The sequence below is a fragment of the Ambystoma mexicanum genome, chromosome 1q, assembly GCF_040938575.1.
Source record: "Ambystoma mexicanum isolate Mex_15411 chromosome 1q, UKY_AmexF1_1, whole genome shotgun sequence".
NCBI classification, from domain to species: domain Eukaryota; kingdom Metazoa; phylum Chordata; class Amphibia; order Caudata; family Ambystomatidae; genus Ambystoma; species Ambystoma mexicanum.
In genome coordinates, this window is record NC_090922.1 from 312,825,611 (window position 1) to 312,897,699 (window position 72,089).

Consider the following 72,089-nt stretch of genomic DNA (forward strand, 5'->3'; position numbering starts at 1 on the left):
TATCGCTTTTCCTCCCCCCTTAAGGTAAGCCAAGTGTCCACTATAGACAGATCTGCAGATTGCGGGGCCACCGATGGGGAGGCTGCAGCATATCGAGTCAACCTACTGTAATCCCGATCCGGGTTCCATGGTATATTAAAGTCCCCCATTATCAGTCATTCCCCTTCCATGAAAGATTCCAATTGCCTGATAAAATGTTTCAAAAAACCTTCCTGGCCTATGTTTGGGGAATATATTGAGGCTACCGTTAGTTTAATAGCAGTCAGCTCTAGAACTGCAAATATATATCTGCCCTACTTATGGATCTTAGTGCGAATAACTTGGAGCCCCGACGCATGCTATATCGCTACTAACACAACTGCAAACTTGCCTTCCCCAGTCGCCTGTAATATAATTGGATATTGACGTAGGCGAAGTTTGCCTTTATCCGCCTTATAGATATAAGTTTCTTGCAGCGACACCAAATCCGGCAGGTGCCGCCTCAAGAAGGACTCAACTTTATGCGCTTTTGCAGAGTATTAAGCCCCCTTACATTCCATGATAAGCACTTGAATTATACAATGTATTCTCTCTTCGCCTTGGAGTGGATACATTTGGACACAATTATGTTAGAGCAGAATAATATTTCTTTTGCAAATCGGGCGGCCCCCCACCCTTAGCAAAATATCCCCCCTTCCTTTCTAACCCCTTAACATCCCAACTAACTTTTTTAACCCTCCCCGCTCTCAACCCACTTCCCTTCCCTTGAACAGTTCCCTGGTGTGAGTCACAGTACCTATTGCATCCCGGGGCCACCACCCCGGCTGCAAATCACCCTTTGTCCCAGAGCTAAGTGCAGAGAGTCCTAACTTACCCATCTGTTAACTGAACAGATAGAATCCAATATGTCACATTCCATTGGGTCTGCATATTGAATGTTCTTTTGCCAAGTCTGTGCTTCTTGAAGAAAGCTATTAAAAAAGTATCCATGGGAGAGGCCACCAGGGGGCGCAGGCAAGATGGCTGCCTGAACGACTAGCTCCCCGTATGGCCCCGGGTGAATTGAGGAGTAAACAGTGCTGAAGGAACGACTGCTACTACACACAAAGATATTCTGCCGTCGGAAACTTGGGGGAACCCATTGAATCCCTTCCGAGCCCTGCAGGAGCCCTGCCGCCAGGGATAATTCGCCTGAAGCATCCGCGCTCCCCCTGCCCCTCGGGGCCTAGTGCCGCGCTAAAGCCAGAGACTCAGACTCAGGCCCCACCCCGCCTCGGCCAAGCTCACCACTGCGGTGTCCCTCTGGACCCTGTGCCTCCCTGCCCCTTTGGAGGACTCCACGGAGACAGTCATGATCCCTCAGAGATCGGGTCCGCGACCCCAGGCACCCACCGCCCGCCCGACACGCCTGGTGCGGCGCTGTGACGAGGAGCGGACTACAGGGCGGATCGGCCTGGTGAGCCCCGGGCCCTGATAGCCTCGTTCTTTGCTGCGGCTGCTCTGCATCCCGAGCCCCTTCTCCTTCATCTTCTCACGCCGGCCCGGGCCGTCGCGGTAGCGCGCCCGGGCCCCTCCACCGCCCTCCTCCTCTTTCTTGCCGCGGCTGGGGGACGAACAACGCCATATACCCCTCAAACCCAGCAGGGCCACCTGGAGGGCAGGACTTGCCGGGGAGCCCTCTGCATAGGCCCAGGCCGACACGGGAGCGCGCCTGGGCCCCTTCAATACTCTACGGGCCCCCCACAAGGTGACTCACTTCATGGAGAGCATTCTCCAGGCCTGGATCAGCGTGGACCGGCCCCCTCCAGCGACGGGGGTACACACCATCTCCCCACAAGGCGACCCCCAGCCCCACTCCTCCCACCCCCCCAGGGGGACAACATCTACTGCAGGAGAGCCAACCAGACCTGGGGTGGGTGCCCTGGGGGCTACTATCATGGTGACCCTGGAAGCGGATCCGTAAGGCCCATGCCGGTGCAACACTGAGTACCAACGATAAGTGGGGGTCGGGGCACAGACCACCCCTCCAAACTGCGGCCCCCCCGCTACCATAGTGGAAGCCCACCGGCAGGGGACTGCCAGAGCAGGAAGACACCCCTAGCAGCAGACCCAGCGACACAGCAGGATACTCTTTCGGGGCACCAGACAGATCGACACTTTACCCGCCTGTGCATCCATCAGCCACAGAGGCATATTCAAGGGTACAAAGAGCAGGGTGCTCCGGCGATCCTAGAACCGAGCCCAGTTATATGAGGGGACCCCCCCACAGGTAAAATAAATCACTGGGCCTCGCTCACCTTACAACACCATATACGAGCTGAGGCGGAAGTAAGGTAACAACCCCCCGATCCGTGGAAACACCACTGGAGAAGTCAAGAGAGCATAGCGATCAGGGGGCGAAAACACCTCATGAACTGGAAAGAAGCCCTAGCGAAATACCAATTTACATCTGGAGATCCAGAGATGGAAACTGGTATCCCATCCACACCAGCCCCTGACATGAACACCATGCAGAACAATATCCAAGCGATCTTAGACGAAATCAGGGGGATGAGGACGGATATGGGAGATAAGCTGGCTGACCTTACCGCTAAGGTCTCCACACTGGAGGACAGAATGGAGGGGGTGGAGAACAATCAAACGTCCACTGATTTCCTGGAAACTCAGTTGGAGATGAGGTTCAAGGAGATTCAGAGACGGGAGGGGGAGCTCCATCTCAAGGTTGACGACTTGGAAAATCGTGAACGGAGGAGTAACCTGCGAATCTTTGGCCTGACGGAGGTGGAGGGGGAGACACAGGCTGGTCTGGAGGGCAAGGTGCAGGAGATCATTAGGATTGTCTTGGGAACCTACTCCGGGGAAACCGTCCTGATCAATAGGGTCCATCGGGCGGGTGGAGGTGGCAGAGGCCCGCGCTCTGTGAGGGCGAAATTTCACTATTACAGAGACAAAGCAAGAATACTGGAAAGGGCGACGACTCTAAGAGACATACAATACGACAACTCCAGGGTGGCTATCTACCAAGACCTATCCGCCCTCACGCTGCAAATGAGGAAAAAATGTGGGGCAATTACTAGATGGCTGCTGGGGAAGGGGGTCCGATACCGCTGGGGGCACCCATTCCATCTATCGTTTGAATGGCAGGGCGAGAAGCATCAGCTCATGACGGGGGAGGACATCCAAAGAGCCATTGACGAGCTGATTGGTGACTCCCCAGGGACCTCAGAGGAAAGGAACGGGACTGACAGGGTCCCGAGCCGGATCCCACGAGATCCGGACTCAAGTCAAGGGAAGGACAAAGTGAAGGGCACTCGGAAATTTCAGAAAACTAGAAACCCCCCAGCGGGTCGGGGTGGACCCACATGATTGTGGAGGGAGGGGGGAGAAAAAAGTAAAGTGAAGATTATTGTTGCTGATGTAATTACCTATACGACCCTTGTGGGCTCGATCAAATTGGGAGGAGTCCCGGGTTGCCTTTGAGCGTTGCCACTGTTGGCAAGGTTTGTTGAGTTGACAACTGAAGGGTTGAGGTTCATCTGGTTGGAGGTAAGGGAGACGCTGACTTTGGTTTTTCTCTTTGTTGTTGGAGGGTGTTTGTCCCTTGCCTCCAAGTTCGGAGGGACCTCCTCCATTTCACACCGAAAGTTGCTCTGAGGAAGTTGTCGAGGGGAGGGGACCACAATATAGGAATGTGTGATGGGACTTCTAATTTACAGGACGCAACCCAGTTTGTTGATGACGGGAGGGGAGAGCCGGAATGGGGATACCATATGGGGGCTTAAATCCCAACTGATGTTCCAGAAAAAAGTCCTTTAACAAAAGAGATGGAGGATGTGTTCCATAGAATTTACTATGCCGGGGCCAGGGTAGCGGCCCTGGTGGTTCGTTTTACTAACCCCGATGTATGTCGGGCGACGGAGACGAACTCCTCATGAAACGGGTAAGGGAAATGGGGATCAAGGGAGGGGAGGGGGGAGGATCAAAGGAAACGGGGATACCACACCGTGGCACTGGGGCTTAAATATGCAAGTGACGCGGAGGGAACTCACAGAAACTTTAAGGGGCAAGGACAACAACGACCATGGTTGAGGGACGGATTGGTTCGCTCAATGTTAAGGGCCTAAACTCACAAAACAATCGGTCCCTCACAAGCAACATGTTCCGTAAGCATAAATTGTTAGTCCTTTTCCTACAAGAAACTCATTACAGGAGGGGGGCAGAGTCAACGATAAAGGGAAAAGAAATAGGCAGAAATTTCTGGGCCTCACACAAATCCTCAAAGAAGGAGGGGGTTGGTATCCTCCTGGGCAAATCATTGCACCTTACCGACATTGAAACAAAAAGGGGTTTTGGGGGTAGATTTCTAGGGATCAAGGGCCTATCCCAGGGTACGCGTGTCACATTGGCTACCCTGTATGAGCCCAACGTTGGCCAAATCAAGTTTATTCGCAAAGTCCTTAGAGTCATGGATGAGTGGGCAGAAGGCGCTAAGATTCTGGGTGGGGATTTCAGTCTCATTGCAGACCCCCGACTAGACTGGTGGTCTGCCAAGGGGGTAGGGCCGAAAGCCCCCACAAAAGATAACCTAGCCATGAGGGACCTATTACGGGAATACTACTGGGTGGATGTATGGCGTAAATGCTGGCAAGCCCCGGGGGGTTACACGTTCTTCTCCCCTCCCCATCAAACATATACCAGAATTGACCTACTATTGATATCGGAAGAGGGGGGTGGAGAGGTTGGTAACCCTATGGTTGAATCGGTGACCGGGTCAGAACATGAACTTCTAGTCATGGACTGGCGACTGCAGGACGCCCCAAAATCATATAGGTGGCGCTGTAATGATGCTCTCATGAGGGACGAGGTGTTTAGGGAATTCCTACGGAAAGAAATTGAAGCCTTTTTTGTAATGAACGATACGGGGGAGGTCCCAATGGCCACAGTCTGGGAGGCGGCAAAGGCCACGTTCAGGGGTCTCCTTATTGCAGAAGGCGCCAGTAAGAAAAGGGAGAGGGCGCTAATAGAATCTAAACTTCGTCAGGAACTACGGGCCATGAGGACACAGCTTACTAGTGGCAACGTAGACCGCGAAAAACTTTTGGGCGAAATGAGAGACAAGCGACATGCCCTGCACACAATCCTAATTGGGGAGGTGGTTAAGAAAATGAAATACACAAAACAGAGATACTATGAGAAGGGGGATAGGGTGGGAACACTCTTGGCACACAGGTTGAGAGGAAGTAGAGCGGCTAGGCGGATAGAACGGGTTAGGGATGGGGTGGGCAACATCCAGACATCAACCAAGTATATAGCTGAGTCCTTTGCAAGCTTTTACAAAGAGCTTTATGCCAAACAAAAGGACAAATCATCAGAAGATATTCAGAGATATCTTGAGGACCACCACCTACCTAAGATTACAGACTCTGAGAGGGAGGCTCTGGAGAGGGAAATAATGGAGGAGGAGGTGGAGGGGGCTATCAAAAAACTGAAGGTAGGCAAGACACCTGGGGGGGACGGTTACCCCACCGATTTTTATAAACAATACCAATCGGTACTGATAAAACCACTGGCCAAACTCTTTAATCAAATCAGAACCTCAGAAACCATCCCACCGACATTCCTGCAGGCCATGATCACAGTGAATCCTAAGCCCGGCAAAGATCCGGTGGAGTGCGGTTCGTATAGACCCATCTCACTTTTGAACACGGACGCAAAGATCTTTACCAGGATCCTGGCAAAACGCCTAGAAAAATGCCTTCCCAGATTGATCCACGCCGACCAGGTCGGCTTTGTATTGGACAGACAGGGGGCCGATAGTATGCGTAAAACCCTGCATATATTGAGCTCCAGAGGAGTTAGAATGGAAGGTGCTCTTCTCCTGTCCCTAGACGCAGAGAAGGCGTTCGACAGGGTGAGCTGGGCCTTCATGGAGGGGGTTATATCATCCCTGTGGATGGGACCTAAATGGCGAGGATGGATGTCGGCTCTCTACTCTCACCCCTCAGCAAAAGTGGTAGTTAACGGGAGCGAATCTGAGGCCCTTCCACTGGGTAGGGGTACAAGGCAGGGGTGCCCACTATCCCCCCTCTTATATGCGTTGGTGATGGAACACTGGGCCATAGCTATCAGAGGAAATGACAAGATCCAGGGCATCAAAATGGGGGAAGCTAACCATAAAGTTACCCTCTTCGCCGACGATGTCCTATTATATCTTTCTAACCCATCCCAATCAGTCCCCGAGGTGCTACATAGCCTAGAGCAATACGGGGTCCTTGCAGGCTATAAAGTAAATCTAGACAAATCAGTTGCATTCCCAACAGGCCAACTTAAAGACACAGAGAAGCGATATGTTGAGGACCTCCCACTTTGTAAACAACCCGAGGGATTTTGTCACCTGGGGATCCAGATACCAACAGACCTGGCAGACCACTTTAAGGCAAATTACCACCCTCTTTGGTCAGCGATCAAACGAGACCTTGAACGTTGGACAAAATCTGGCCTCTCATGGATGGCACGCCTTAATTGCATAAAGATGGTGATCCTCCCCAAATTCCTATACTTATTCCAAATGCTCCCAACCCAGATACCAAAGCCCTTCCTTCTAGAAATCAAGCAGACCCTTCTCTGCTACCTTTGGGCTGGAAAATCCCATAGAATTGCCTATGACACCCTGATAAGACCCAAGGACGAGGGCAGAGTTAATTACCCAGACTTAGACACCTACTATAAGGCATCACAACTGCGAATCCTGGTGGATCACCTGGTGACGGGCCCGAAAAAGCAATGGGTGGGTCTAGACAACTTGCTCTTCTCCCCGGTCACGCTAGATGAGTGGTTGTGGGTTCCCAGGGCGAGTATCCCGAGAAGAGTTGTGAACCATCCAGTACTGGGAGTGTTATGGACAATATGGAGGGAAGGGGGCTACCTTCGGTGGCTCACGACATGGCATTCGCCCCTGAGCTGCATTTGGGCCCCTCCACTTTGGGAGAGGATCAACGAGCCACTAGCCTTCCAACAATGGTACGAGGCTGGCCATTGTAGAGCTGGACAACTCTGGATGGAAGGGGAGTTTATATCATTGGGGGATCTGAAGGAGGCTTTGGGCCTCCCCAATCTCTCCCCCTTTCGCTACTTGCAACTCAAAGGGGCCCTCACTGAAAGCAGATGGGGGGACACCCTGAGGCGAGACTTAACAGACTTTGAGAAATTTATTATCACACACAAAGGGACCAAAGGGGTAATATCACGGCTCTACAGCTTTTTATTGTTTACCACCCCACGGGACCCCCCATCCTCCCAAGTACAATGGGAAAATGATCTAGGCATACCCATCACCGAAAGGAGATGGACCAAGATATGGAGGCAGGCCAATCGCTCCACGGCTGCACCCCAATACCGTCATCAGGCCCTCAAGCTGATCCACAGGTGGCACTATCCCCCGCTGAGGATAGCCAAGATGAGAAGGGGCTACGACCCACACTGCTGGAAATGTCACACTGAAAAAGGGGACTACATACACATGTGGTGGAAGTGCCAAGTGGTAAAAACCTACTGGAACGAGGTCCTGTTCTGGATTAAAGAGGTAGACGGGATGGAAAGGACCCTATCCCCTTGGCTAATGTTGTTCAGCATTGAAGTGGAGGGGGGGCCGAAGGTGAAACATGACCACATGCTGCACGTGATGCTTGTTGCGGCAAGGTGTTGTTAGGCCCAAAAATGGAAATCGCCCCAATCCCCAGGGGAGGGAGAGTGGGTCTCTAAGGTACGAGCAATCTAAGACATGGAATTCCTAACCCATCTGATTGACGAATCTAGGTCCAATATTGAGGGCCTATGGCTTCCCTTCTTTGATAAATATGGGAGACCAGCATAAGACTCGAGAAACACCTTGAACGGCCTCTCTGGACTTAAATATTCCTGTCCAGATAAACCCCCCCCCCCCCCCCGAGTATGAAGGGACAGACTGGTGCGGGAGATGTTGTCTTCAGGTCATGGCCCTTGCTTCCCGAGCGACCCCACCACCATTTCGAGCTTAACTTATATTTTCGTTATGTCTTTGTGAAAATAATGTGTAGAACCCTGCGGTTATTATTCTTTACTGAACCATGGTGTGGGAGAGGGAGGTCGGAGGGCGTGGGAGGGGGGAAGAGAGCGAGAGGGAAGGGGGGGACAGAAAAAGTTGTAATTGTTCATGTTCATTTATCCTGTTGGTTGTATTAATGGATTACTTTTGTTATAATCACAAAACCTTAATAAAAACCGAATTTTCAACAACAACAAAAAAAAGAGTATCCATGGGATCCTACAAAGTGCCTGATTTGTGGGTTGGGCCTCTAAGTCGAGCTCTCCAGTCTTCCTTTTGCAGGCCCCTGCAATTCCTCTTTTGTCGATCTATAGAAGTTCATTCCCCTGCCTTGGCGAGCACCGCCTGTTGCTCCGACGTAACACAAGCCTCTCCCGGAAGCTCCCGCAGGGTATCCTCCTCGATATGTAGTATTGACATGCCTGACTCCCTAGATGTAATTCTTTGTTGCCTGCCATCCAGATTGAAGAGTAAACCAAAGGGAAAAGTCCATCTATACTTTATACCTCGTGCCTGAAGAGTTTTTACTACTGCATACATATCCCAGTGCTTTTGAAGGGTAAATCTGGACAGATCCTGATATAGTTGGATCTCCGCCACATTATGCGTAATCATAGCTGCAGTTCTCACCACTCCTAATATTTGTTCCTTTTGTAGGTAAACTGCGCATGCTGCCAGCACATCTCGGGGGCGGATACTGTTCTGTCTTGATGGTCGTGCAGATATAAAATGCCTACATCCCCAAATACCACACGAGTAGAAGGAAAAAAACACTACTCATGCAATCTTTGAGGCCACAGGTGTAGAGTGTCATAGGCCTGGAACCAGGAACGCCGGAAGAACCCCAACCACTGTAAGGCAAGGAATGATGATTAAACAATGACAGTGGCGTTCTATGAGTAACAAAGGGACAGTACCAGGGACTTACCTAGTGGAAAAGGAGGAAGGTAATGAATAACAGGGTAGCAGGATAACCGGCAGCAGCAGCAGGCTGATGATGTCTTGTGGGCACTCTGAAAAAACACCTGAGCAGGAGCAAAGCAAGAACGTGATCTGTAACCAGTCCGTAAAGCAGTCCGAGGTCAAGAACAAAAAGCGGCAGCCAGAGTCCAGGGAAAATCCGAATGCAGAATCAGTAAGCAATCCAAGGTCGGTTACCAGAACAACAGATGAGCAGTGTGTCAAATCCAAGGGCAATCCAAAGACAAATCCAAAAACGTTCCGTAGTCGTGAAAGGAGCAAAAACAAGAGCAAACCAAGACGCTAAACAGTCCTCCAAGGAAGCAGCTGTGAAGCGAGGCTTCCATGTTACCTCGATCCATTTGAATGCAAGGGTTGTCACCTGAAGCGGGTCACGTGACCGCAAGCAGCGTATTACGTGTCCCGTGTAGAGTGCAGTGATTGGTGTTGCTTTCCGTGCGTCCGTTGTTTCCGGGTCATGTGAGACCGCTTCCTGATCACATGACATGACCGTCCCCGAATGCTCGCACAGCACTGCTGAGCACGGGGGAATCGCCATGGCAACTGCCAATGCAAGAAAGGCCCAAAGTATCCCGGATTGCCAGCAGGTAAAGCCTGCTTCCAACTAAGCCACTGCTGCTGCCGTTGGGTGCGTGAACGGGACTGGGGAATACCAGGGTTTTGGCGGGCGGTGGGTAAGTGTAAGGGCAGAACAGATAACCGGTTCTGACCTCTTGTGTCCCGTCCTATGAACCATATCCAGGAGAATGTTAGTGGGCTCCTCTTCAGTATGAGGTCTGCGAATATCCGAGTGACTGTTTCTTTCAATTCTATGTCCAATAATGATTCTGAAAGGTTCTTAATTCGGATATTCCAACACTGTGATCGATTTTCAAGATCTTCATATTGCAGTTCCAGGTTGTGTGTTATTCTAGATAATTCTTCCACGGCGATGTCGGATTGTTTACTCCTTTCTGTAAGTTCCTGAATAGCTTGTTCATTAGTATCCACCGTCTCCGATAGAGTAGATATTTCTTTGCTGAACTCTGCAAGTGACCCCCTGATTTCGGAGGTGAAAGTAGAAAGCTTCAACTGGAAAGAGGAGGCAAATTTGTCCTGGAATTCCTGAAAACCTTTGATAAAATCATCTTTGTACGCCGCCATGTCAGATACACACAGTTGTAGTTCCGGCAAAACTTGTGATTTTGATTTGGTCAGGGACCCTGACAGACTTTTGCTTTTTGCCCAGAGCAAGTCCAAGGATTTAAGCTGTTTCTGCTCAGACTCTGTTTGCCCTGTTTGAGTTTGCTTCTTCCTACTGCCAGACATAAGTCTTTAGTTGTTAGCTATGTAAGATTTATCTTCTGTGAGAGCAAGCTATCCTTTGTTTAACTGTATTCTTGACTAGTCCAGAGGAACAAATGTTAAGGGTCAGATCACTGCACCACCGGGAGTTTGAGGTAGGCTTGTGAATTACTTTTCTTCCCTATACTGCTGGATGCTTCTATACTCTTAAGCGAGTTCTCTGTCTTTGTTTATTCCTCCCTTGGATCACCATTGTGTCTAGGAGCTTACACTTGTCTATCAAGTGGATAGAGTCGCGCAAGGAGTTCTGCAATCTATGGCAAGTCGTGTTCGTGTTGCACCTGGACAGGGTATATTTTTCCTTATTTTCCCTATGCCCAAGGGATTACACAAGGCTGCAGTGACTCCTCTTCCCTGCATGTGTGTTAACTGTATGCTTTCTGGGCCCACACCTTGCCCACTTACTGCATGGTTGAGGTGGCGTACCGTGAACCTACCTCAGCCCCAGATAGTAGTCGGGAGGGGGGGTCATGACAAGGGTCTTCCTTCGGTGACCCCCCGAGTGTCTGAGTGTTTAAGGCAGATCTCTTATTCACTGCACTCCTGCTGCACCCAATCCACCGACATCTGACGTTGATGTTGGGCTGAGGGGTTGCTGCTGGCCTTAGATGACGTTGTTAGATTGTTTGGGGTCGAGGGGGGCCACCATACCCACAGCATCTCGACTTGGCCACATTAGTCAGACAGAGCGATCACCTACACATCCTTCCTATACAGTTGCCATCTTGGAATCCGATAAGTGGGTTTTAAGGCTAACCAATGTTGAAGAGCCTCGTCCAAAGAGACTGTCTGAAAAGTGGAGATGGACTAGGCAGTAGGTACATTCCTAGGAGGAGAGGGCAGGGCATACAATCTCCTTCAGTGTAGGTCATGCCGAAGACCAACCTCTCCATCCTTTCTTTATTGAGGAAATGTAATGCAACTTTCTGGCTTAGCTTTGAATGTCGCCTGACCATCCCCCTGCTTTTTCTTCTCTTCTCTCCTTGGTTATGAAGGACCTGGAATGTGGCCTTCGAGTTAAGGTGTACCTTGTCTCCTGTCTATTCCCTCGTTTGGTTTCTATTACCCTCAACCTTCACGCCTTCATTTAAACAGGTCCTGGAATGCAGCCTCTAGCCTTAGCTGTGAAAGTTCCTGACTGCCCCCCCCCCACCCCCCCACACGCCTTACATCTGCCCCTTGCCACTGTTTCCAGAGTAGACAATATAAAATTGTTATGGTGCATTTTGTGTCTAAGGTATTAGCAGTAACTATTGGAAAAGATGGGTAACTCTCGTTACCATGAAGGTGCTAAGCGAGATGGCTTTACGGTTCAGGGAAGGGGATTTCAGCGGTAAGCTACCAATAGAGAAAATCATCTGAACTTCAAGGAAGCACCACAGAGTGTCAACAAACAGAAGCAATGATGGGTTTACAAATGGAAGCGTGGACTATGGGGACAGCGGGTGATGGTCAGCACAAGCTAGGGAGAAGTGAGACTGTGGATAAATTTGAACACCAGAATCAACTTCACTGGTTAATGCATGTAGGCGGTGATGGAGGTAAGGTAAATCTTGTAAAATTCAAAAAGGTGTATATGGATAGACCAATTGAACACGTTTAAAATGGATCTGTATCTGTACAGGAGGTTTTTTAATGTATTACAGCTCTGCTAGAGCTAGTGTTTTAATGCAGGTGTTGGCAGAGTGGATGGTCGGGTGGGGGTACATTTTCTTGACGTTTTGTAGGTGGTGGTGTACATGTACACACAGAGATTATAACTGTTCAGTGATGACGTCAAAGTTAGCCGCTTATATCAGCTAGCTCTGTCGTCATTGCTGAAGGTTTATAACATCACTGTATATATTTTATGTATAGAATAGTGCTCTCCCACTGCACATAATATGAATATTGAAAGTCAATGAGAAGTTTAGGGTCGCATGATAAGGGACGTTGAGGATAACAGATTATAGTATAATCAGCTAGCTCTGATGACATTACATTGGACATGAGAGACACTGTTTAACTCTCACTAAATATTCTTCTTCTGATCATCCCCTCTGCTCGCCATGGGGACGATCTCTGCTCCTCACACGAGGCCGAGCCCTCACTCAAGACCCAACCCTGTTCCAGGATCCAAAGGCTCGTTCTGAGGTCCTCCCTAAACAATTATCGCGATCTGAACTTTATTTTTGGAATAATGTATACCCATGTGTACATTATAAGGATATGGCATTTCACTGAGTAGTTAGAGGCATAAGGTTGAGTGCCTTTCTATGGACACAGGAATCGCAGTGATGTGCAAGGTGCTTTTTACATACAGCTAGGGATATTATAGTGCCTATAATAAAGGCTCACACGATCAGCGCTTTATTACTTGCTCTCCTGCTCGCTCTGATGCTGGACATCATCTGTGCGTTGATACAGTGTGTGTAATACACTTACAATTGGTGCATTAGGAGGGAGCACACCCATGTGCACCTTGTCCTTTACTGAAAACAAAATGTCCCATTTAATAAAGATCACTTTAAAAGTATTAGGTTAGTGTTTTGGTTTAAAATAAGTGGGAACATGCAAAGAGATCGCTGGCTTCCCGTGCTAAACTCCGGCAGTGCAGCAAGTAAACAAAGCTTTAAATGTCTCCATATCAAGTAATAACTAAGAATTGTCAGTGAAGGTTAGTTCATGATAAAGGATTTTGCATGTGCAGGCATTGACGTGTCACAGCTCAACTGTAATAAGTTATTGCTCTTCGTTAACACCCTGGTCGAATGCACCAGTCAAATGAATTGGCCGGATAGGGGTCTTTAACTGCGGGTAAAATCCCCCGAGCTAAGAATTCTCATTACCTGCTGCACACTGTCTTTTCCCTCTCTTCCCGCCCACACCATTCCTGCCAATGCATGCCTCAACCCCTCTTCTTCAGAACTGCACCAAAAACGTTCCATTTATCTTTCACCATCTCTGATGTGAACATGGTTTCATAAGAGATTTTTTTTTTTTAAAACATTGGCAGATGTATTGGCCGGGTGATAATGGCGATAGAGACCTCTGGGTGGGCCTTACTAGTGGGAAGCGGAGTGCAGCCCTAGTACATCCTAGACTCCTAGGTAGTTATTTAACTCCCCAACATCCTCTTCTGTTCTTCCTTGCATCAGGAACATGTAGGACATATTAAAGAAGTTGCAAATAGGATTTATCAACACAAATTTCATGTTAAGCCTAGTAAGAGTCTCATACACTTGAAGAAAAACACATTTTAGATCGTACGCCATTTACCAGCTGTGCGAACATGCTCCTATTCTGTAGTTTTTGGTACTATGACAATGTTACTTGCCTTCTTAATAGTGTGACGAATCCCCGAATGTTGTCACTTTTCCACTAGGGGGAGCCCTTCCCATGAGGCGAGGGATGTGAGGCTGCTACCCGAAAGTCCCCCTGAGAGTGGTACTCAGCGGGTGGATCTCATGGGGAGGTAAGCCCCCTATGGGATTAGTGATGACCTGGGTAAAACATGGGATCCCCATAGCCCACCTAATTCCAACACACATTCCTACCCCCCTTCCACCAACACTTTCCCTTGTGTTTCTATATGTTTTTGTCATGCCACTAATATAGAAAGTACTAAGAAGAGTGTGAACTCCTCAAGTAGTAGGTATCCCTTAAGTACTGAGATGAGGAAGAGATCAATTGACCCACTGGATGACCTAAAGATGAGTACTGGGACGAAGAAGCAGTGCAGAAGCATAGAGAGCACTCATGAGAATCTAAATGAACTGTCTAGTTGTTCCCGAAAGCTAATTGGGCAAGTCCCATTCAAAGCTGAAGCGGGAAACCAGGAAGGAGAGAGATGCCCTCCCTGGAGGAACCGCGAGCATAGGAAACGCTCGTCAGAGACACAAAGCAGCTACAGGAAAGCTTACCGGGCAGGCAGAGAGGTTCTTGCCTGGTCTGACGTGGAAGGATCACCTAGGTGAGGTGTGCTCTGGCAGTGCGGGTGAGCCATCTGAAGGCAAGGTGCAGTATCCCACTCTTCAAAACACAACTCTACCCAACACTTACTCCACCTTTATAGGTGGTGTTAAGTCTTGTCCCGTTGCCCTCCCCAATTCCAACAGATACCCAAATCAAAGGGAAGCATAGGAGAACAAACGCAACACCCTATACCTAACAACAACAACATTGTTTCCCTTCTTCTGACGATATTTGTACCACATCTCGAAAAACTACAACTCCCACAATTCCTACCTCCACTCTAGAAATCCCATTTACCAAACCACTGAGATGAAGAAGAGACGAGAAGGACCTATGAAGATTACCCATAGAAAACAATATACCAGGGATTCGTATGGGCAGTTGTCATGTTGTCCCGGTATTGAGGCCAGGCAAGGTCAGGCCTCCCTTTACAATCATTCCCACCTGAAACCTGGTAACTCCCCTAGGAAGTATAAAAGGTGGAACACAGGCACACTTTGAGAAAGCTGGGAATGTTGGATGGTGCACAGAGGCTGAGAGGAGAGAATTTGAGCTGGAGAGACCCTGGAAGGCCTGGCGGTAGAAAGACTGCCTAACTGCTGGGTCTGCGAGTACAGGGAGGTTGCAGTGTGGAGAGGGAGTTCTAACTCCAGGGAGCCAAACCAGGGACAGCAGGGGGTTACCTGGCGGTGCCCACACCAGAGTTCCACCCCCCCCTGGGCAAAACAGGAAAGCCCAGGCCTTTGAGGGGCAGGTGGGAGACACTGACCTCAACAAGCTATCCCCTTTACCTCCTGCAGCTCCAAAACCTCCAGAATGCTGTATTGGGGAGCTGACGAAGTGGGAGCAAAATAAGAAAAGTGCATTCTGAGACTAGAAGTCCAAAGACTTTAAAACTTTTCAAATCAAGAGGGGTCCGAGCCCGACTGAGGGAGACCTGTGTGAGAAACTTTAAGGAGGGGTCAATCAGAGCCCGGCTGAGGGAGACCCCTGAGAGGACAGAGCGAAAGAGAGCAGTGCCTCCAATATTGAATTCGAAAGACACCAGCCACAGCTGTGTTATCGTACTTGGCTGTCAAATCAAGGATACAAATAAAGAAACCAACACAGCCGGTGAGTTGAAGAGAACAAGTGATGAATAATAGCAATACAGTATAACAGAGTGGTCTGGCATAGAGGCAGTGCCCAGTCGAAAGTCTCTGTTGAACTGTGTATGGTTTCAAGGCAAGAGAAGCCTAAGGAAAGTGAATCACGTTGAGTTGCAAAGTGAGAAGTCTGAGCCCGACTTAGGGAGACCTGTGGTGAATTGTGAGTGATTGAGAAGTAAGAACCCGGCAGAGGGAGACCTGTGCCAAACTTTGAGAAAGTCAAAGTGGTCCTGCAGAGGTCAATAGTAAAAGCCTTGCACATTCGAAAGTCTTCGACATCAGTAAAAGGTCCGAGCCCGACTGAGGGAGACCAAAAGTGTGATAAGTTAGGGCAAGGGAACCCCAAACAAATATGAATTAAGCCTGGGGAAGGTAACCCCTGCAAGTGCTGTGATTGCGAGGTCCAAGCCCGGCTGAGGGAGATCTGCGTTAAATCAGGTACTTGTTGTTTGAGAGGTCTGAGCCCGGCTGAGGGAGACCTATGTGAACTGTTAAAGCTTTGAGAGGTCCGTCCCGATGGAGAGTGACTTACGTGAACTTTTTGTTGAACTTTGAAAGAACTTTTGGAAAGCTAGAATAAGTGACTTTAACTTGGAAGGCCAGGTGGGCCTCAATCCACGTTTTGAACGGCCTTTGATTTGAGAACCTGAGCCAGAATGTGTCATCCTGGTGGAACCCTTCCCTGGCCCTGTCACACAATGCATTAGAAAAGGCGGTCCTGTCTCCAAACGACTTGAGGGGGCTGACGTGGGGAGGGCCTCATTCGATGCCCAGAACGGAGATGCATCCGGCGGAGATCACCTGCAGAGCCTGGGAGCTCCTGGACCGCATGGTGGACATAGACATCTGCTTCATACCTGAGGCCCTGGTCAACGCAATTAGGGGGATCCCAATCACACATGAGAGGGTTTTTCACCAGCACTTTGAGCGCTTGGGAGTCAACACACTAGGTGACCTCATAGTAGACAGGCACTTCATCTCCTGGGATGCTTTGAAACTGAGGGGCGATTGGAACACTATTAGGCTTCGCTCGGGCCTATAACTATGGGCCCTGGGGCATTACCTGAGTCGGTAATGCCCCCGCCGCTCGGGTTATATTGCTTAAATATATACTTTCTTTTTTTTTGCTTTTGATGATTTCTTTGTAGTCACTGATTTGCATTGTGTTGTACGTTTTAAATAGTATTTTCTTCCAGAAAATATTTGCAAGTCTTTTAATCCCTCAGACACTTGATATTCATTCTATATTATGGTGGAATGTTTCTCTTAAGTACTTGTTTCATTATAGGGCCCCACTGCATTACAGCAGGAGGAATAAAACATGTAGTAGCCCAAACAGTTAGGTATGTTATTTGTCCAAAACTCTGATGAGGTTCAAGATAAAAACATTTTTAAAAAGGTGTCCGACTGTACAAAATGCAGTAGAATGAAAGATGAGGGTAAATTAATATATGCATTGTGTGTCATCTGAATTTTAATTCTCCTTAATACAACACTTCAGTTGTATTTCATTATAGTCTATAAAACCGGTATCAATAGGAAGTGACATGCCACAAGTGTTTTGCTTTATTTACCTTCCGTTAGCTCAAGTTAAAGGTAGACAACTGAGTGACTGTATGTTATCTTGTCTATCTCAGAATGCATATTTATATGGGGGTAGCCAGTGATTTCAGCACTGAAAGCAAACATGGTTGGGTAAACGATTTTTTTCTGCAGCTTTTCAGCCACTATCTAAATCTTTCCCCAAATATTCTAGGATTGAAGTTTGTTTATGTATTTTCACCAGTCCTAAAATATGCTGGGAAGGGTGTTTAGTGACTGAATAAAAATACTGTTTAACCAACAGTGATTCTTTTCAGCGCTGAAATCACATACAACTTTTTGGGATCTGGGACACCTAAAATGTAAGGACATAATAAGCAACTATGGTTCACTAATAAAAACATCAATTGCATGAATTGGCTAGGCTTGTGGGTGGCCTGAAATGAAAGTGAACTGCAGTATGCAGGGAATCCTTTGGGTCATAACAGAATTTTAGCTTGGCTCAATAGGTGACTCCCTGTAAAACTGATATCCGAGAGTTCTCCATTGGTTCAGGCAGGCTTGAGTCATTGGGATGCTAATGTCCTATAGTTCTCGGTTGACCCAGATGGGCTTGGATTAGTCACTGTCATTGGTGCACTCACTGAACTTGGGGTACATCTGTCCAGTAGCTTTCAAAATATTTGACAGAGAAGCGGTGCCCCTTTAAGAATGCTGAAGCTTTGATTTCTGGTAAGCAAACTGGTGCCATGCGACAACATCACTGTACAAGTTATACATGTTCCTTTTTATAAGTTTACATTAGACAGGAGTTATAATTCTGGAACAGTTTAGGAAACCCATTTGAGCCACAGACACTCTAATAGATATTCACCAAATCTTTTTTTTCAAAATAGGGTGGGTCGTGGAATGGTGAAAGTATGTTGAGCACAGGTACCTTACACCTGATCTGAGTTACACCACCATCCAGTGTTTGATTGGGTTTGCTCAACTGTATAATGAGGCATATTTACTCCCAGGTCTAGAACAATCTCCAAAGGCCACAACACATGCAAAAATCACCCACTAAGGATTTGATTCTGAGCTCTGGGTGGAACAAGAAAAGTGTCTTTCCGTGATGGGTCGTCACTTCATTTTTGCTCTATACTCTCAATAAATATAGGCACATAATATGGAGGAAATACAAAGTGTCTTTCCATCAGGGAAGAGCACTTGTGTTTTATTTTACATGGAGCTCAGATTGTGCCTCTATCTCCAATAATAATGCCAACAGACCATGCAATCATTGCTTCGCTGGCATATGATTCAGTGCAGTAATGTCCTTCTTTCTAGTACTTTGAATGAGTGGTTAATGCAGTAAGATATTTTCTTTGAGGATCTAAATCATCCTCAGCATTTAGACAATGACAAGAGTACACTATTTTACTCATTTAGAAAACATAGCCAACCGAACAGGGTAACTATCCTCCTGGTAATTGTTAATCTGACTCCCAAAGCTACAGTCTACCAGAACAAACAGTACTTTATGCTCACCGCCAAGGGAGAGTTCAGTGGCAATCACTCACTTGTAGAACACTTGGCATGCTGAGCTCCCACACCGTTCTGTAGGACGGGCATGAGACATTTCACACACTATTCGGAATGGTTCATATGGCTGCAGTTTCCTTATTTCATCCCGAAATGTCCACTGTTGATAACCTCCAGGATTTTATAGCTCGAACTCTATTGGTCTACACTGCTTTGTCACAATGCTTTTGACTCAGCAGCTGTCTTAATACTTTCTTATATATTGTATCAGATTTCTAGCTAAAATACACTGTTTTCTTTAGAAATACATTTAATATAATATTATGAAAACAATATTTACATTATAAATGACTTTCTTTCCTATGTCTTTTTTAGATATAGAGAATATTTATACAAACGTCCATTTGGTATCGCAAAATACAAAAAAGTGGATGTCCGAGAGTTGTAATGCAAGAAAAACCTGACCAACGTATGCACCAGGAGGAGCCACCATGAATAAAGATGCTAAATCATTCTCCACAGAGAACGTGGGAAGTGACACAAAAGGGCTACTGCACTAGTTGGCCCTCCACCATGGCATCCGAAAAACGACAACTCGTGTGCTGTAAGACAAGTCTACCCTCAAGTGCAGATTAAATAAATACAACTGTATGCCCTTTCTTCCACATAACTGACAGTGTTTTTTCATGAGAATGATTCAAGCTTCTTTTCTGCCTAAAGACTTATTGAATTTGCACATTAAACATATATTTCTCCTTAAATTCTTCAAAATGCCTTTGATACAATCCATCAAGTACCCTTGACAATCTTGACTCATGGAGAGCTCTTCATTTCATTAGAAGGGCACAAAATATGTCTGGTCCTCTGAGATGCTAGTTTGACATATGGTGGCTATCGCTTGGGTGTTTAATGCATTCGATAATGAAATGCTGATGCAGGGGTCTGACACCTGCAGTTCTTCAGATGTTTTGGTGCATGATTCCCATTGGCCCTCACCACTGGCTATGCTGTCTGGGTCTGATGGGAGATTACCAAAACATGCACATAGTCAAGGTTTGCAGACCCCCGCTCTGATTGGTCACCTACATTGAACGCTTTGTTGTTGGGCATGCTACCCACGATCTTTAAACTTTATTTGTCACATCTGACGTCTTATTTGAATGCCTAGTTTGCACGCTCTGCATAGATATTCTCTCAGATTCTCATTATGCTGCTGTATTTACTCCCACTCATCCACCCCACTGTGTATGAGCTTTGTGAATTTATATTTTGAAAGGAAAGGATCTAGTAGACACTTTGGGGCTTCTGAGGGCCATACATGCAACTAGCTGTACATTGCCTAGAGAGTTATGCTTGGTTCTACAGCCATACCAGAATAAATATGCCATTGCATAAAGAAAGGACATTGACAATAGTTTAATCACCGGGGTGGGTATTTTACACTCAACATCCGCTGGATTAAAGGGGTGCTAGACCTATTGTGGTTTTGAAAGGCCAGATTTTCCACAGCATCATCAGTCTGTCCTCTTATTTGAGCTGGCTGTTTTCCTTGGACTCTTTCAAGGTATGTAACATTCATTATGGTAAATTTTCCATGCCCAGGAAAGAGAGCGCTGTGGAGAGGACACAAAGTAAATCACCCACCTTGGTCATGACTTTAACTGGAAGGCCCAGATCCAAGTGAATGTCCTTTTAGCAGAATGAAGAGGGGTTTGGTGGCAGTCTGATCATATTATTTTCTGCAACAAGAATTCTTTTATTTTTTTTAAACTTAGTGTTGTTGTGTAAGATAACAGATACAATGGGCCTCATTACGAGTCTGACAGTAACCAAGGTGGCAAAACCGCCTGGTTACCGCCGGACTCGTATTACCATTCCGCCTCTGTGACTCCCGGAATTACCGGGGCATTACAACCCGGTGTCCCGGGAATTCCGGAGGCGGAATGGTGTTGGGGATGGGGATCATGGAAACACTGGCACCATCTTGTGATGGTGCCGGTGTTTCCTCGTCCGCCTGCAGGCGGGTGGTGTTAAACCCGCCAGGTCAGACCTGGCGGGTTTGACGCCTCCACCTGCAGGAGTTGTGATCGCCCGGCATGGAAACAACGGTGGCGGCGGGTTTACCGCCACCGTTGTTTCCATACCGGGCGAGTTATAATGAGGCCCAATGTCTCCTAATTCTGTATGTTGCATCTGAAATGTTAAGTTACATCTGATTTTTAAAGAAAAGATAAACGAATGCAATAATCGGATGTGGCCTCAGAAGCACTAGCACATTCAGATGAGACTGTTTCATGACCTTACATAGCACATCTCTGATGCAATGTTCTATGGGAATTTTGCCACAAGTGATGAAAAGCACTGGTGCTGTCCTGCAAAGTAAAACAAACAGGATGACATGGCTGGATTAATAGCGAGGCAACATGATGTGCTTTTGAAATACATTTCACCTAGCCTATCACATTTCCCATCACCATCAAACTTTTATCCTGCTTTCAATTCATTTGTCAACTTACATAGTGCTCTACTAAATATAGAATGTGCACTATTTAAACTTCATCCTGGTAATTTACAAAAATAAAGTATTTTAGAGGATACGGTATAATGCTGATGAACTCTTTACTAAGACCATCTCTGGTCTTGCCCCTGATATCCTGGTAAATAATAAAGCAATATGCCCTGAGCGGCGGGGGAATTTTTGACTTAGATAATGCCCCCGCCGCAAGGGGCATATTGCTATTAGTATTCCAGACTTATGTACTGAATATTAAAAGCAATATTTTGTCTTTTATTCAAACTTACCTTTTCTTCCAGCCTTACACGCGGCATCGGATCTGCGTGTCTGCCTTCAGATCATTACAACGCTGTGCATGGTGAAGCATGAGAATGGCCTGCTCTTGTGTCTTTCGTGACAGAGGACGGCGGGCGGCCATGTTGGGTAGGGGGAAATGGAGGACTTTAGAGTTATATTGGCAATGTTCTACAATCATTTGCACCGGAGCCAGTGTCTGCGGATAAATATTTCTGGAAAAAATGCTTCCTCAATCACAAGCAATCATGATGCCTTTCTTTATGCATAATACCTACTGATTTGCACTCAAGCTTGGTTACCTACCTGATGTTTCCCTCATGTATAGTTGCATTTGAGAAATGACAAGTTAAGCAAATAGGGATTTGGAACATAACTATAATTTACAAACAATTAGAACAGCGTTACAGAGGATCAATAGTCTGGCCTGCCACAGGAAAACAAGAAGATAAATGCAGAGTGATAAATGATGGGCGGCTACTTGTGGCTGGAAGAACATAACTGAAAGGGTAGCTTTATGTAGTAAGAACATTAACTTTGGCAAAGCATGCAAGTAGGGTGTATAGAGTGAGGGAAAATGAGTTCATGGGGAAATTAGTGGTCCGAAATGAGAGGTTTAATAGGAAAGAAGAGTTGGGGAGATGCAGGTGTCGGGCAGAGGTTAGAGGGACATCAGTAGGGAGACATTCAAGGAAGATAAGGTGGAGGGTTCTATAATGGGAAAGTAAAAATAGAATTGATAAGGAGGAGGCAGATTGATACATTGGAAGGAGGTTGTGAAACTTGAGAGCAAATAGAAAAGGGAGCATTATCAAGCCATAACATCAAATTGGATAAAAACTAGAAGGAACTGTATCACTTGGCATTGAATTGCACATTACCAAGGAAAGTAAATTAGCAATTTGCAAATTGAGGGAAGGAATAGGAGGAACATACAGGGTTTTGGAATGTGACAGATGAGGTGGCGGAACAGTAGGGAATGCAATTTGATAGTGGAGGAAAAATGTTTGAGGAGGTACTCCTTGCTGGTGATGGACATGAGGAAACATTGCTTGATGCATGATGGAAGATGGCAGACCATTTCAGTTTTTCACCAGATTGGGGTTTCCAATAACTTTCAATAGATGAAGGGTTGCGGTGTCCAGTGACAGACATAATCTGTTGTGCTTCTTACTGCGACGTCGTTCTAGTAGGGGAGGATGGTTTTTGGTGACCTCATTGAACGTAAGGCTGGCATATTTGTTTCCGTTTTCATCGGTAATGATAATAAAAGCATTGTGTGGTAACTGCCGCAGTCCTTCGCGCCTGTGCCGTGCAAAGTGAATTTGGCTGTCAAACCACACTTTAAACTGCAGTGTATCCGGAGACTCGAGGCTAAAAACACCACAGTTGCGTAATTGGTGTAGATCGGTGGGTGAAATAGAAGTTTTGTGGGCAGAAGTGTCTTTTCCAGAGCAGCGAAGATGCTTGATGATACTCACAAAGACATGGTTTGCACTTAGAAATTCCTGATTGTACATTATGTTCAAGTTTCGGCTAAATGGGGGATTGTTGACATGCCGATTGATTCCAGCACGATGTGCGATTAAACTTTGTGGTTGGGACTCGGTTCCAGAGGCGGTGCGCAATTCAGCATTAAATTGGCATAGGAGAGCTGCTAAAGAATGCACAGGTTCATATTCAAAGGAAAGATTGAACCCTTTCTGGAAAAGCCAACTTTTAAGGGTATCAATATCCCATTTTGTTGCTAGCTGAGTAATGGCCTCAGATTTGCTGAGTTCTATTGTGTTGAGCTCCATGGTGCCCACAGTTGCATGTCTTCTGGCTACAGATGCCACACTAGTAGAAACAGGCAAGGGACTAATGGTAATATTACCCTGGTGTCTGTCTTCAGTTTCGTTGTCACTGCTTTGCAGCCACTCCTCCACAGTATGATTGCAGAGAACGTTGAAGTTCCGTTGGCTGTCGAAATCCGGTGTAAAGAACATTTTGCCGGAGGTATTTTCCATTTAGTTTGCCATGCGAGCCGAACAGCTGATGGTAGGCGCGGCGAGAAGGAAATCTGGAGATTTCAAAATGCTGCGTATGAGAAAGGCTGGATGACACTGTTACGCTCGGAAGCGAAATGCATGTGAAAATGAGGGAACCAAAGCGAGTGAAGCGGCGCGTGAATGGACTGCGGGATTGTCTTGCAGGTAAGGCCCCTGAATACATCAATCACGTTTGTTGTTACAAACGCTGTGCACAGCTCTGGGGTACTAATAGAGAATATAAACAGTTTAACCTTTGCCCTGGTAAGTTGTAGCAAACCTACATGATTTACCAGAACAACTTCCACTGCTGACAAGCTTCTCTCTAAGACCATCTGTGAGATGCTTTGATGGTGCTATAGTAAATCAAATAGAATTAAGTTTATTTCAGAATAATAACATCCATAAAAACAATACATTTTGCAATACATAATATCAGAAAAGTGAAAATTCGGAATGAAGTAAGAACATTTAAAGTGCAAGAAAGAGCTTCCGGATTTGTATTGTTTGCCTAAGGTACAACAGTAGAGACCAATCAATCTATGGAGAACCTGCCCTTATGAGATAACAAAGTGCTGGGCAGCATTGAGGAAAAACCTACATCTGTTAATACAGTCTTCATTATTTTCGATCTGATGTGTGAGTAGGCAGGGCAAAAGAACATAAAATGCAATAAGTCTTTGCAAGGTGCATAGCATGATGAGCAATTTATTTCAGTTCCCGTGCCTGACCGTATAGCAGTAAGAGCTTAGTATTTTTGGCTATTAATATGGAGTTTAACACCTAAGCGCTGTACAAAGAAATCAAAATGGTACAATAAATATGTAAATGTCAAGTAAACAAAAACAAAAGCTAAATGGAAGAGGGACTGAAAAGGAAAAGTGCGAGAAGGTAAATAGAACAAGATAAGCAGGTGCTAAACCGTGAAGATAATTGAAAATTACAAATTATAAAGTAGACCGGCTTCAAAGGTCAGCCACTGTAATGAATATAAATCTGAGGAGATAGAATCACACAGGAAGAGAATACACAGAACACAAATTGAGGAAGGATAAATTAAACGAAGAGGGGTAAGCTAGTAGGCAGGGAATCCAAGAAGAAGAATAAAGCAGTAGAACAGGCAGGAGGAATGTAAGGAAGGAATAAGGAGCTTAGAGGCCTCAAAAGTAAGAAACGATGGGCCTTGAGACGATTAGAAAGTTAAAAGTGTCAAGACCGAGAAATGGTAGAAATGAGAGCAGTGAATGAGAGAGGTGTTGAAGATAACACCCAGATTACGAACAACTTAGAGATAGGAAGAGAAGTAAGAGGAAATAAAATATAGGAAGAGGAAAGAGAAGGAGGTATAGTAGAAGCATGAAAGAAGGAAGCCTCAGTCTGGGCCGGATTGAGGTATAAGTAGTGGGAGGACACCCAGGATTGGATAGAGAGCAGATAGGCCAATAGAGCAGGAAGATGAAAAGGACAGAAGAATCTGGTGGGGGTCAGCGTTGAGATAATATGAGAAGCCAACAGTAGAGATAATAGGACCAAGAGAGTTAGTGTAGAGAGAAGAAAAAATAGAGGATCTAAGACAGAGCCTTGAGGCACACACGAGAGAGGGAAAAAAGCAGAGGAGCAACCAGCCAAGGAGATGGAAAAAGTATTACTAGAATGCTCGAAGTGGAACCAGTCAAGAACAGAATCACGAAAGCCACTTTGGAAAACAGAGGAAAGAACAATTGAAGGGTCGACCATGTCAAATGCAGCCAACAAGTCGATAAGAACTAAATGGGAGGATTGCTTAGTATAAAAAGAAGATAGAAGAGTTAGAGACAGCAAGAAGGGCAGTTCTAGTTGAGTGGCATGCACGAAAACCAGATTGGAAAGGAGGAATAAGTGAATTTTGAGTCACAAAGGTAAAGACCAGAGAGTATACAATAAGTTAAAGTAGTTTAGAAATGAAAGTAAGAAATGAGATAGAACAAACATTAAAGAGAAGAGAAGGATGAAGTGCGGTCTTTTTAAGATTAGGAAGAATAGAAGATTTAAAAGAAGGAAAAGTAGAGGTACAAAGAGAGGAGTTAAATAGTGAAAAGATAGGAAAGGAGAGTAGGGTAAACCAAAGTGATTAGAAAAGAGTCAAGAGGATTGCCAGGAGTGGCAGTGGAATGGGCATTAGTAAGAAAGAGAGACATATCAGAGTAAAAAAGTGGATGGAAGGAAGACATTGGGGAAATAAGGTGAGAAAGAAGGTACTAGACCAGGTGAAGAGGATGAGGGGGAAATAGAGGAGTGGACAAGAGATAGTTTAGAAGGAAAATAGTTAGCAAAGTCATAAGCAGAGAGAGAGGAGATAGAAGTTGGGTTAGGAGGAGAAGGGGAGAAAATATGATTTAGGTTCTGCAATACACAGCTTCAATAGGGGAAAGAGAGGCAAAGAGGCTATTAAAGTAATGCTGCTGGACAGAAAGGAACAGAAAATCATAGGAAGAATAAATAGTCGATGCGTGATTCAGATCCGAAATTGTCGTTGATTTACACCAGTGCTGCTTAGGTCGGCACAGGGAACAGAAGGCGTAGTAGAGCAAAGGGGTCATGCAGGGTTGGGAAGGTTTGTGAGAGGGAGTGAAAGGAAAGAGGATAAAGAAGGCGAAGAGTATCCACATGGCCAGAAGAATGGAGAACTGAGGCAGCATCTGTACAAAAAGATGCTAAAGTATCAGTGGGATGAATAAGTGCTGAGGAAAAGTTGGAGACTTGGAATGGCCAAAGATCCTGGTGAAAAAAGGTGGCATAAGGAGTGGGTGAGATGGGAAGGGGGGAGAAGAAAAGAAGAGAATGGTCTGGGGAATAAAGAAGTAGCGCCGAGATCGAGGAGGAAATGGGAACGGAAGGAAGGATTAAGTCCAGTGAGAAACCAAAAATATGGAAGGGTGAGTAGAAATTTGTAGTAGACAAAAGGAGTCAAGAATACATGGCAGAAGCACTGCAGAATGAGATAAAGGGGAATGCAGGTCAATGTCGCCCAGAAAAAAGAACAGTGCTAAAAGTAGGAGGGAGGAAAAGAATGTGTCAAGACCATCATAGAAAGAAGACAAGACCTGAGATCTTAAAGAAACACAATTAAATCTTGCTCTTGTTCTAACACATCTCTCATACTGGTAATTTGTCCAGAATAAGTATTTTTGTTTTGAAGTTAGAACCATGTGTCTGCGGTTAAAAGGTTTAATTACATCATTAGACTCCCTGAGAACCTGGACATATAGTAATAGTTTCTTTAGATGTCTTAAAGAAGCCTGATCTAACGTGTTTGGAAAGGTAAAGTGGCTATGTGCATTTATCTCAAAAAGAGGTTGTTTTGGTACTTGACCATTGATAGATCACAAAACACCTTAAATTATCCAGGTACAGAGCATAAGGCCATTACAGCAAATACAGGAATCATGCAAGACACTGGGATAACCAATAACAAGTCTTTAGTTCAATCAAAAAGGTTAGATTTGGGCACCATTACCATTTTTTTAATTAAACCCATCAAACAGGATTACTCTGGTCTGGCGCTTTCAATTTTGTAAAAATAATTAATGCAAAAAAGTCTTAAGGATCAATAAACAACAAGAGTATTTTGCCTTTTGAGGGCTCTTATGAAAATTAACTAGTGTAATCGGTTCATCAGTTCCAGAACTTGATTGTGAAGCTTGCAAGCAACTCACTGCTGCCCAATGGTGATGGGGTACAATGAAATGTACACTTAACAAAAATGGCCATTTTTCCTTCATCCTGGCAAATAGTACACATTTTGCACTATTTACCCTTCATCCCATCGTCCTTGCAAGTAGTAGAAATTCTGCGCTATTTACCCTTCGTCCTTGAGAATATACGCTAGAAATTCTGCACTATTTACCCTTCATCCTGACAAAAAGTACACATTTTGCATTATTTACACCTCGTCCTGACAAATAGTAGCACTTATGCACTATTTACCCTTAATGCCATTGTTCTTGCAAGTAGTAGACATTCTGCACTATTTACCCTTCGTCCTTGTAAATAGAAGAAATTCTACACTATTTACCCTTCATCCTGGCAAGTAGTAGAACCTCTCCACTATTTACCCTTCATCCCAGGATCCTTGCAAATAATAGAAATTCTGCACTATTTACCCTTCGTTCTTATAAATAGTAGAAATTCTGCACTATTTACCCTTCTTGGAATTCCCATTCCGGCCCTATGATCGCCTGCCTCTCGGCAGGAAATTATTACAACTGAGTGAGCCAGGCAAAGCTCGGCCTTCCCGAACGAAACGTCTGGCTTAAGTTAAACTCCCCTGTACCTAGTGTGAGAAACCTGAGGGTATTCTCCCAGGTAAACCTCAGGAAAATATTATTCAGGTGGCCAGGGGAGGACTGGCACTCTCAGACCCCAACCATGTGAGTGGACGAGCGAGGAAGGATCACCTGGATGGGGGAACCCAAGGTTGTGCTCGGGAGATGACCCAGGTGGGACGCGGTATAACACTGGAGAAAGGGATGAGGAAGACGAGGTCCCCGAAGTCTTTGTGGGCTGTTTCACCTCAACCTCCCTTTCATTTGATAAACTTCCTTTTAAAGAATCCATCATCCCCTCTGCCGCTGATAAATCCATTACTCTCCCTGCTACCTTCAGAAACCATTCTTCTTCGAATCCTTGCTTTTCTGTTCCCCATAAGAATACTCCCAATCATTCTTCTTTCTGTCCCTCTGATTATTATTTCCTGTATTCCCAACCTGCTCAAGTACCATACTACAGTTCCCATAATTCCCCTTGACCATTTCACAATACCTTCTGTTCTGTTTTACATCCCGGTCACTCTCGTTCATTTCACCAACCTTCCCTATCCTGTCCCGTAGGACACTCAGAGATTCCAAACCCCTCTTTTTGTTACACGCATTGTTTTACTCCCAAGACAGCAGACTAATGTTAAACCTGTGTACCTGACATGTCCCAACGCGAGGGTCAGGCAAAGTCAGGCAATTGACTTGAACCACACACACCTGAAGGCCCTTCCTTTTCCCCACAGGGATAAAGGATGGAGCAGAAGAGTGCAGTACGTGCAAGGCGAACATGGCAGACAGCACGCTGAGACAGTTAACACGCGGAAATTCAAAAGAAGAACAAAGGCAGCAGGAATCAAGAGGGTGGCGAGGAGAGAGGTAACCTTGCCTTTTTCGTCCCAGGCCTGCTAAACCTTTGTAGAGGAAAGTGTAAGACTGCGAACAATAGCACAAGTGTCCTGCAGCAGATGTCAACGGTACACGGGGCAAGCTTATGCCGATAAGCAGGAGTGAGGGAAGCTCCTACGCCCGTGGTACCGGCCTTGACTCCAGAGAAGCCAAAAGCCAAGCAGTTCATCACAACAGGTAAGTCGGGGGGAGAACCAATAAGAACTGGGCTGTGTTGAGCAGCAATCGCAAGAGGAGCTAAGCTTTGAACCAAAGCTATTGAACTTTGATTGAACTGTAAAAAGCAGTTAAGGGGAGACCAACTGGAGAAACAGGCAGCACGCGGGTGCTAATACAAGAGACTCTGGTCGAGCCCCATACTGAGAAACTACAGAAACTAGAAGGCCATAGGTGTTATGATTACTATTAGGAATGACTGAAATCAGCTTAAAGCGGTGATAAACCTCAACAAAACCGCTCACCTTGACAATACGGAAATCCAATATGGAAGATCCAAATGCAGCAGTGAAAGTTCCCCTGAAACAGTCCTGGCCCCTCCGACCCGGAAAGAGGTGGAAACCGGGGGAGAGGATAAGGATCACCAGGGAAACCCTCTAATGGGAAGAAAACCCTGGTCGAGTCTGGAAGCTTGTCGATCGGGAAGTAGTAGTAGCAGGAGTATCCTTGAGAGGTGGTTTCAAACGGAAGTTGCACAGGATATCCCTTCTGTGTAAACGAGAGGAATAGATAGTATCAGCGAAAGGTAAAAAGGGAAGACAGCAAAAGAGAAGGCGGAAGGGAAAAGCTCTCACCCTTGGAGGGAAGGATTGGAACGGAGACTTCGGAACTGGACTTCAGAAGAGCAACGGAAGAGAGGCAGAAGGTCTGCAAGAACAAACAGGTAAGTGATTCTACTCGGGGCTAGAAGAGAAGACTCAGGGAATAGGAAGCTTACCCAAATGGGGTTCAAAGCAGAGGGTGATGCCGTGGAGGAGGTGTTATAGACGGCTAAGTTGAGCAGGATTCGCCGGGTTGGACTGAACACGAAGGGAGCGGAGATTGAAAGGGTTGGATGGAGATAATCTCTGGGAGATAGGTAAAGACAAGATTAGGACAGTTTAAAGAGTAATCAAGGACTAATAGACATGTAAATACAGGATTCATATAACGAACTCACGGAGCGTCTGTAGCAGAAGCGACGCGATGAAACCTTGGCTTGGAGTCTGGATATAGTATCACGTGAGCGGTCCGTGGTGTCTCGGAGGGACGTGAATAGACTAGACCGTAGCTGTCGGCTGGAGAAACCCGACAGGCATCCATCTTGGAACTGCACTTCCGCACGATACCGCACAAGCGGGCACGGGACCACAGAGTCCATCTACCGCAATGTGTAACAATAGGAAGGCCGCCAAAGGAAACAAAGTGGTCATACGAGAGGGTTGAGTAAAAGCCCTGTACATGCGAAATACTTTGATCCGTAAGTGGCTAAAAGTAAGGGAAGTGAATCCTGCATGGTGAATGTAAGAAGGGGACGTGAATCCCTCAAACATTTGAACTAATATAAAAAGCCATTGTGAACCCGGAGGAAGGAGGCAAGGAACAGAGAGGGATCCGAGCCTGGATGAGGGAGATCCAGGGGTGAAGCCATCACCTAAGAGCTGACAGTCGAGAGAGGTCAGAGCCCAAATGAGGGAGATCCAAGGAGTAAAGCTATCATCCAAAGTTTAGTGGAAAAGAGTCAGCTCAGAAGAGGGGAGCCCAGGGGTGAAACCCTCACCCTATCTGAACAGTAGCAGAGAAATACTATAAAGAAAGGGTCAGCCCAGAAGATGGGGACTCAAGGGTGAAATCGTCGCCCTATCCAAACTTTGGATTACAATTGACAAGGGTCGACCCAGAAGAGGGCGACCTAGGGGTGAACTCATCACCCAGCGAGTATTGGGAATGAACTTTCATTTGTTACAGTATCTTTTGTTTGAATATATCAAACCCCGAAGGCAAGAGACTTTCAGAGGAAACGAGACGTGGCCATCGACGGCCCTGATTACGGAAAGCTTGAGGGTTAAAGCAGATCTGTCATCTCATCCTAGACAAACGCGAGAGTTTGTACTAAGAACTGTCATTGAGACTGTTGTCTCGTGCTAGGAAGACCCGAGACCGTACTGTACTCCAAGCTCCCATCTTAGCCCATGTCCAAAACGTGGGGAAGGGAGACCCAGGCTACCGCCTCCTGAATTATAATTTCAGAACACTTTTTTCTTTCTTGAAACTTAAACCCCACACTTTTTATATTTAGAGTAAGGAATTGGTAATAGGTTTTCTTAGCATAGGTCTTTTTATTTGACATGACGCCACTAGGATGGCCTTATTTTCATTTGATGGTCGACACCTGTCCCCATCTTAGATTAAGGTTTAGATTAGGTGTTTTTCCAACCCGTATACCACATTCATTGTTCAATAAACACCCTTGAACAGTGATCATTTGTGTCTGTCTTACTTGTTGTCAACATGAGTTTCTCACAATAGCTAAAACACAACCTGGGCCCCACCCACTTGTGAGAAAAATGTTTTGCATAAAAACAAATTGCCTATGTCCTCCAGACTTAACACACTAGCCAATGCTTTTGGTTGAGTTCTGAGTAAATTCAGACCTGGGGATTGCACCACCAAATCAATGGCAGATGCTCGACCTAAGCAAGTTATCCATGCAAACGTCTAAATAACATTATAAATCAAACTCATATGCAATTAAAACGCACATTTGTAAAATACTGCAAGACCACATTTTAAATGCTAAATAATCCTTTTAGGAAGATAGAATTACTGCACTTGCTCTCATCACTTCCAAAACATCTTCATTTGTCTACACAAATTGTGCACCAGATTACACTCACCGGCACTTGTTGGGTCTCTTAATCTACTCTTTCAATTTTTGATGGCAAGCAACCATTGAAGACAACAGTATTTTATGTTCTCTCATTAGTACTGACCATGTATATGTAACAGGCAGATCAGCACCACGATTAGTGAGAGGGCATGGTTGTGAGTACATCTGATTGTTTGCCAGAAACTGGAAAGTCCATCAGGGTGTGTGGGACTCTGCTCGGTAAATAGACAGGCCCATTGACACACCACATGAAAGCAAGGGACTCTTGCCTCAGAACTGGAATTAGGGTCATCTGGGTGTTGGCCACCAGACCGTAGCTCATTACATATGACAGAGCGGTCCTCCACAGGCAGAGATTGTGCCATGTGGGTAGGTCGAACAGAGTTGTACAAGCAGATCATGATGCTGTCAGTGTTAAAGGATGCCCCTCAAGGATGCAGGATGGTCTGTTTATTGTTAATGTAACTGAACAAATGTATCTTTTTTAATGTATAGATAGCATTGTGTAACCCCGCTTTAAAAACAGAGTAATCTGTACACAGGTCCTACTTTTTTAGGATGGGGCGTGCTCTGCCTGTTTCTCTGTTCATTTATGTACAACTGTGCACCCCGATAAGCAAGGGTAAACTTTGTGCAATTGCGCTGGGTTCCTAGATATATATCTTAGCCAGCTGTGAGGTGGGTGGTAAATGGTAACCCTTGTGCTACTTGAAACTAAGTAAAGAAAATACCTCTCATACTTTGCGCTTGGCAAATACAATTCTACAGTATGTGTGATACAATTTCTTAGTAAAGTTTGAGTTTTAAAGTCACAGAGTCTTGAGTGGGCTATTGAGTCCAATTTATGTTCTTGTTCAAAGGACCAGCCAACACGTGTTTCGACACAATGGGCCTCATTCCGACTGTGGCGGTAGCCGTGCCGGTAATTACCGAAACAGCTGCCGCCGGAGTCATGAAATTACTGCCACCCGGCGATGGGGATCTACTGGGGCATTCCAGCCCCAATGGACCAGTAATTCCCCTTTGCCGGGTGCCGGTAACAATAACTTCCCATTCCCAACTCCCCGCGCACCCCTCAGAATACGCGTACCCCGCTCGCGCCAGGCCTATCGTGTGTAAAACTCCCCGCGCACCCCTCGGAATATGCGTACCCCGCTCGCGCCAGGCCTATCGCGTGTAAAACTCCCTGTGCACCCCTCAGAATACGCGTACCCCACTTGCACCCGGCCTATCACGTGTAAAACTCCCTGTGCACCCCTCAGAATACGCGTACCCCACTCGCGCCTGGCCTATCGCATGTAAAACTCCCTGCGCACCCCTCGGAATACCCGTACCCCACTCGCGCCTGGCCTATCACGTGTAAAACTCCCTGTGCACCCCTCGGAATACGCGTAACCCGCTCGCGCCCGGCCTATCGCATGTAAAACTAACCGCGCACCCCTCGGAATACACGTACCCCGCTCGCGCCAGGCAAATAGCGTGGAAAAAGTCCCCCCTGTGGTGTGTGCTGGCTATGTGTAGGGGTGATGGGCTGCCTGTGGGGCATGTGCAGGGGTGATGGGCTGCCTGCGGGGCATGGGGAGGGGTGATGGTACTGCCTGCGGGGCATGTGCAGGGGTGATGAGCTGCCTGCAGGGCATGGGGAGGGGTGATGGGCTGCCTGTGGGGCATGTACAGGGGTGATGGGCTGCCTGCGGGGCATGTGCAGGGGTGATGGGCGGGCTGCAGGGCATGGTGAGGGGTGTGGGGGGCCTGTGGTGTGGGATGCCTGTGGGCCATGGGGAGGGGTGATGTGCTGCCTGCGGGGCATGTGCAGGGGTGATGGGATGCCTGTGGAGCATATTGAGGGTTGATAGGCTGCCTGCGGGGCATGTGCAGGGGTGATGGGCTGCCTGCGGGGCATGTGCAGGGGAATGGGCTGACTGCAGGGCATGGTGAGGGGTGTCGGGGCTGTGGTGTGGGCTGTCTGCTGGGCATGGGGAGGGGTGTAGGGTGGACCCCAGTGGTGTGGTCTGGCTGCAGGGGGTGCATGTGCCTCCTCACCACACTGCTGCGTGAATCTGGGGGTACGCAACTGAGAATTGCACGCAATTTGGCAGTGTGTGCCCTCCCGGGTGTGCCCTCCCCATGACTCAGAGGCAGCCCACACCACAGGCAACCCCCCCAAACCCTACCCTATGCCCCGCAGGCAGCCCATCACCCCTGCACATGCCCCACAGTCAGCCCACATGGCACCATGCACTTGTGAGCCCCAACACAAGTCCCCACACCAGTGACGGGCACCTGCCAGCAGGCCCCGACTCATGTCCCCCCACCCCACCCCCATTGATGGCAACCTGCCAGCAGGCCCTGACTCATGTCCCCCCACCCTACCCCCATTGACGGTAACCTGCCAGCGGGCCCCGACTCATGTCCCCCCACTGCACCCCCATTGACGGCAACCTACCAGCAGGCCCCGACTCATGTCCCCCTCACCCCAACCCCAGTGACGGCAACCTGCCGGTTTGGCCCTGACTCATGTCCCCCCCACCCACTCCCATTGACGGCAACCTGCCAGCAGGCCCCAACTCATGCCCCTCCACCCCACCACCATTGACGGCAACCTGCCAGCAGGCCCCAACTCATGTCCCCTCCACCCCCATTGACGGCAACCTGCCAGCAGGCCCCGACTCATGTCCCCCCAAACACCACGTCATAACTATACAGACCCATGGCCCTAATGCCAACCCAAATCCCACCCCCCCACCTCCCAGTGCAAACACCCAACGATCCACTGCACCCACTCCAAAGTAAATTAACCATGCCATGAGAGTCTGAAAATAACCAGCATGCCCATCAACAAATGTCCTATAGAGCCACACATTGGCAACACATGACTGAGCCAATGCTCATGGAGACATGCACAAAAGAAATCATAGTAGAACACACCAAGAATGAAGAATAATGAAATGTATTAAAAATAAAAACAGATGACAAAATGAAAATCACATATGCAAATGAAGAAATAATGATTGCAATATGAAAAAGAAAGTGAAATCCAAGGAAAAATAAAAATCAAAAAAATGAAAAACTAAAAGTGGCCCATCCCCAAAGTCCACACAAATAAATCCTAAGATGAAAAGCATAAAAAAACATTACTCCATGTGAATATCCAAAAAATGAAGTATGTACATGTCCGGAATTTTGAAAACGAAAGCCTGAAGCGTCCATTATCCCAAAACAAAATAAAACCTACCAAAAACCCTATCTAAACTACAACTATATACAAAAAGTGGAGCAAAGTACTTGGACTTCAAATCATCATAAAAACCAAATGAAACCTAATCCTAAATAACTATACACAAAGGCGGCAGGCTAGTCCGACGGCTCACTCATTGATGTCCCGGGCCAGGGCATAATCGAACTCCATGTCGATATTCCGGAGGCGGGCCTGTTCCTTGGCCTCAAGGTCTCGCAGGGATGCAGCCATGGCCTCCTCCAACTCCCTGCGAGTTGCCTCGAGGCACTCAGCCCGCCTCAATGCCCGGTGCATGGAGTTCTCCGCCCTGACCATTGTGAGCCGTGCACTCTCCGCCCACCGCCGCTATGCATCCATTCGCTGGCCCAACCGATGCCACACAGAAGAAGCTCCCAATCCTGGGTCCTCCTGCCCTCCGGCCGATGCCTGCCCCTGGGATGTTGATGGCCCCGAGCCATGATCGCTCCCACCCTGAGCCTGCTGCTGCCGTGCACGTGCCCTGCTTGTTGATGCCTGCACGTCCTCCATTTGCTGGGGTCCAGTTGGTGGGATGGCCACCCCTGCTGGACCTCCGACTCCCGATTGTGGCAGGGATGTGTCCTCTACCAGCCTGGCTGCTGGCTCAGGGGCAGCCCCACAGGAGGCCCAGGTGATACTTGGGCGGGAAGATGGCACGGAGGACGACTGGCGCATAGAGGGTTTGGTTGAGGAGGGGGGCACAAGAAGATCCAGCACACGGAGGAACCCAGTGCCGACAAACTGTCCTAGTAGTGCGACGCGGCCAAACAGGTATTCGAAATGACGTGCATTGTCCTCTCGAGAACCCTGCATGTCATCCCAAATACCACGTTGGCGCAACACCACACCAGCTAGGACAGGCTCAATCCGGTCACGGTTTGCCACGTCCGCAGGGAGCGGAAAGCCAGTTGTTGTATGCGCATCCCCGCCCTGAATACGGGTCTGGATGGAGGCATCCCTGCTGGTGCAGGATGATGCAGTCACGGGATTGGGGACAGGATTACACACAGGCACCTCCGCGGTGGCCTGTGCTGCCTCCTGTCCCTGCCCCTGGACTGCACCACTAGCACCTGTGGAATCCCCCTTCCAGACCCCGTGTGTGGGGCTTCCACGCCCTCCTCCTCAACCAAACCCCCCACCAACCTGGATCACTCCTTGCCATCTTCCTCCGTAGGCCCCTGTGGGGGCTCAGCTGCCCCTACTGCTGCCGAGGAGTCCACCTCCAACCTTTGCCTCTTGGACCTTCCTTCGGCAGCTGCGGCTATGAACGCAGCACCAGACTCCTCACTCCCGGAAGATATTAGTACCTGGGAGGGGAGCTGGGCCTTGTGTCTCCGGCTGGTGGTGGGATCCCTGCCGCTGTGCTCCACAGCACCGTGTCCGCCCTCTTCATCAGTCGACACCGCAGACAGGGAGAGACAGAACACAGGCATCAGGGCACTGTACAATGGTCTGATACACACATGACAGTTGCACATGAGTGGCAGTGTCAAACTTCACAGATGGCATCACACTCCCCAACACTCATATCATTTGAACCCACACACATGCACAAATTCACATTAATCGTGCAGCAGGCAGCAGCATCCATACTCACAGAACAGCATGAGCATCCGAATGTTGGCATGACGTCACAAGCAACATGGGGAGTACCAAACACATGCACACACGCCACCAGATAGACATGCATATATACATCTCCACCACCTGTCACAGTGAAATCATCGTCAACTATGTCACATCTACCAATCGGGTTCCTACATGTCTGTGTCACATGCATCCATGGCGTATCAGAGTCGCACACATGTCAAACACACACACGCACATGTACGCTGTGCACGTACATGAAGGTGGAACCAGCATCCATGTGTCACACCCCAACCATGGAATAGTACATACACAGAAATGCTAACATGTGTGCATCTCCACATGCAGTTGTGCATCATGCTTTGGAACACATACACCATTGATGTGCATCACACATGACTGGAATCACATGCAGCACGATCATGTCCCTGCCCATACACATCCATACGTGGCCATTTCAGACATATGTCCAAGCTGCACACTCCTGGCACTCCTCAACATGCACTGCGTCCAATGAGTATGCATGGACACTTACCGCTCGACTCCAGACGGGTCTGCCTCTCGAGGACCTGGAGGTGAAGCGCTGGGCTAATGCGTTCCAGGACCCTCATCTGTTCGGTGGACCCCACTGCATCCACTGCGTTCAAGAGGCGCCGGGCCTTCCTGAGGGTCCTGGACCTGAAGTCCTCCCAGCGCTTAGGGACGTGTTGCAGGTCGCGGGTTGCCACCCCCTCCACGTTGATGGCAACCACAATCCATCCAGATCCTCTTCCGGCCATCCTTGTCGGCACGTCGTCATCCGAAGAGGGCATCATAATGCACCAAGACTTGCTCCACCAGGATGCCAACTTCTCCTGCAGTGAAGCTGGCAGCCCTCTGCCTCTCTGCTGGGGGGTCGCCACTGGTCACAGATGGATTTTGGCCCGACATGGCAACCCCAGAGGCAGGTGTGGGTGGGCAACTGGGTCCTGGTGCTGAGCTGTGGAGCGATGGAACTGCAGTCGGGAGTCTTCTGTTCCAGCAGGGGTGGTCGCAGCAACTGGACCCCTGCAGATGGCTGACGTGCAGGCACCAAATTGCGGGGCACGCGGCCAGCAGGCAGCAGCAGATGGCTCTTGGGAGGCGGCTCAGGGCTCTGGGGCAGGAAAATGGCCTTCTGGGCAGGAGCGTGGTCTTCCGTGTGTTGTCGTGTGGCCAGCTTGATGCAGAGTGAATTGGCACATGAAAAAACAGCACGTCAGCGTGTAATCCAAGGAAAGGGCCTTAGCACGTAAGCGCATAAGTGACGTGATGCGCGCGGGTGTTTCCCTCGTACGGGTGCATAGTGAATCCGAACATGCAAAAACAGCACATCCGCGTGTGAATGCGTGTAATTCGAGGAAAGGGCCTTAGTGCGTAAGCACGCCAGCGACGTTACGCGTGCAGGCGTTGCCTTCAGCACGGATTAAAGGTCCAGCGGGGAACCAGTCCACTGTTCGTGCTGTGCGTGGAGACCGACACGTCTGACTCTTCTGGATTCACACGCGATCACTCCACAGCATTTGAATTTCCCACCTCTTCTTTTGGCGGGGTGTTGCCTACGCGCACAAGTGCGTGTGTTTTTCTTTTTCTTTTCCATGTAAGGCAGGCAGTGAGTCGCGCTCGCTATTTTTCCCACTGTGGTTCCCCCCATGCATTGCGTACTGTTTTCGAGGTCATAGTAGCCTGCGTGTTCCACGTGTATGTGTTTTTTGTGTCCCTGGGTGCCACACCGTACTGCTGGAGGTAAAATCCATGCACGTGGGCTACCGGGGTCACGTGCACGTTTTTCTTTTGAAATTGTACTACATTTTTTTGTGTCAATTTTATATCTTTTTTTAAATTTTATTTTAATTTTTTGGGGGGGCCTGAGCGTTGCGTGACCTGTCATTTTTCCCCGGGGGTCACAGACAACCTTGCAGGAGCACAGGGGTACCTATTCCATCCAGTACCCTGCCCCCTTCAACCTAATTGCCCAGGACAATGGTTGAGTGCACCTCCCATCAGCTATTTACCATCTGTGCCATGGTTGGGAGGCCACCAAAGGCTAAGGGCGGCAAAGCTGGGCGTCCTCCCAGGGCTGGGCGTGGTCGGGCACGTGGGCACGGAGACCAGGGGGGACAGGGAGTGCAAGGTGGCTACAGAGGGGGAAGAGCCATGTGCTGGTGCAGACATGCCACCAACCCCTGCGGCTCCTGGAGATGCAGCTGTTGCTTCACAACCTGGCGCCCATATGACCCAACCGCAAATTACATCTGCTGTCACGGGCCCACCGGTGGTGGTAGCTGCAGGTGCAGCTGTGGGGACCACCACCCGGGTGTCATAATCTCTGCTTCCAAAAGGTCAGGGTTTTCCCAACTCCCTTGGAAGCAGATCCATAACCCAGGTTCCGAGTGCCAACCAGTCCCAATTGGGACCTTTTGGACCCAGTCCTGGCGCCAGTGGCACCAGGCTCATAAATATGCCCAGTCCCAGTGCTGAAAGCGCCGGGCTCATAAGGCTTGGGTGGACTTACCTGCAGCAGACCATGCTGCTTACTTGCCTGCCAGTTGAGCCTCTGATCCTCTTCTGTTTGGAACTACTTTTCCTGTTGGGAGGGGCAGGAGCCACTCCCTAGGTTCAGAACACTGGAACTCTTCTGGAAAGCAGGAACTCTTTTCTTACCTAGGCGTGGCTGTGGAAGGAGACACCTAAGCACTACAGGAGGCTATTTAAACCACACCCGATGGATGAATCTTGCTTTGCGTTATTCTGCATCCTCTGCAGCAGAACGCTCATCGTGTCTTCTGCATCTGATCCTGGGCCTAAGGAAAAAGGCTTACCATCCTGAATCCAGTCTTCAGCAACACCTATAAAGACAAGAAAGAACAGGTTAGCATTACGGTCTTCAGTGACAGCGCTTCACTTACCTGGTCCATCGGCTGTCACCAACGCCTCGCGCTGCATTCCGGCATCTGAAAGACAAAGGCTTACCTACTCTTCGTGCGCTCCGGAGGTCTTCGCACTGCATTCCGGCATCTGAAAGACAAAAGCTTACCAACTCTTTGCACGCTCCGGAGGCCTTCGGCGCTGCATCCCGCATCTGAAAGACAAAACAAGGTGCGTTTAAAGACATTGGGGAACTTTAATACTCACGTGCCATTACTCCTTTCCACATCTAACCCAGTGGGTATTCCGGCACCCTGCAGCCGCTCCGAACTTGTACCTGCAAAATAAAAAGACAGTTAGAGCGCATCGTGAAACAGGCAACAAGCGCTTACTTACGTGCTTCCAGACGCTTCTATTCATCACACGGGCTCCATCTTCAACTCACTTCAGCCCGTCATCCGCCATCGCCGGAACCCTGCAAAACAAGAGACATCATTACTAAAGACTTTTAAAGACATTAGAAGTACTCGAAACTTACCGTTCGTGCAGTAAACGACGGACAGCAGTCCTCTGAAGTCAAGAGGCCTGCTCCCCTTATCCAGTGAAGAAACTAGTTACAGCACCCTGCCCCGAGGCAGATGGAGAGCACGGCATTCACTTACCTAAGGTGAGAGCGTTAACCTTTGGGGTTCTACAGGAGAAGAGAAAGGGAAGAAGAGAGAGACATTCAATAACCCAGTTCATTAATCCCATATTTTCTATCTGCAGACATCTTACCCTTCGAGTCAGACATACAGTGCACAGAGGTCCAGCCCAAAGAGCCAGCCGTGTGTTACACATCACCTTTGAAGATACGGTATACGCCCAGTCAAGACCGGCGCCTCTACGGGAATCAGGTGAGCGTTACAGAACGCAAAGCCTACCGCAAAACTCCCGTCCAGGCGCTATGGAAACCTCGGATACCGACCAGCTAGCCCAGTTACTTGGGGAACTAAGGGCAGAAGTGCATGCAGCCCGTCAGGAAACGAACGCTCTAAGAAGGGAACTGATTATTTCCAAGGAGCGAACAGATGATCTCGCTAGACAATTGCTACAGTCACAAGCCGGACAGACCCCGTTACCCGCATCTGGGGGAAATCTTCCTTCTACATCCTCTGTGAATCCAGTGCAGATCAACTTACCTGGGAATGTACCTCTGGCTCCGCCCGAAAGATTTTCTGGTGACCCAAAGAGGTTTGCAGTATTTATCAATCAGTGCCGGTTGCATTTCTTATGCCGGCCAGCAGCCTTTCCAACGGATCAAGCTAAAGTAGCTTTCGTGCTTTCGTACCTTAGTGGCAATGCGGCAGACTGGTCGATCCCTCTAGTAAATCAAGATGATCCGGTCCTCCATGATTTTCAAGCTTTTCAGCTCAGTATGGAAAAACTGTTCGCAAGACATTCACAGGGGCAGGGCTTGGACAATGAGCTTCTTTCGTTGCGACAAGGTAATCAAGACCTTTTGGCTTATATTGCGTCTTTCAACAGACTGATAGTGGAAACTCAATGGCCTGAGGACAAAAGGATTACGCTGTTTTATAGAGGTCTACGTGGAGAGCTCAAAGATGTGTTAGCCCAAGTAGTGAATCCCCCACAAGATTGTTCGGACTATATAGACTTAGTCGTTCAAATAGATCACAGACTGCAGAACAGGAAGGCCGATCGTTCCAAGTTTGATGCTCGAGTATTTTCCAAACCGCCAACTCCTTCCAAAGGAGTAGACTACGGGGAACCCATGCAAATAGGGGGCCTGAAAGGTCCTCTAACACAAAAGGAGCGGGAAAGGAGAAAACAGTTGCAATTATGCCTCTATTGCGGAAACTCAGGGCACTTTCTTCGAGACTGTCCGGTGAAACCTGCCAAGAAGGCAGTAGGAGCTGCAGTTACCAAAGTTACAAACTCTGAGCAGGGAAACGACCTCGCCCGACAAGAATAGAGGTCCTCTTGCCAAGCGTGAAAACCAGTTCCGTGACCTCGCATTTCGTGATACCTATGGTCCTCATTAGCCCTGATAATCCGGATCGATTACATGCAATTGAAGCTTACGTCGACAGCGGTGCCACCGGCAATTATGTGGATCATGAAATGGTTTTGAGGATGAATCTAACTCTTTGTCCCAAGGCTGTAAAGGACGTCATTACTACGGTGGATGGAACGGAGATAGCCTCCGGACCAGTAACGCATAACACTCAAGAAGTGACGCTAGTAAGTCAAGATGGACACCATGAGAAGATCGTGTTCGATGTGATCAAGGCTCCTCAGTTTCAGATTATTCTAGGAATACCTTGGTTAGAGAAACACAATCCTCTGATCGATTGGCGAGCAAGAACGGTCCAGTTTCCAGAATGTGTCTCTACTTGTCACCCTCCACCTGGTGTTGCACTGGCAGCAATTTCTTCAGAGACTCCCCAGTTACCTCCCGAATACCTAGAATACCAAGATGTTTTCCGGAAGGATCAGGCTAACTCTCTACCTCATCATAGGTCTTATGACTGCCAGATAGACCTGATACCTGGATCTACTCCTCCTTGTAGTAGAATTTATGCCCTAACCGAGCCTGAGAACCTTCACCTTCGACAATACCTGGATCAATACCTGGCAAATGGGTTTATTCGTCCTTCCAAGTCCCCTGCTTCTTCAGCTTTGTTCTTCGTTCCAAAAAAGGAAGGAGACCTTAGAACTTGTATAGATTATCGCTCCCTGAACCAGATCACCGTTAAGAATAGATATCCGTTACCTTTGATCCCTGAACTCCTGGACCAAGTCAGAAAAGCATGCATATATACAAAGCTGGATCTTAGAGGAGCCTACCACTTGGTACGAGTAAAAGAGGGCGATGAATGGAAGACGGCCTTCCGCACCAAATATGGGCTATTTGAATATCAGGTCATGCCCTTCGGACTTTGCAATGCCCCGGCCGCCTTTCAATATTTTATGAACGATGTCCTCAGAGAGCTCATAGATGTGTGTGTTGTTGTTTACATTGACGGCATCCTCGTTTATTCTTCATCGGAATCTGAACATCGGAAACACGTGAAAATGGTCCTCGAAAGATTGCGTCAACACAAACTTTTCACTAAGTTGGAAAAATGTGTTTTCAACGTGACTGAAGTTGAATTCTTGGGATTCATATTATCACCTAGCGGAGTGCGTATGGATTCAAAGAAGGTCGATGCAGTTCTCAAATGGCCATCACCATCCTCCGTAAAAGGTGTGCAAAGCATGTTAGGCTTCTCTAACTTTTACCGCAGGTTTATCCCCGAATTTTCTCGAATAGTCCAGCCCATCACTGCCTTGTTAAAGAAAAACAAACGTTTTGAATGGTCTACCGAGGCGGAACAAGCTTTCCAGGATTTGAAGACTAAATTTATCTCTGCACCAATCTTAAAACACCCTCGCCCCGAACTCCCCTACATCGTGGAAACTGATGCTTCAAGCCTTGCCATGGGGGCAGTTCTATCACAAAAGGACCCGGTAACCAATCAGTTGCATCCCGTGGCATTTTGGTCCCGCAAATTCTCGCCTCCTGAAATCAATTACACGATTACTGACAAGGAACTTCTGGCTATCAAGTCTGCCTTTAAGGCTTGGCGGCATTATCTGCTGGGGGCCCGACACACCGTTACTGTGATTACGGATCACCGAAACCTGCAATATTTGAAAACCGCAAAAGCCCAATCCTCTAGACAACTCGGTTGGGCATTATTCTTTGCCGAGTTTGACTTCATAATTACCTATCGACCTGGTACAAAAAACGGTAAAGCTGATGCCCTTTCTCGGATGGGAGTGGAAGAACACTTGATCAACCCTAAACCTGTACCAATCATTCCCGAACAAAGAATTCTGGGTGTAATCGCCACACAATCCATAGAGGAAGTTAAGGATAAAGCCAGGCAACTTGTAACTCCAGCAGACATACAGAATTGGCATCTGCAGGGAAAGGACTTTGCAGTAAAGGACAACTTATTGTATTTCCAAGAACGATTATACCTGCCCAGCACAGATTTACAGAAAAAAGTAATCTCTTGTTATCACGATTCTTTAATGGAAGGACATCCCGGTATAGCCAAGACCTCAGAAAAGATCAAGCGCTACTTCTGGTGGCCGTCTTGGAAAAAAGATATCAGAGACTTTATAATGTCCTGTGGAGTATGCGCCCAAAACAAGAGTCAAAAGGAAAGACCAGCAGGCCTCTTACGCCCTATTGACATCCCACCTCGCCCTTGGCATACGCTTTCTATGGACTTCATCACCGATCTACCTCCATGCTCCGGATACAATACGATTCTAGTAATCGTGGACTTATTCTCCAAGATGGCGCATTTCATTCCGCTCAAAGGCTTGCGAACAGCAGCAACTCTGGCCTGAGAATTTCTGGAAAACATCGTCCGACTGCACGGTTTTCCTTCGGTTCTAATTTCGGATCGAGGTAGTCAATTTATTTCTCATTTTTGGCGAAGTTGCTGTCGGTCGGCTCAAATTGATGTGAGACTATCGACCAGTCACCACCCTCAGACCGACGGACAAACCGAGAGGACCAATCAAACTCTGGAACAGTATTTACGCTGCATGCTGCAACAAACTGAAAAAACTTGGAAAGACATCCTTTGGATAGCCGAATATGCCTACAATAACTCTGTCCATTCGGGAACTGGGAAAACCCCGTTTTTTCTTTTAAACGGCAGTCACCCTCGAACCTCGGAGTTGGATCCCCTCCAAGATCTTGAAACACCAGCAGTAGACTACCTGCATTCTACAATCACCCAAGCCTTTAAGGAAGCTGTTTCTCACCTTCAAAGGGCTAAAGAACAATACAAGAAAGGAGCAGATCAACATCGGAAGGAAGCCCCTCAATATCAAGTAGGGGATCAAGTCTGGTTATCCACCAAATATCTACCTCTAAAAGGGCCACGCACATTCAACCCAAGATACCTTGGTCCCTATTCCATCACTACCATAGTAAACCCAGTAGCGGTCAAGTTGGACTTGCCCCCGCACATGAAGATACATCCGGTCTTCCACGTCTCTCTATTAAAACCCGTGCAACCTCAAACCCGACTAACTAAATCTCCGAAACCCATCCTAGTTGATGGAGAACTCGAGTTTGAAGTCAAAAGCATTCTGGACTCCAAGATCTCCAAATCTAAACTATTTTACCTAATTGACTGGAAAGGCTACGGCCCCCAAGAGAGATCCTGGGAACCTGCTGAATATGTCCACGCTCCTCGCCTAATCAAAAGATTTCACTGAACATTTCCTGACAAGCCAAAAACCCCAGAGAAGCCCGGTTTGGGAGGGGCCTTGAGGGGGGGTACTGTCATGATCTCTGCTTCCAAAAGGTCAGGGTTTTCCCAACTCCCTTGGAGGCAGATCCATAACCCAGGTTCTGAGTGCCAACCAGTCCCAATTGGGACCTTTTGGACCCAGTCCTGGCGCCAGTGGCACCAGGCTCATAAATATGCCCAGTCCCAGCGCTGGAAGCGCCGGGCTCATAATGCTTGGGTGGACTTACCTGCAGCAGACCATGCTGCTTACTTGCCTGCCAGTTGAGCCTCTGATCCTCTTCTGTTTGGAACTACTTTTCCTGTTGGGTGGGGCAGGAGACACTCCCTAGGTTCAGAACACTAGAACTCTTCTGGAAAGCAGGAACTCTTTTCTTACCTAGGCGTGGCTGTGGAAGGAGACACCTAAGCACTACAGGAGGCTATTTAAACCACACCCGATGGATGAATCTTGCTTTGCGTTATTCTGCATCCTCTGCAGCAGAACGCTCATCGTGTCTTCTGCATCTGATCCTGGGCCTAAGGAAAAAGGCTTACCATCCTGAATCCAGTCTTCAGCAACACCTATAAAGACAAGAAAGAACAGGTTAGCATTACGGTCTTCAGTGACAGCGCTTCACTTACCTGGTCCATCGGCTGTCACCAACGCCTCGCGCTGCATTCCGGCATCTGAAAGACAAAGGCTTACCTACTCTTCGTGCGCTTCGGAGGTCTTCGCACTGCATTCCGGCATCTGAAAGACAAAAGCTTACCAACTCTTCCACGCTCCGGAGGCCTTCGGCGCTGCATCCCGCATCTGAAAGACAAAACAAGGTGCGTTTAAAAACATTGGGGAACTTTAATACTCACGTGCCATTACTCCTTTCCACATCTAACCCAGTGGTATTCCGGCACCCTGCAGCCGCTCCGAACTTGTACCTGCAAAATAAAAAGACAGTTAGAGCGCATCGTGAAGCAGGCAACAAGCGCTTACTTACGTGCTTCCAGACGCTTCTATTCATCACACGGGCTCCATCTTCAACTCACTTCAGCCCGTCATCCGCCATCGCCGGAACCCTGCAAAACAAGAGACATCATTACTAAAGACTTTTAAAGACATTAGAAGTACTCGAAACTTACCGTTCGTGCAGTAAACGACGGACAGCAGTCCTCTGAAGTCAAGAGGCCTGCTCCCCTTATCCAGTGAAGAAACTGGTTACAGCACCCTGCCCCGAGGCAGATGGAGAGCACGGCATTCACTTACCTAAGGTGAGAGCGTTAACCTTTGGGGTTCTACAGGAGAAGAGAAAGGGAAGAAGAGAGAGACATTCAATAACCCAGTTCATTAATCCCATATTTTCTATCTGCAGACATCTTACCCTTCGAGTTAGACATACAGTGCACAGAGGTCCAGCCCAAAGAGCCAGCCGTGTGTTACACATCACCTTTGAAGATACGGTATACGCCCAGTCAAGACCGGCGCCTCTACGGGAATCAGGTGAGCGTTACACCGGGCTCGGGCAGCGCATGTTGTGTTGCGTGATGAGGACTCCCAGGACGATTTCCATCTTGTCAGGAGGTGCGTGTCACGTGTGTCCAGTCTAGCTGTGACCGGGGCACATGTATCTGGGGCAGTTATGGCATCTACTGCCTCAAGCAGCTGGGTGGTGGTAACTGCATGGGCAGATGCAGCCAACACCACCCCAGCAGTGAGACAGACCCAAGCCAGACCTTCCGTCCTCATTCAAACACCCACTCCCTTGGTCCAGTCCACCAGCGCCACCGCCCCCACTGATCGGGGCCACTTTGGCCACTCAGGATCAGCACCACCGCCCAAAAGGAGGTAGCTTGCTCCTGGGCAAGAGGCTGAGACCCCAGACACGGCTCCGGCCTCCGGTACGTCGAGGAAGAAGCCTTTCGGCAAGCAGGAACTGGACTTCCTTGTAGACTACGTGTCGGTACACATACGCAATATGCTTGTGGGCCCACAGTGCCATACAACGCCTCCCCAGTGTTGGGTCCACTGGAAGCATGTTGCGGATGATGTGACAGTCATGGGATTCCAGGTGCGCACGGCTCAGGACTGCTACAAGCTTTGGAATGACCTCCAACGCTGTGCAAAACAAAAGCGTGCCTCCAATTATTCCATGTCTCAGGTGACTGGTGGTGTGCCAGCACCAGAGGAGGAAGAACTCACTCAGCACGGGGAGATCACTGCAGAGTTCATCCCAGAAGAACAAATCCGTGGAGTGGGAGAGAGGATGGATTATGATGCATCGTCCGGTGAGCATAGATGCATGTTACTCAATGACATGTGTGTTTGGCGTGAGTGACCCTCCCAGCTACAACTTGGTTCCTTCCTTTCATGAATGTCCCTCTCTACCTGTGGTGTTCACCAGGGGTCTTACCTCTCTGCCTGGCTTTCCAAACAGCAACTGGCAGCTCTCGCCTACTGCATTTTCATTTTCTGCTACAACTTCCTGTGCTATGCTGATGACACAACTCATTTGTAGGCTGCCCTCGGCCACCTCTTCTCCCTCCCTCATTTTTGATAGCCTCATTGCCATTTGAAATTGGTGTACTGCCAATGATCTTTGTCTGAATGCCTGCAAGACTGACATCCTCCACATCGGTACACCTTCACCATCCTTTCCCCTCACTCTCTGGACGACCTCCCTTGGACCTCCTCCTACCCCCACCTGCAATGCCAACAACCTCGGGGTCACCTTTGACTCCACACATTCCTTCTCCGCACACATTTCTGATGTCTCTTGAGATATATTAAGTTCTGGCTTAATCTCCTCAGGGGTACTGTGCCTTTCCTCTCGTTCACCTACAATCTCACTGTCTCAAGCTCTGGTTGTCTCAAGGTTGGACTACTGTGACAGGCTCTTTCAAAATTCTACCTGCCTCCACACTCCACCCTCTACCACTAATCCAGTACAGGACTGCAAGACTTGTCCTTGGCCTCAATCCCTGGGATCCTATCTCTCCAGCTCTGAAATAACTTAATTGGCTACCAGTGGATGCAAGGATTACATTTTAGACCCTCTGCATTGTGCACAAGGATTTCCGGGGTCTGGGTCCAAAATACCTTCAACTATCCCTCTGCAAATACCTCCCCTCTCGAGTCCTTTGCTCCTCTACCTCACACTCCCTCCGGGTCAGTCGTTTATCGAAGAAACAAACTGGGGACAGACCTGTGTCTATGGCTGGGACCTCCCCTTGGAACAGCCTACCTGCCACGTTGAAACTTGAGGAGAAACATCTCTGCTTCCGGAAGCACCTCAAGACCTTCCTATTTGCTCCTGCATTAGCCCCTCTTCTCCCCAGCTGAACTGTTTCCTCTCTTGGCACTGTGTAACTGGACACCTCTGTCCTTCGGGCACAGGTACCTGCTCACTCTGCCTCCCTGCTGCACTGCCTCCAGGCCTCCCATTGCAATGAGTCCTGTATGTGTACCCATACATTCCCCCACTCTTCTTCTGCACTCATCAGATTTTCCCTATCCAAATGATCTTGCACTTGCCACTTGCTGGCTGCACTACCACCCTTTGAATGCATATTTTATCATTGGACTTCATTTTCATTCTTTGGTCTCCTCTCTTTGGCACGTTCCACTTCTCCCCCTTCCAGGGACTTCAACCCTTTATGTCTTCCTCCACTTGCGTGTTCTCAATGTCACTGTGCCCAGTATGATCCTTGTTTTCATTTCCTTTTCTCCCTTGTTCCCCTCCCTTTGCTTGGTTGCGCTCTGAGCCACTTGTGTACAAGGGCAATTTTGATGAGATGTCATATCATGTCATGTACATGTCACAGTGATTGCCACAAGACTATATTTGCGCTTGGTTCAAAAGGATTATAATGATCAAAGTAAGTCCATTGGTAGTTGAGATGTCTGAATTGATTTTGAAATAAACAATAGCATGGGATGTGAAGATTGTTATCCTGTTTATTCCTTATTCTTCATAAGAACAGCCGACACGTGTTTCGACCAGCTTGGTCGTTATGAAGGCTGTATGTTATAATTATTCCAATTTAGTCAACACAAAATAATAAAGGCAAATTGGCTGACAAAGAAAACAAATAACAGGACAGATGATTCGTGTGAATAGAAAACTGAAACAAAACATACCACACAGGATGTTGTCATTGGAGAGAGCAAACCGCCTAGTCACAATCAAAAGGGAAAAATAAGAACATTTTTAAAAGTACAGTTTCAAATCCATATCGATCTTGGTATCATGTATATCACATCAGTTATATATAATATAGTCCAATGACCAATTATGAGTATAAGCATTATATGTATATATCAAACACCAAAATTATTCTAGAAGCCAGTGTGCAATCCAGTGTACAGACACATTGATGGTTCCCCATTTTAAGTGCTGGGAAAGCAATTCCAATTAGTCTTCATAAGATAATCATGGTGCTATGAATCCCTTGTGTTAATTCTTATCCCAAGTGCTTGCTACTGCATTAAAGTCAAAAAATGACCAAAATAAGCTTAGCTTACCCTGAATTGGATTACGTTATGATCAATCTGAAAGTCAAAAATAAATGCATTGGATGTTTTAGATGCCTTGTTTTGACAGTCAGTGTGGTTAATAAGTTCAGTGTGAATATTGAAAAATGATTGGTATAGTAGATTAAAAGTCACCTACCTCAGGGACTTATCCGTCCCACTTCAGTAGTGTTATGATGTCACTAGAAGATTCCTTATGTCAATACGAGATACCTCTTCATCTCAGAATAATGACAAGTAAAAAGAGTCTTGATAGATGTTCTAATGTAAGTGTTTCAAATTGTTGTTTCCTCCTTAGCACAATTATCAGGATCTTGAAAGAAAAGAAAGTAATAAAAATAGTAGGGATCTAATCATAATCAAGTTAATGGTGTTACTCTAAAACCATATCTAGTGGCGGATCTGGGTTTGTTTATATGCACCCAGAAAAGAGGGAGACTCAAACCCCCCTGTACTTCATAGATTGCTGGAGTCAAAAATTACAATTGTAAACCCTACAGAATCTTATATCGTTAGGTTTAGCAAGTAATTGCGGTTAATCCAGCATGCTGAATATATATGGAGATGATTAGAATGACCCCAAAGAATAGGGAGAAGAACCCCCTGTATTACTTAGATTACCCGAATTGATGGTATTTAAAATTATAGTAGGACCACAAAAATTGAATGTAAAAATTACCTAATTATTGTAGTTAATCCAGCGTCCTTGATATATATGGGGTTGAATCCCCAAAGGCATAGTCCATTCTGCTTTCCATCCGCGAGAAAAGTATCCCTCAAGATGCTGCTTACATGAAGATTTGTTGCAAATGAATGCTGCGGCAGCGACGTGATGACGTGATGACTTGAAAGAACCATCTCAGCTGAACTCCATGCAAGCCGGGAGGTACTCCATATGTCATGTGAGGCCCGAACTGTTGTGGAACTCCGGCGAACTCCACAACAGTTCGGGCCGACGCGAGTAATACAGGGCAGCACGCAGAGATAGAAGGGCTTAACCCATGACATCTACGTACTTGAATTCCGAGTTATATGTACGGATAGTAAGGACTATCTAGGAACTATATTGACCTTAAATGAGTTTTTGTTTTGAGAAAGGCCCTTGTGAGGCTGAAACACGTGTCAACATTATTCGAAGGGCAAGGAAAGCAAATTAACTAATAAATTTGCTTGAACATCAATGACAATAAGAGTGGACAATATATTCTGTGTAAACATCATTTTGAGTGGCGCAGTCTAACTGTGTTTTAACAACAAACCCTATTGATACCAAGGGAAGGAGGGGGTTGATCCTTCCCAAACCTAAAGCACACAAGCGCGACACTTGTCTGAAAAAGAGTACGAATTAGGTCGCCGGTACAAGCCAGCTGCAACCATAACAAAACCCCAACCACCACCATTAATTTAATACAAATGAAGTGTTTTGCAAACAGATGGTCTAGAAATAAATGTACTTTTACTTTTCAACCAAAAATTTTGAGTCAGTGTTTGCTTGAGTCGCAGTAATTGTGCTCCCTTTGTGTAATCTCTGCTACTGCTCATTTGCTCTTGAGCTAAGCCTGGCTGCTCTGCTACTGCTACCACTTTAACAGTGTAGTACAGGCTTTTACCAAAGGTGAACTTGTATTACCACCTGTAGTCTTAATTGTGTCTAGTGTTTCCTAAGGGCACTGCACAGGATTCTGCCTAACAGGCCATCCACCCCCCACCTTCACCTTTTTGAGTTTTATTTTGGCGCTTACTTTTATCATCAGTCCCTCCACCACTGATTACAGGTTGTCTGTTCCCCCTTTCCCTTCTGTGTTTCTTCTCCCCCTCCCCAGCACTATCTTGATTATTCATCGCCCGTCCATTGTTTGTCACTTGTTTTGTTACTGCCCTCGCCTCTTCCCACCTCTTCCCTTGCCCCCCTCCTTATGTGACTCCTGCACTTCAACTATTGCCGTCAGGCATAGCAATGTTGATGCTAGTTTTGTTTTCCCACATTCCCTCCCTAGACTCTCCTTTATTGTTACAAGCACTTGTACTATGTACTTTGATTTCATTGTTCTTTTCACATTCTGGACTGTTTGAAGGACTTGTAGAAAGGTACTGTTATTCTCCCTTGTTCCCTCCCGCCTTGAGGCGCTTTGATGCACTTTCTGTGTAGGCCCTATAAGGATTTTCAATGAATCAGTGATTGCTCACTGTCTGCCATTGTCGATGTGGGGAACTCTGTACATGATATGTTCTGCTGGTCAATGGCTGCTGGTATGTTGGGTTTGATTTTGAGGTGTCAGGGGATTGGTGTGGTTTAACACACGGGGGGTCCTTGAGTGCAATGTTCACATGTGCTGTGTACAGGACGCTGAGGCTCACTTCATTTCACATGCATGTATTCAGTGCATGTCCCTTTTGACATAAACACTTAGTCAACGCCCCCCCAGACCAACTATGGCTACACCATGCACACACATGCACCCAGATTGCCTTCTCAGGCATGCTGTGTCCCTACAATCCATGTTCACTTCCGATACATTGATCGTGTACATGCATCACAGGCTACTATTTTGTTATTTGTACTTATTTTTCATGATGCTCAAGAGGTTTCCCCAACGCAATGCACACTCACTGTGCTGTCCGGTGAGCAGTGTGTTGCAGGGGACACGCACGCAGCATACAGTATCTGTAAGGCCAATTTGCTATTGTCCAAAGTGCATGGCAACAGGTATTCTGACTTTTGTTGCTTGTACCACTGGTGGCATGCATTTGTGCCACAGTTTTCAGGGTGTGAGTTTTTGTTCAGTCATTTCTTCAGATTCCATGTCAGGTGTAATTGTCTGGTGCCTATTTACATTTCTCACGTGGCACTTCATGACTAGTGTGTCATGTGTTGTGCATATGGTTTGATGTTTTGCTGTTGCATGTCATGGTATGGTGTGGCAGACGGGGTTCATGGGGGTTGGGAGGGTATGGGTGGCATACCAGTACTTTCATGCCCTTTTTTGCAGGGGGGTGGGTGGGATATGCTCCTTGCATGTATTCATTTTGGTCACATGGGATTGGTTGTGTTTAAGTAGCTAGAGATGCACACAATGTGGCACTTCCATGGACACATTCTCAGGGTGGTAAGGTTGTGACAGTTAACTGTCCCTTTCTCATCATCAATTGTGACCTGGTATGTGCCAGGCCTGTGTGCACTCCGCAGGGGTTGGAGTTTAGGTGAAAAATGTGGCCACAAGCTGGGTACGGGATGCCGCGCCACATGCCCTCTTTCCCCTCCCATGCGCAGCGGGCGTGCATGTGGTTGGAGATGTGGGGGCACCACCATGTCCACGGTACGCCCCGCTGTGTTGCAACGTTGTGCAGGACACATGCTGCCACAATGATCCTGCACACTACTGGGGGTGCATATAGTAGCTGTCCGCCAGAGCGGTCAGGGGAGCGGAAGCGTGACTTGAGCACTCCGAATGTGTGCTCCACTATAGCCCTGGTTGCAATATGGGCTGCCTTGTATCTTACGTGGGGTGGTGTGGATTCGGTTCTGTATTGGCATCATCATGTAGGTGCTCAGAGGGTAGGCACTGTCCCCTGGTAAGGTGATAATGGTACAGGGAAAAAGAGGTGAGTGGGAGGCACTACGTATTTCAAACCGATAGGTTAGAGTATAATTCGATCAGATATAAGAGTCAATTCATTAATCATACACGAAATCCTTATTATTTCAGGTGCATGTGGGGGAAAGAGGTCTCAAGGCACCTGAGACCGGAAAGCAGAAAATCGACCAAAAGCTAGTTGTTAACAACCCTCACCCCTGAATGCACTCCTGAGGGGTATGACCCCGGGTTTATCATTACATTTCTACTCAGGAAAAACTAAGTGTTCTGTTGCATGTAATTAAGATGAACCTCTTGGGACTGGGGCTGTTTAGTTCCTTTCCACTCTCTAGTAGTAGGGGCTGAGCTACTCGTAATTGGACAGTATATTGATGTTGTGGCACAGATAGACACCCAGAACGGCTGCGATTTAAGTTATACCCGTTAGGAGCTCCTCTTTTAGATTGCGGATTTATGTATGATAATCTGTATGATTCGAGCTCTTCAACATTCCCTCCTCTTATTTGCAGTGTGACAGATTGTTGGAAAGTTTATTTGGACTAGATTGAACTGACCCACACCACCTGATGCGTGTCGGGTAAGTGGGTTCTAAATCATTTGATATGCAGCTTAGTACTGGACTTACATTTTGAGTGATTTATCTTTACTCTCTTTGCACTTTTTGGTCCTTAGTGAGGTCTGGAGCGTCTAACAGAGATGACAGTGAGGTTAGTGACTGGTAGATTTGGCTTTGAGCCACAATAATATTAGAGAAGATTCTTTGACTGACATGTGCTTTTTGTATTATTTTATAGATGCATTGTCGAAAAATGTTGTATCAAGCCTAGGAATGTATGTACTCCATGGCCCTGAATAAGGATATGATTATCCGAAACGCGTTGGCAATATTTGTACCATCATTGGAGTGTGTTAGGAGATACACAAACATATATGACCAATTGTTTCATGTACAGGTGTTTTGTTAAGACGGAAAACGTATATGAACATACAACAGTGTAATGTACCTTATTCTTTCGAATTATGTTTTTGATGTAAATGCAAGGTTGGCATTCAATATCCAGTTCTAATAATATTCGTTTATATGAAACTTGTACCCGTGTGTGATGTTCATTACAACAGGGCAATTTTGCTGTATTCAACTGTGTATTATCTTCATCATTGAATGTTATGTGACTTTGTCATGCTATTTAATTGCTCACTATGAAATTGATTTGAACAAGTTACAAAAGTTTAATCTAAATGCTTGAACAATAGCAATCGAAAATGTAATGATAAACCTGGGGTTTATACCCCTCTGGAGTGCATTCAAGGTGATAATGGTTGTCATTAGTTGGGCTTGTGTATTTGTCTGTGTGTGAGATGCATGCATGTGCACAGGCATTTGTACTCACCTATGAGCCATGTGTCGCCATGCTTCCCAGCTTCCAGGGCCCGGCTCAGGGCAGACATTCTGTATATGAAACTGTCATGGGTGGACCCTCGATAGTTTGCATAGATAGAGGTGATGATTCCCTTGGCATCGCTTACAACCTGCACGTTGATGGAATGCCAGTGCTTGTGGTTGTGGTAGATCTTTTCAGTGGCGCTAGGTGGACGTAGGGCCACATGGATGCAATCTATGGCACCAAGCACTTTGGGGAAGAAGTCCAGGACCACGGCCTGCCTTTCTGCGGGTGTTCTGGGCATGTATATGTGCCTGCAGACTGAGGGGCGCGCAGTGATGATTGTCAACACCTGGTGTAGGCAACGTGGATGTGTGGCTGTGAGACGCCCCCCACTATGGCAGTTGTCCGCTGAAATGACCCAGTGGCCAAAAAATGCAGTACATTGAGCACCTTCTCCAAGGGGCTCAATGCTTGGGAGCACAGCGTGGGTGATGTGAGTTTATCCTCCCATTCAGTGACCAGCTCTAGGATGATATGAGGTGGAAACATATACCTGCCATAGACCTCGTCATCAGGCATCCCAAAAAGGTTGGTCCTGGGCAAATAAATGCAGTGCCTGGCTATTCTCCTCCTACTGCGGTGTCCCACGATCACTGCTGCGAGGAATGGGAGATTCATCGTAGCTGTATATGCTCGTTTGTTGTTTGCGTGCACTTTTATGCTGTGGGGGGGCGCTTCCGCCTGCTTTCGTGTGGCGGACGTATTTGTGCATGTGCGTGTGTTTTGACGTGCGTGGGTTTTCCCTATTCGATTCCATGAATACGTGTTGTTCACTAGCATGTGGGTGTTGCGTGTGTTTCCCAGCGGTACTTCCCACGTTATGCCTACATTTTCACGTGTTGTTCCCCATTCCCCATGTTGCAGGCCCTTTTTAGGTGTGTGCGAGAAGTTGTACGCTTTCCCCGTTCCTGTCGCGCATGCGTTTGGAAAGTCGCAGTGACGTGTAAGGTAAGCGCAGATTTGGCACACATTCTGGGAAAAACACGCGCAGGGCCTTCCATGAATCGCACACGTGTGCTAACTTTTTCACGCTTGCGCCACAAATTACGGCGTACAATTATTCCATAAATTACCCCGCATAACTCAAACTTTACTAAGAAATTGTATCGCACATACTGTAAGTGTTAGAGGTATTTTGTTTACTTTGTACAACGGTACAGCATTAAACCTGACCCTGTTACTGCTCCCGTAGTTATTGTATTGGATTTATTAAGCTTGTTTCCACAATACAAAGCTACATTTTTAGTATAATTATAAGTGTCCTGACAACATTGGTTGGCAACAAAGAGAGGCAGAATGCCAGGTCTGAGTGTTGTGTTGTGAGCAGGCAGCAACAAGTTGGTGGATATGAGTTTTGTGCTGAAAGGGTGGGTAGGCAGAACAGAGCAAATGCAGGTTTTGTGTTGTGGGAGCAGGTACTAAACGATGGATTTGTAGTGGAGGCAGGGAAGGCACAAGGTATACATTTTATTTAGTGTTAGGCACCTTAGTACTTGCTGGCTACTCGTGCATAGTATAGCCCAATAACGACAGGAGCCATTCCATGGTTCAACTTCTCTTTATTGCTTCATTCCATAACTGACTCAACTTCCTCCCCAGTCCCTCCCCTTCCGCCCTCGTCCCGTTCTTGTGTGTTTCCTATCTTAAAGGGGCTGCGTCCCTTTTCAGGTACAACACCTCCCCCGTACTTAACATGAAAGCTGGGGTTCACATTTGTTCAATGAGTCTCACCGGTCTCCTCACGGTTCAGTGTGGTCTGCATGGAGACTCTCTGGTTTCACCAATTGCTTCAACTGGGGGGCTTGCGTTTTCTTCGGACTCCGAGTCCTCAGAGATTATTCCTGATGTCTCTTGATCCTCAAGATACAGTCTTTCGAAGAACAACGCGTTCCGTGTTATCTTTCCTCAATCTCCTGTCGCGGTTATCATGGGCCCCTTTATGGCCGTAATTATTCGAGGCTCCGGGTCATAGCCATAGCGAGTATCTGTCTACTTCCTCTGGTTTTGTCGCACTAGGACTATCTGTCCTACTTCGAGCTGAGGTTCTCTCACGTTCCTCTTTTTGTCAGCCCATTCTTTGGCTTTCCTTTTCTTTTCGGCATCTCGTTCCCTTATGGCTGCGTCTTCTTCTGGTGTGTAATCTTCCCATTGGGGAATGCGCGTTCGGGGTTTGTACCTCACCATTAGTTCTGCTGGTGTTTTCCCTGTTGCATCATGTGGTGTATTTCTGTAGCTCCTGAGCATGCCGCAGATAGCTTGCAAGAGCGACACTTGCTCAGCTAGGGCTTTCTACCTTGTTAGTTTTATAGTGGCCATGAAACGTTCCACCATTCCGTTGGCTTGAGGCCAGAGTGGGGTCACCTTTTGGTGATGGAAGCCGAGATGGTCTGTGAATTTGGCAAACTTGCGTCCTTGGAACGGAGACCCGTTGTCTGTTTTGACAATATTGGGAATGCCCCATTCACTGAAGAGTTCATCTATGATGGGCGCTCTGTTGCAGAATGATGTTGACGGTGTTTGTTTGATGAATGGAAACCTTGAATATTGGTCGATGGCTACAAGCAGGTAGCCACTTTCTTACAGGGGTCCATAGAAGTCCATTGCAACCTTTTGCCAGGGTCTCTCTGGAAGTGTAGTCGGCTGCATGGGGTTTGGAGGTGACTTCTTCGCTGCTAGTTGGCAGGGTCTACAGTGTGCCACTACAGTGTCCATGTAGGGGAACCAAATGTGGTTACTTAGGATCTTTTTTGTATTGTCAATCCCTCTGTGGCCCTCGTGAGCTAACGCTACTAGTGTCTTCCGTAGGTCTTTCGGGGACACTAGCCTGTTTCCTCGTAGCAGCATATCTTGGTCAGTGGCCACTAGTTCCGGGTGTATTTTGGCTAGGCGGTCTAAGTCTTTCTTGTCCGTCCCTTCCCTTCCGTTTCTTCTTTCATGCGATTCCCTCCATTTGTTTGTGCGGGTGAGGTGTATGGCGGTCCTGATTGTAGGGTCAGCTTTGCTCCTGGCCTCGAAGACTGCTGTCGAGATGTTTGGTGGCATGGCGTTGGAGGATAGGTATGAGATGTATTCTTCTGCCTCATGTACTAGGGAGTTGTCACTTCCCGCCAATGGGTGTCTTGACAGGTAGTCGGCCGGGTTGGCTTCTCCTCCAGGTTTGTGGATGATTTCTTAGTCATATTCTTGTACTCTTATACCCCAGCGTTCTATTCGGGGAGGCATTTTTGTTTTGGGGTTCCCAAATAGTGAGAGGAGCGCTTGGTGGTCCGTGACTAGGGTGAACCTCCTCCCAATTATGAAGTGGTGGAACTTTTCGCAGGCCCATACGGCTGCGAGGCTTTCTCGTTCTGCTTGGGAGTAAGCCTTTTCGGTGTGACGGCTGGCATAGGCCACTACTGCATGTCGTGCGTTGTCCTTGGTGTCTGTTTGGGCTAGGATGGCTCCCAGGCCGACTGGGCTGGCGTCAACCGTGATGACAGTGTGCCACTCCGGGTGGAAGTACGCTAGCTGGAGATGGCTGGCGAGGTTTATAGTTACTTTTTCGAACACCATATTTTCGAAATGCAATTTTTTCGACAAATATGCCGATTTTTTTTTTTAATGTTTTTTTTTACATTTTATTTTTGAAATGGAAGGGGTTCCCCCACCCAACCCCCCGGTTTTTTTTTTTGACACTTATTTTACTAACGAAACAAAAAAACAAAATAAAAAAAAAAACATTCAAAAATGTGTTTTTATGCATTTTGTTTTCAACAAAATGGCATTTCGAAAATATGTTTTCGACAATTTAACTGGATACCGGTTGGGGAGGCTCTCTTTGATGGTCTGAAAAGCCGTCTGGCACTGTGGGTCCCGGTTGAATAGCTTGTCCTTCTAGAGGAGGGCTCGGAGCGGGTCAGTGATCGGGGCATAGTTTTGGAGGTAGCGTGCGAGTATTCTTCCATCTCTAGGAACGACCGTAGTTCTGCAGTTGTCGTGGGGGCTTGAAGATCGGTGATCGCTTTTATCTTGTCTGGGTCAGCCCTTATGCCTTTGTCCGAGAATATGTGCCCAAAAAATCTGAGGCTGGTTTTGTTGATGTCGCACTTGGGTCCATTCAGTGTTAGGCCAGCATCTTGGAGGATCTTGCAGACTGCCGTGAGTGCCCTGTCATGTTGTTCTTGATTCTTCCCGAAGATCAGGATGTCATCGCTGTAGTTTAGGGCGTTCACCTCAGATGATATCAGGCGTCTGATTGTTTCTTGAAAGATTTCTGTGGCAGAAGAGATGCCAAAGTTGAGACGTTTATATCTAAATAGTCCTTCATGTGTTGCAAAGGTAGTGATTGCCCTAGAAGTTGGATCTATGACAAGCTGGTGGTAGCCCTGGTTGAGGTCTAGCATAGAAAAGTGTGTTGTTTGCTTCAATCTGATGAGCATGTCGTCCAGACTTGGTCCGGGATGTCTCTCCCTTTGGATGGCGGCGTTGGGGATACGCACACAGACGCATATGCGTAGTCGTCTGTTGTCTTTGGGCACTATTACTATGGGGGATACCCATGGGGTTGGTCCTTCTGCTTTTTCGATGATGTCATTGAGGAGGAGGAGTTGGATTTCTTTTGATACTTGGGCCTGGAGGTGAAAACCCACTTTGCGGGGGTGTTGTGGCACTGGCCTGACTGTGGGGTTGATGTGCAACTTAATGACAGAGTCTTTGAGCATTCCTACCCCTTCAAATAGTTTGGGGAATTGAGCTTTAAGGTCCTCTTTGGTGAGTGGTCGGCAGGTTATTGTCATAATGTCACCGATGTCTGACGGATGTCCTTTAATTATTTCAGTTTGTTCGTATTTCAGGTCGATGAGTGCCAGAGCTCTGGACGTCCTGTAGCTGAGGAGGCATTGTCCTATTGAGGGACTCCTTATGACGTGTCTGATAGTGGTTGTTGTGAGGTTTCGGTGCGTCAGGTCACATTGAAACTGTCCCTTGGACATCATGGGCAGGGCCGCTCCACACTGGAAGACGTGGGTTCTCGATTTCGGCAGGGGGTAGAGGGGCGCTATCTCATGGTATAGTTCCTCGTTCATGACGTTCACTGTTGCTCCGGTGTCAATGACAAATTGGTTCCTGGTGTTTCCCATTTGTATTGTGGCCCTGGGGGCTGGCGTGTCTTCGATGTCGGCACTGAGGAGTCAGACGTATTCCCTGTCGTATCCATCCTGTAGGTACTGGGGTTGTTGCACCTCTTCTTGAAGATATCTCGGTGGAGAGTTGTCATATGGGTCGTTGTCCAGTGGGAAGGGTTGGACGTGACTTTCTTGTTCTTGAGGTGGCGGGTGTTCCCTTATGTAGGTTCTATTCAGGGCAGCCATTTGTATTGGGTCATAGTGACGGAAATCGTAAAGTTCATGAGCCTTCCTGTCGGGTTCAATTTGTAGTCCTTCTAATGCTCTCACTGAGTTTGGGCGTTGGTGGGTGCTTGTGGGGTATGTCACTCCCCTTTCGATGGGGCGTTGGTCGGGCTATTCTCTGTGTGACTCCAGCAGGCGGCTGGTATTCTGCGGGCGGTTCGGGCCCATGTCCGGGAGTTGTTCCTTGCACATGCCTTGAAAGTGGTTTTCTTGGCCACACCGCATGCATCGTTGGCCAATCGCAGAGCATGGTCCTCTATGTGGGTACTCAAACCCACAGCGGTAGCATTGGCGGTCACTTTTTGTTCGCTGTGTGGTGTATCTGGGAGTTTGTCGACTCTGAGGATTCGGGTATCGGGTGTACAGGGTTATGGCTGCAATTATGTCTCCCTTTTTGGGTTTTCTATGGCTGCGGCTTGGACATCTATTCTTTCATACACCCTGGCCAGGTCTAGTACCACTTTGAGGGATAGGGGCTTCTTCAGAAGATGTTTTCTGAATATTGATGAAATGCATCCTTCTATTATGCGCAGTCTGATGGCCTCATCGTCATTGAAGTTGGCAAAGCCACATTTTATAATCTTCCTTTGGAGGCAGATGACGAATTCTCCTATGGATTTGTGGGGGAGCTGGGTGCATTGATTGAAGGTATATGTAATATCCATGCTACTAGGAAGAAGAGCACGAGAAGCTCTTGGTGTGGTGTGTGAAAATATAAGAAATACGCAAATGAGAAACAAAAATGTTTATGATGAAAAAAGACCCATGGGCAAGTATGATGAAAGTACTGTGGTAGGAAAAATGGTAAGAATTAATTTACCCCTGTGCTCAGAGAAGGTCCCTGTAAATGGTCCAAGCACATCAGAGTGTTGGAAGCATGCAAACACTCTGTCAGAACTGAGGATGGCAGAATCTGGAATGTGGAAAGAGTATGGATATGTAGTGACAACAAAAATTCTGATGGTGGCAGAAGTAGAATAATGATGAGGCAAAAGGAGGGAAGGAAGGAAGATCAAAGAGAAGTAGAGAATAAGAAAGTTCAGAATGTTGTATGTGAGATGAAGAATGAGCAAGAGATGAGATCCAACAAGTCTGAAGTAATTTCCTTGCCCAGTCGCATCAGCGAGATGTCCCGCAGGTCCAGAAGTGGGAGAACATATCGCAAGCCCAGAAGGATGGAGGACTTTGTGTGAAATTGTATATAGGCTAGTGTCAACACCTTTGGTGTTTCATTTTATTGTATATAAAGGAAGGGAGATGTGTAATATCCATGCTACTAGGAAGAAGAGCACGAGAAGCCAGCATGAGAAGCCGGGAGCGTGCCAGAGACATGACGTAGGTAAATGGAATGTTGAATACGGGTTGAAGATCAACTGCTGCCAGCCCGGGCTGAAGGATGCACAATCTCCCTCCTCCCTAATGTTTATAACTACTTATAATTATAAATAAAATTCATGTTAACTTACTCCTTAGTCTCTTCCTGTTTCTCCACCTGACACTTCAGTATAGCGTTCATAATCATGATTGGGTGTTATTAAAAAAGGCGCGAGTAGGTGGCGCCGTTTTGCGGGGGGATCGTGTGTATTGTGTTTTGATTTCTCTTCCCGCTACATTTGTGAAGATGCTGATTTTGTTGGGAGGGTCTTGGGTGCCAATGGCACCTATGAAGTCTTCAAATTCCTCGACCCATTCTTCCCATCGCTGACCCTGGTCATGGTGTGGGTTGAGGGTGAACGTTCTTAGTCTCATCATGAAGCTGGCATGTGAAGTGAGGCTGGCGGTGGCAGTTGGGGGGAGCTCCTGCATCTGCCGCAGCTTGTGCTTGATCGGTCATGATTGTACCATAGTTGGTTGGAGCCGTTAGCAGTATTCAAAGGGAGTTTTATTATGAACCCCTTGTGTGGTGCTTGTTTGTTTTTGTTTTGTATGGTATCGGTGGCTTTGTGGGTTGAGTACTGAGAGCCTTGTGGTTGGAGAGGCTTATCTTCCAGCTTTGTAGTTCGAAAGGCCTGTCTTCCTCTTTTTTTTTCTTACACCAGCGGCCTTAAGTGTTGTAGTTCCAATGCGTGCTGGCGTATAGGTTATAAACACATTGGCTGTATTTGCGCGTGTCCTTGTGGGCTGGTGACACGTGGCAGTAGTGTTTGATGATACGTTGGTGGTACACGCTTGTGACTTCAAGGGTTGTGGGCTTGAGGTATGAGTTTGCACGTGTCCCTGGGAGCTGGTGGCTTGTGATGGGAGCGCGTAATGATGCGCTGCGGCGTAGTTTAATCTTATGCTCTGAGACACGGGTGTGGCGTTACCAGTAAAAATCATGCATGCACTTCCTTTGCATGTTGGGGTCGCGGGATTATACGCAGCAGTGTTTTGTATTTTCTTAATGTTCCTTTTGTTGGCTAGGGGTGGCGCGGGTCGTTACCTGGCTCCCGTTTCTTCTCTCAGCTGGGCTGGTCCTGCGGCACTCCGTCCGTCAGAGTTCCCTTCTACTGTTGGGTCCACGGTCTGGCGTCGCTCCTACTCCGCTGCTGGGCTCACGTTGTCCTCTGCCGCTGGGCTCGTGGTCCACCAGTGGCGCTTTCCTCTGCTGCGTGTACGTGGCTCCGAAGGTCTTCTCCTTGATTGCTGCCGGATGTCTGTTCTGGCACTGTTCTACCGCTGCTGCAGGGTTCCCGTGCTTGCGGCGTCCTCTTTCCCTGCAGGGTTGCTGCTGTAGGCGGTGGCCCTCCTCTGTTGCGGTCAGGTGACCACGAAAATGATTTGCTGCCTCGTCATCCTGCTGGGCTGACAAGCCCCTCCTGTTGCACGCCTGGGATGGCGGCTTTGTCGCCAGTTGTTAGGCACCTTCGTACTTGCTGGCTACTCGTGCATAGTATAGCCCAATAACGACAGGAGCCATTCCATGGTTCAACTTCTCTTCTTTGCTTCATTCCATAACTGACCCAACTCCCTCCCAGTTCCTCCCCTTCTGCTCTCTTCCCGCTCTTGTGTGTTTCCTATCTTAAAGTGGCCACGACCCTTTTCAAGTAAAACATTTAGTAGGGAAGTGGTTAGGCAGGAGACAAAATTCAGCTTTTTTAATAGTTCGGCTGGTGGCCCCTTTAACCATTATAGACCGCACATGCCAACATCATCCATTCATATGGGAAGACACTAGCTCAGTCCTCGTTTTAACTTTGCATTTCTGAATTGCCCCAATGTAAATGCAGGACTACAAGCAGTGCTTTAAGTGGATGCCAGGCCCTGCCAATCTCCAAAATGTGGGGCTGAGGGCCCCCCGTTCCACCAGGGCATGGTGGCCCACATTACGATGGGAAATGCGCCTGCCATGATCCAGTCAGGCAGGCCGGTCAGGCAGCTGTGACTGTCAGAAGGGCCAGCCAGCCACTGTGGCTGGCTGGCCGTTCTGTCAGTCACAGCCCCATACTGTAACTTTCTCTCGTGACCCTTTGAAGTCTTACGAGGGTCACGAGAGGCACATGCAGTCTAAATCGACGCTAGGCACTCGATGATTTATTCCTTTTGTGGCACAGTTTGAATATTGAACAAGGTGGAGGTTTTTGATAAAGTGTGATGCAAATTATGCATTTTATAGAACATTTATTCTGCAACACTGGTCAAAACTACTAGCTGCAGAGTAAATTAACTCACCAAACTAGCCCAAATTGGCCAAAAAACTGGACCACACCAGCATTTTGTGTTTTTGGTTCAGCCATGGGCCTACTGCCCTATAGGCCAGTCCGGGGTTGCGTGTGGGCACTGCAGCCCCAGGGTGGCAGGCTCCACCGGACCTTTCCGAGGACTTCCAGAGAGTGCAGCGTACTGGCAGGGTGAGAGCGTGCAGAGCTGAGGCTGGAGGCTGCAGGGGTTGGGGGAATCCTGCTGTAAAGGCACAAGAAGAGCAAACTAGGAGGACCCCTGCCAGCAGCACCCAGGGGAGGTGTGCCAAGCACCTACTGCTCTGAGCTAAGGATAGCTCTGCCAGAAAGGAGCCTGGCACACAGGCACTGCCAGGACTCACTCAATGTGGTGTAGTGAACCCTCCTGTGTGAATTTCCCCTTTAAGGGATGTCTCCCTTCCCCTTGTATTGCCCTTTTAAGAAGGGCCATGACTTTGTCATGGCCCAAGCTAATAAAAGGGAGCCCTGCAGGCACGTGCGTTAGAACAGCTGCAGACTCCACAAGAGGAACTCCTGAGTCCGTGTCTCATTACTATGTAGGCTACAGGCCTACACATGGAGGTACAGGCTTGCAGGCCCCGATGCCGTGGGACCCTCATGCCAGGACGGTGGCAGCGGTCCACATGTTCAGGTGCTAGGCAGGCTGTGCCCCGCAACCCTCAATGGTGCTGGTGTCCCAAGCACCATGGGGACTGCCGGATGTCCATGGCAGGCCCCCAACCCCCACAGGTACTGGGCCTGTGGAGTGTCAGTAACCATGGCACTCAAGGGGGGGGCACCGGATGTCCATGGTGAGCCCCCCACCACATTGGCCATGAGGAAGTCACCTTCTCGATGGTGAAAGGCGAGGTGATGACGAGCCCGTGGTGTGAAATCCCAGCCAGCGGCTCTCGTATAAAGGGTAAGGTAAACTATGCGCCCTGGGGGAAAAGAGGCGCTGCTCCCGCCGCATCTGCAGTGTGGTGGAGGAGGGAGACAGCCCAACCCCTGCTGCACCCGCTGCCAAGAAAAAGGAAATATCTCGGGCCTTGCCTGCAGCCCGGCCCGTCTAAACGTGCCGAAACAATACCTGCTGCCCCGAGATGCGGCGGTGCTGGCGGCGCTGCCACGAATCCAGAAATATCTCTCCTATCTGTGGAGTGAAGATGTTTGCATCCCCGTGGGAAAGCTGGAGGAGGTGGGTGCCCAGCCCGCCCAGGAGGAAGAACTACCCTTATTGTGGGTCCTCCCCGGCCATGGCCCTCTGCGAGGAGGGTGCTTGTGCGGCCTGGGGAGGACCCAGTCTGCGGCCCCTGCGGCATCCGTCGTGCTGGGGGGCAGTGTGCGCCTCCCCAAAAGGGGAAAGGTGGCAGCCCCCAGCCATGATGCAGAGGTAGGAGCCAGCCCACAGCAGCCCCCTGCAACATCCATCCCGCGGGACGGAGAAGTATGGTGCATCCGCTGCTGCGGAGGATCACCGCACCCCAGTGAAGGACGGAGCCATGCTGCCCCACCCCAAGGAAAAGGGAAGAAGCACCCTTTATGAGGGGTCCTCCCCGGCCGTGTCCCTCTGCGAGGAGGGTGCTCAGGCGGCCTGTGGAGGACCCAATCTGCTTCCCCTGCGGCATCTGCCATGCAGAAAGGGGGAGTGCCAGCCTGGAAAAGAGGGAAGCTGACAGCGTGGGTCAGCTGTGTCAGTGGCCCTCCTAGACGTGTGGGGATGCCGGGTGCAGCCGGTTTTATGCTCCGGTCTGGAGTGAATGTTGGGGAGTGGATCCCTCCTGCACGTGGCAGTACTGACTGGTGTTGTGCCCCCGCCAAAATCCACACGGTGACCTCGGGTCCGGCTGTGCCGTGGGATGCCCCATTCAGGAACCTGAGAGGAAGAAAACACCGGGGGGAGAACATCTGGCCATTGGCGGTGAGTGCGCTGTGCCCCGGCAGGGTCAGAGCGATATTTATTCACATGTGTGCATGCTCCCTGCCGGAGTGAATCAAGATAACACAGATGGTCAGTCGAGGGCATGGACCCAGCGGTGAGGGCCAAGAGGTGCTCCTGCCTGGAGCGGAAACAGGACAAGTCTGCCACGATCCCAAGCTGAAAGGAGGTGAACTGGAAGCATAGTGCCCAATCCAGAGGCAATTAGGAGAGCCACAGCCCGGCCCTGCAGCAGTGACAACAACAAAGGGCTCCATTCTGGAGCACTACCGCAGTGCTCTGGTGGGAGCAGAAGGAACATCTGCCGGAGCCCCCAGCAAGATCTCGGGCCCGGCGGTGATGGAAAAGGGTGCTCCAGCGTGAAGAGGCACCCGTGTGAGCCCAGCATAATCCTGGGCAAGCCCCAGCAGGACCCTGAGCACCGGCGGTGACCGTTAGTATGGTCGGAGCACACACAAAGAAGGGCGAAGGCAGCAACTCTGCTTGTGTCTGCTGCCAGACCCACACGAGAGGGAGCACCCGGAGAGGGCCACGCGCCCCACGCACCCCAAAGAAGATTCCTGGGCTGCTGTTGGGGAGAAGCCACTGTGCTCTGGAAGGAGCAGTGAAGAAAAGAATGCATGCTCCCCACCGGAGCTCCTGGCATCGAAAAGGGGCCCTATTGAAGATCCCAGGCCTCGCGGTGGCAGCAAGAATCAAAGAGTCCCAGCGAGGTCCCAGGATGCCCAGTGGTGTTGGAGATAACATCTCTAGGCCAGAGGTGCCCCAGCAGCCGGTCCCAAGGCGCAACCTGTATTGAGTGCACAAGTCACAAAGCGGAGCTACTGCACTAGCGCCCACAAGGACCACAACGCCTCTACAATAGGACTTCCATCCTCATGTTCTTCGAGGCTCCGAGCCATGACATTGGAGCCTCTTGCGATCTGCGCACTATGTAACTCATAGCAATGCCATGCCTGAGGTGCTGTAGGGGATAAGGGGAGCTCTACAATGCCAGGCACTCTGAGAGACCGAATGTCTTCACGCACCTACAACACTAGGACTATCCGGCACCGGGGAGGAGGCGCTGTGTGCTGCCAGGTGTCCAGACAGAGTGACTTCCACTTCACACTGGACAGTAGGCGCTCTGCACCACCAGGTGACCCGAGGGTAGCACCCCCTGCTGCAGTGAGGAGTCCTGGGCAGAAGGTGACCCCAGCGCTATACCACCTCAGTCAGCCTGCGACCCCAATGCTGAGCCACAAAGGTTGCTGGACTGCCTGAGCCCGGTGTTGCCCTGCATGTCATGCAATCAGATGATCAGTCCAACGTGGCCTTGGGGGAGATACATGCCGCCCTCCACCCCCTGGATCCAGCCTACAACTTGGGCCCCACTACCACGCGTATCCTGGCCAGCATAGTACCAGCATCACCCAGCACACCAGAGACGTCAGTTCACACCCGAAAAGGGGAGCAGGGAACGATGGCCTTAGCACCGTGCCCCAACATCATCCGGCCTGTCCTGAAAGTGGCCCCAACATCGAGCCACTGCAGTCGCCTAGCTTTCCCTATGAGTGGCCTCAACACCATGCGAACCATTACAGTCACCCTGCCTGCCCCGACAGGTGGCCCAGACACCAGACCATAAAGGTTCCGAGACTGCCTGCCACTGCTGTCGCCCTGCATGCCGTGCTGTTGTGAGATCAGGCCAACATGGGTTTGGGGGATGTACTTGCCGGTCCCCCTGAGCTCGGCCAACAAATTGGGTCTGACCAAACCAACACCTAGAGGCAGTGCAATGGGCAGGGTATTGGTTGCATCTCATCACACGCCCCTGGAGGAAAGAAATACTCCTGACTAGGGGAGCATCGCGAAGAGGGGGGTGAGTGATGTCCTGTCACCCTGTGCCTGACCTACAGCCCCGTTCCCCATCGACACTGTCAGGTGCAGCCTGGACGCCCGGCGACATGCGTCAAGCTACCCTACTCTGAGCTCTGAATAACAGGGGACCAGGCCGAGGTGGCCCCTGGTACCCGCTGGGTGCGGTTTTGCCTGGTGTGAACTGTACCGTCAAGGGATTTGGACCTGGAGGGGGGAAAGTGACTCCTGCACGGACTGCCCAGAACATCAAGGGTCTACACCGATGTGGCCCCTGGCATCACTCGCCAGGCGCGGCTTTGCCGGTCTTGAACTGGGCAATTAATGGACCTGGTCCCGGGGAAGTGACTACTGAACAGACACTGATGGAGCATAAACCAGTGTCCTGCAGTCCGGCCATTGCTTTAAGAGGACACAGTAAACATGCGTTTTGATGCTGTGAACCTGCGTAGTATGTACATGATTGAAGGGGTCTCACTAAAGGACAGTGATGTGAAGCTGTGTTCCCGCAGTAGGTGGGAGTGCTCTATATGGGACCAGTGGTCATCCGTTGGCGTCATGCAGTGGTGGCAATTCCGTACCCCAGGTTAATAAAAGGTTGTAACGTGCGATTCAACTGCCAACCATCCACCGGGGGCACCCCTGTGACCGTCACCTGGGGGTGAGGGGTCGGGAGGTGATATGGGTATAAGAATGTGAGATCATAGGTCTGTCAATAGCATATCCTGGGGGAAGTTGGTCCCACGAGTCTAACATAATATCGTTCTGTAACGGGAAGAAGGAAAATCAGTTAAGGTGTAATATAGTTTGGTTTGTTTCTCATGAAAAAGGAGGGATCTGATGTAGTGAACCCTCCTGTGTGAATTTCCCCTTTAAGGGGATGTCTCCCCCCCCCTTGTATTGCCCGAATCTAATAAAAGGGAGCCCTGCAGGCACGTGCATTAGAACGGCTGCAGACTCCACAAGAGGAACTCCTGAGTCTGTGTCTCATTACTATGTAGGTTACAGGCCTACAAGTGGAGGTACAGGCCTGCAGGCCCTGATGCCTTGGGACCCTCGTGCCAGGGCGGTGGTGGCAGTCCGCATGGTCAGGGGCCTGGCAGGCTGTGCCCCCACAAACCCCAATGGTGCTGGTATCCCAAAGTCCCATGGGGCCTGCCGGATGTCCAGGGAAGGCCCCTGACCCCCACAGGCACTGGGCCTGTGGAGTACCAGTAACCATGGCACTCAAGGGGGGGCATCGGATGTCCATGGTGAGGCCCCCACCACACCCAGGAGAGCAGCCCCTCCCCACCACCGAGAGCAGGGGTTTCTCCCGAGGGAAGCTCTTCCAGTGGACAGAATCAAGTCTGGCACAAAGGCACCAGCTACAATCCACACACAGGGCAGATCTTTACTCAGATCCCTGCCAGGGTGAGAGCCTGGCACACAGGAGCTGCCAGGATACATCCAGGGAGGAGCATGGCCAACATAAACTGCCAGGGCACAGTCGGAGCAGCCCTGCCAGGTGGCAGTGGTCCACTCATGAAAGCAGTCTCCTACCACTGAGCGGATTCCTTTCCGAGATTTGAGCCAGTTGCATGAAGGAACTGCCAGTGCAGTCGGGGACATCCTGCCAGGAGGTAGTCTAGCGCACAGTACCTGCTATATGAACACATTTACAGCAAAGCTGCATGGCCAGCACACGACAATCTTTCAGCTCTTCTTCTTTAACATACATTACAACAGCTTTATTTCCCTCCCCCTCGTCTGGTTTCACGGTCTGCCTTCAACTGCCAGCTCTGCCCTTTCTAAACCCTGCCTCCTTCTGTAGGCCACGCCCATCAAGTCAGGCCACGCCCATCATGCAAGCCACACACCCAAATGACCCCCGCCCTCCCTCAATTTCTTACCCCACTTAAAGCACTGACTACAAGCCCCAGAACTAGTGCCTCCCTGCCTCCCCAATGTAATGGATAGTGTCGCTATGTGTAGCCAGGCCCCCAGGTTGCACTCATCTCAACCATTTGAGTCCCCAGGGCGGGTCAATACAGTTGATTTCGCTTTTTGCGGGTGAAGTCCCATTGAAGTGTAGGCACGGCTAAAGGTCTTGGCGGGTGAGTGAACTGTGGGGTGATTTCCCATCAGAGCGTATTTGTTGAGAGGTACCGGTTTGGCTGTACATGAATTCTCTCTTGTTCCCCTGTAGTATGATATCCTGCATCCCCATAGCAGCATGAGGGAGGCAGTGTTCGGCAATCTTCGGAGCCACGCTCACCCAGAAGCCCGCCCTCAGAGCTACCAGGTGGGCGTGGCTTCAGGATCATCACTCTGTCCACCCAGTAGCCCGCCCTGAGAGCTACCAGGTGGGCGTGGCTTCAGGGCCTGCACTCTGTCATGGGAAGCTGATTATCATACTATATGGTATAACATACGGCTTCCCATATTAGAGTGAGGGAACTGGTGACTGCGTTTCTATACATGCCTTTGTAAGTTTCAGGGCCACACAATGTGTGCGGTTCTTGTCCCAGGGCTAAGGGTGGGGGCAAGGGGGAGTTGCATGGAGATGGCTGCACTACCTGTGAACTACAAGCCCGTTGCTGTGCCGACGTGAACATTAAACTGCATGTTGCACACTGATCTGAGTCTGCTTACTATGAAACTGTTTAAATCAAGAATTGCCTCTAAGAGTTGGACCAGACATTGGGAGCAAAGGTGCCAGGAATAGCCCTACCAAAACCAGTGCGCAGGAACTAGAACGTTATGTCTGCACGTCATACCTTTCACTTAAACTCTGCAAGCTAGTCTTGGAGGAAAGATGGGGGCACCAAGCAAGCTCTACAACAACACAATCTACTGTCAAACGTCCACATCCAGGTCAATGGAAGAGTTGTATTTAGCTCAGTTTGTACATGTGCATTTATAAACCAGTTATGAACTTGTTGCTTTATATTAACAGGACTCCATGGCTATATAGCCCGGGTGCTTAGCTGCTAGGTTCTTCCCAGCCATGTTTTCTGTATACTTTGCTAGTAAGCAATAAGGAAAGCACATTAGCAGAGAATCAGGGACAGCGGCATGGCCTCCCAACTCTTTCAAATGAAAGGGGCCTTGAACCTCAGGGGGCCGCCAGCAACAGCCCCCATATTGCCACTCACCAATGTAAAAACACAGCAATATATTCCTTTATATATTGCTCACTTTCTGGGTCTTACAGTGTGCGCTTTGCAGTGCTCGCCTTACAAGCTGCTGCTGGAGCCCCCCCTGCCGTCACTTCCATTTAGGAAAACATAAGTATTATCACCTACTTTCAACACTGCTTACTCCACGTCAGCCACTTTCTTATGAAGACGGATCATTCACAACTATTCAGCGGTCATTGTTTCAGCTCCCTGCTGGCTCATGATAATTGGCGGCTAATAACCTTATCTTTATCTCCATTATAATGTATACCATCCTCCCCATAGGAGCATGAGACTGCGTTCTGCTCCAAGCAAGGGGAGCTCTCAACCATCATGTTGAAATGGTCCCCCACACATCTTCACCCGGGCCTGCAGAGAATATTCCATTATGTTTAGAGAGGACATTTTATCGGACCTATATGCACCACTACATCGAAACAATGGTGCCCTGGAAAATCATGGCTCATGCTGCACGTCACAGTGTTGAATACTATGCATATGTACCAGAGATTAAGCATTCATACACTTACAAGAACAGTGCAAACAATTTTGATAGAGGGGGTGCAAGATACCATGGCTTGAACAAACCTACTGTAATTTGCATCCCCTGTCTCCCTGGGGTTAACTCACAATGACACAAGTGGCCATCTTGTTTTATATTTAATCTGGTCCCAACCAATGTAGAGGCACCATCTAGCCCCTCCCGGGATACCCCCATACCTTTTGATTGTGGGGGGTGCAAGATATAATGGCCTGATTGCACCTATGGTAATTTGAATCCCCTATTTTTCTTGGGGCAATTCGGACTAAGACAAGTAGTTATCCTGTTTTATATTTACTCAGGTCCCAACTAATGTATCGGGCCATCTATCTTCTTCCTTGTCACCCACATATGTTTTAAATGTGGGGGTGCATGATATCATGGCCTGAACGCACCTATGGTAATTCACATACACTGTTTTTCTAGGATACTCACAGTGACACAGGTCATCCTGTTTTATGTTTAATCTGGTCCCAACCAATGTAGAGGCACCATCTAACATCTCCCTGGACACCCCCATACTTTTTGATTGTGGAGGGTGCAATTTATCATGGACTGAATGCACTTGTGGTAATTTGCATCCCCTGCCTCCATGGGGTTACCTCACACTAACACAAGTGATCATCCTGTTTCACCCCATACCTTTAGATTGTGGGGGTGCAAGATATCATGGCCTGGACACACCTACGGTAATTTGCATCCCTTCTCCCTGGGGTTAACACACAATAACACAAAAAGGTGGAGTGTGTTAGTTGGAAAAACCCTTTCCCAGTTATTTTCAAACAAATAGACCTCATGCTAATTATTTATACCCAGAAACACATTAAAACATTTACAACATAACGCCAGAGCATACAAAACATTATAAACCATAGCGTTAGTTTTTATGTTTGAAAAAGACAGATATGGTTAATGGGAGGAAGGCATACAACCTTATCCAGTAGTTTTCAAATAGTTTTCAAAAAAGTAGGCCACCTGCTATTTACGAATACACATAAGCCCAGAGATGCATTGAAACATTTGTGATACAATGACAAGACATCTATGCATGCAAGAAAATGGTGATTAGAGAGTTGCCAGCATTTGCCAGCACATAGATTCATTAAGGCCTTCCACGTCTGTCCTAAGTCTGTATATCCACAGCTGTTCACGTCTGAATATCAAGTTCTGGATGCTTCCTCCTCTTGTGGGTATCTTGACTTTTTCTAGAATTGTCCATTGCATGTCTGTGGGGCTATGTTTTTTCTTTAAGTAGTGTTCTACCATAGGTGCCGTTATCTTCTTAGTACGTATACAGGAGCGATGTTCGGCCAATGTTATTCTAATGGGACGGGTAGTCATACCCACATATCTCAAGGCACACGGACACTAGTTTTTAATCGTTTTTTATTGTCTTAAAAGTATGTTGATATTACACTAGGACGGTTGTTTAGTGTGATATTGTCAGTCCTTCAAGTTTTTATTTGTACACTTCCGAAATAGT